This window comes from Lissotriton helveticus, chromosome 5_1 (assembly GCF_964261635.1).
Source record: "Lissotriton helveticus chromosome 5_1, aLisHel1.1, whole genome shotgun sequence".
Taxonomy (NCBI): domain Eukaryota; kingdom Metazoa; phylum Chordata; class Amphibia; order Caudata; family Salamandridae; genus Lissotriton; species Lissotriton helveticus.
In genome coordinates, this window is record NC_136065.1 from 43,730,424 (window position 1) to 43,802,512 (window position 72,089).

The following is a 72,089-nucleotide window of genomic DNA, read 5'->3' on the forward strand; positions in this document are numbered from 1 at the left end:
CCCTTTCTGCGTAATTTGCAATGTATGTTCTTCCGAAATTTAGGAAGCCTAGAATCGACTGTAGGTTTTTTAGTGTTCTAGGTGCTTGGAGTACGGCACATTTCTCTAGGAAATTGTCAGCCAGGCTTTTGCCTTCGCTTGATAATTAATATCCTAAGAACAGGACTGTCAGATGGGCAATTCTGGAATTTTTAAAGTTGAATTTGTAACCCTCTGCAGCGAACCCAAGTATTATGGTGTTCACTCTTTTCAAGTGAGTCTCCAAGTCATCATCTGTTAAGTAAATGTCATCGACATAAGATAATGCTTCATCATCATATAGTTGTAGTAATTCTGTTACTCTCGCTGAGAATACCCCCGGACTGTTCTTGTACCCCTGGGCTAACCGACAGAATTGTTTTTGAGTGCCATTTACTGAGAATGCAGTTAAATATCTGCTCTCTGGTGCTATGTTTTGACAAAAGAATCCATTAGAGATGTCTAAGGTTGTTTTGTATTTTTTGCGCACTATGTTATTCATTAGTGCAGCACTGTGTGAGTTTTGCACTGCAAAAGTTTTGCAACATGTGTTAAGGTGTCGGTAATCCAAAATTAGACGATATGAACTGTCTGGTTTGGAGACCGGAAACAAAGGATTGTTCATTTGTGAGGTGCAAGTTTCAATCACCCCCTGGTATTCTAGCTGATCTAGTATTTCATTTACCTGTTTTTTAGCTTCTTGCTTAATTGGGTACTGCCTTTGTGCAGTAGGTTGTGATTTTATCTGGATTTTGTGAGGAGGAGAATCCTCATCCCATCCTACATGATTTTTATATAAAGCAGGTGCTAGAGCCACTGCCCACTTTCTAGCAAGTGTGTATTTTTTATGAATTGGAATTTGATTTGAGAAGGCAGGCATAATTACTTCTTCGCCATGAGGGCACTCCCTGACAAACTCTGGTGGCCAGTCTTTTTCAGCTAGAAGGATGTCATAACCCTTGGAGAGGTTATCCCAAAATAGTCCCCTTATTTTCCTAGTCTTATCTCCCTCTATACGTAATGTTATCTCGTATATCTTGTGAGGTTTGCTAACCCTGGTGTCTGCAGTTTCCACTTGAAGATATTCATTCGTGTCCACTGTCTCCAGATGATTCATAAGGACTTTGCGAGCTATGCTCACTTCTGCTGCACTGTCTAGCATTGTCTGAGCCCACTCTCCGTTTTTCAGTTGTGTCCTCAGTATTCTCGGCATTGTTAACTACCTTGATACTGGCTACCTTCTTTTTTGGAAATTGTAATTTCTTTTTTAGTTGAGCAGGTTCCTTGTCTTTGGACTTGGCGTGCTCTTCTCTTTGTTCTGATCGTCCTCTTCTTTCCGATTTCTGCGAGGAAGTCTGAAAAGATTGAGAGGGACGCGTATCAATGTCTTGATATCTATCAGGCTTTTTTATATTATCCCTATTTCTAAGGTTATATCTTTTCCCAGAGGGGTCACTCTGGGGTGACCTCTGTCTTTGGTTCGGAGATTTCTCTCTTTGCCTAGGAGACCTTCCTCTGGACTGGAATTTCTTTTCTTTAGGATTGGATTGTTTGTTTCCATCCCAGTTCTTTTTTTGGTGAATTATTATTAAAAAATATTTTTTCTGGACTTTCAGTCAGTTGCGGTTTTACTGGTATTCCACCTAAACTATCTCTACCTAGTTCCTCATAGGATTTTTCTATGATTCTGGCAATTTCAGCTGGTTGGTCTGCTATATCTGTCTCTTTTAACCTCTGGCGGATCGCCACGTTGGCTGCTTCACCTTTTATGTTGGCTAATAATATAGCCGAGACCTGCTTGAAGTCTTTCAGTAATTTCATACCAAGAGTTAAAGCAGGTTCTGGACCGTATTCGTCTTGAATTTGTTTTAGCACATCTGGTATCACCGAAATGGATGGAACACCGTGCGTTTTTGTGTAGATGGAAGCAAAGACTGTACCCCAAGTGTCACAGTCCTCTATGTGTGGTGCGATTCCCATTGGGAGACAGATAGTCAGAATCCTGTGTTTTTCTAGCGGGGTGGTGTCAGGAAACACCGCCTCTATTTGGGTAATTTTCTGTGCCAACCAGAATGGTATTTGTTCCCGTTTAGCCGGTACTTTACCTAGGCAGGATTGGATGTTCTGTGGTGTAATTTTATTTGTGTTCCCCTGGTGAGGGGTCAGCTGTGGAAGTTTAATCACTGGCTGAATTGTTGAAGTCCGCATCACATACTGAACTAATTGTCTATGAATTTTTATTAATTGTTTTAGCTGTGTTAACAGCTCTGCTGCAGACATCCCATTGATGTCTGGATGTGGTGTGTATCCGGCTAGGACCGGCCACGTTGCTCCTGGTCTACCTAAAGGACCGAGCCTGGTGATGTGATTATTATGTTTTAGGGCGCCATCAAATAAGAGCAAATGCTCTTGGAATTTGAGTGGTACTTCCACCTCCTCGAAAGGAGTGTACTCATTAGGAGGTTCCTCTATTTTGTAATAGTGGAAGTACTTTGTTACAGCATTTGCTGCTGGAAAATGTATCCATGAATAATATACCTCTGTCTGCCGATATTCGTGTGCCTCAATTACGAATATGACTGTGCCACCTCTAGGTGTCAGTCCATTTTCTATAAGTTTCAAGGTTATAAATTTTCTTTTAATGACCGGGATGAGTATTATATCCGGGTCTGCATTTTGTAGTGTAGTATCAGCTTCTGCTATGTCAGCTGCTAATCTAACTGCCTCTCTTTCTTCATCACTGTCTGTCATTTTACCGACAGGATGGTTATTTTGTTTGTTTGCAGATCAGGTTTCTTATGGAAACAAAGATTAGATGCACAATATTTTGGAACTGTTTATCCTTCAATGTTGACTTTACCAAGAACCATACATAGGAGTCCCCTCCTGCGAGGTCTGGCGGATATAACCTTTCACCCACTCCAGACGTCTTTGGAGTATTTGGGAAAAGGGGTCTGAGTGAGAAAGCACGACTGAGTTACTCTAAATGTCTTACGTTAGTGTTATCGCCCTTTCCAAACGCGTTGGGCGCCATGTAGTGTAGCTCCTATCTTCCCAATAGGCTCTGCGCATTGGAATAATACCTACAGCAGTAAAGGCCTAGGCCAGACGTTAACTAGGTCTACTACTGTCGATACTAGACTTAAAGTTTTGGGTTTGCCAGCGTAGCTCAGAGTTCACTAGAAACTTTCTCGAATGTTCAAGGAGGAATTAACTTCCCTGATTAGACAAGAAGGGATTTAGTTTCTGACAACCATAGAACATGACAACTTTGCTCTCCCCTAATCAAGAGTCAATCTCAAGAGTCGTGTGAACAAAAGGCAAATTATTTTACTCAGTCAGTACGTGCATTCTTAGTCTCATCAGAATGTAGAGAAAAGGAAGAGACGGGCGTGTTCAATAAAAAGGTGTTATTTATTGATCAGTCTCTTTTCTCATACAAGAGAAATGGATCGATATTATTGCAATACTTATAGTTAAGTAAAGTGCATACATTAAAAGCAATAGTATAAAATAATACTGTAAAAACATTGATATGGTTTCTAAGCCATAAGATGTTTTAAAATGAATAAAATATATTATATACACATATACATTTGACTAAACGTACTCAACTGGTGTTTTAGATACGCCTACCCCGTGTACCTGACCTAAGTCTAATACGTGGGCGGGAATAGATAGTTACAGTTTAAGTTAAGTTTGTTTTTGCCAAGTGAATAACTAAAGAATTCTCTGTGAGGGGTTATTCAGTTCTGTACCTGGAATTTAGGATGAATGAGGAATGGTATCTCTCTCTCTGGTCTCGATATTCCAGGCGGCCTGCGAGGGCTGCCCAGAAACGCCGGTGCTGGATTCTCGGCAGGAGAAAGCAGCGCGTCTCTCAGCGCATCAGAAAGGCGGGGCTGCACCAGCGGGGTCTGCTCTGCTCTTCGCTTCGGCAAGTATGGCTGCTCCGTCTCGTCACCACGCGTGTGTTTGCATATGGCAAGATCGGTAATATTTATACCTTTAAGGTGCCGAGATTGACGTAAGGATGGACATAGATACGTCAATAAAGATGTCATACGACTTGCTCGTTAGCACATTCTTTTACTAAAGTTCTCGGTGAAATCAAAACAATGGCCGCAGGGTTTTGCCCAGGTTGTCATAGGTTTGATTTGTTATGAGAACTCCGTATGCCTTATCAGGGGCTGGAGGAATATCGCTTGTCTAATTAGATCGCAAGTGTTATGACCTAATCAGATAACACGTTCCTGTGCCGTAGTGTGACTGCGTCAGATAACGGTATCTGCATCATGGGGGTTTTCTGCCTCATGGGCTGACTGCTAGTTAACTTGTTGGTTTGTTTAACTAGAATAGGGTCAGGAATAGGGGGATCGATTCAGAACCTATAGGAATACATGACAGTGTGTGAGGGTGAGGGTGAGGGTGTGAGGGAGGGTGAGGGGATGTGAGGATGGAGGGGATGGGAGGGTGAGGGGATGGGAGGGTGAGGGGATGTGAGGGTGAGAGGGGGTGAGAGGGTGTGTGAGGGTGAGAGGGTGTGTGAGGGTGTGTGAGGGTGAGGGTGTGTGAGGATGAGGAGAAGGGGGTGTGAGGGTGATGGGGTGTGAGAAAGGTGAGGGTGTGTGAGGGTGAGAGGGCTGAGAGGGTGAGGAGGTGTGGGGTGTGAGGGGGTGAGGGTGAGTGAGGGTGAGAGGGCTGTGAGAGTGAGGGGGTGAGGGTGTGAGGGTGAGGGGTGAGGGCCAGTGAGGGTGCGTGAGGGTGTGAGGGTGTGTGAGGGTGTCTGATGGTGTGAGGGTGTGTGAGGCTGAGGAGGTGTGAGGGTGAGGGTCCGAAGTAAATGGTGGTGGGGCAGACATCATAAGACAGAGAGAAGAGACTGCAAGGTGACTGCGTTGGTCAGTTTCAGAATCAGGAGGGGCAGAGTCAGCACAGTCTGCGAGGGATCAATGTGTCTAGAGGCAAAGCGTAGCGGATGTAGCATTGCAGCTAGCAAGTCGAGTGTTTTCAAGCTGAGTGTCCCTAGAGAGATGGCAACACAGCAACAGCATTTGAGGAGCAAGGCTACTGTAAACAAGCACGGTAGGCTTTCACTTTCGTCCAGGAAAAAAAACGAGAAAGGTGCAGAGAACGCCGAACAAAACACGGCTTCCCCGCAATATGGATGCAAAAAACCCCAAGCTCTCGGCATTGCTGTGGCGGGGGCGGGCAAGCGCATTTCTTTAAATTCTGATGCCAAGGCTCAGACAAATAGTGGTGTGTGATGTGCACAGGGGGGGCGGGGGAGCGGCAGCCTTTGAAGTCTGATGCCGAGGCACAGACAAATGGTGGTTTGTGATGTGGCTGGCTCTGTGCACTGTGGAAAAGTAAATTTTGCCATGTTCTGTGTCCCTACGTGTCATCCATCATATGTTATGTGTGCATGATTAAATATGCATATGTATTCCCTATGTTCGATTCAAGACGCAATTATAGTTGTGTCCACCTCTAGTATGTCAGTTTCCAGTCCTCGTGAATACTACGAATATCAGGCCTATGTAAAGTTACGTTGCCACGTTTCTCAGTGTGCACGTTATTCCATTATAAAGTCCCCGTTTCTAGGCCTCAAAGGGCCTGGACACCAGATTCAGCTCCTGTCTCCTGAGCCCTCGCTGAGGAGCGATACAGCCCCCACCTGTATCCTCGACCCTTCACTTACTTCCTGCCTCGCAGTGCCCGGTTCAGCCTGGCTCTGCCTCTGAGTCTGCCAAGAATATGTTATGATTCCAGTTATCAGTTCAGTCCTCCTTCTCTGCATTCCTAAGCTACTGAACTGCATCAATAGTTTCCGTCATTGTCTAGCCTTTCCGGCTCCATGTAAGAGAAATACTGCATTTAATGGTCATTTAATATTCTTCATCACGCACTACATGTAGAATAATGCATGGTCCAGTCTTAGAATCAAGTTAGCCTTTCCCCTCCTGACTTCTAGTTTATATCAACATGTTCTCTAAACATCAGATACTAGATACTGCTTAGGTACATGTCGCCCTGACTCTCCAGACTTCAGTCTCTGCTCCTAGCACAGAGTTCATAGCCCCCAGCTTCTCCTAGTGATACGTCATTGCCAGTTTGCGCGCACCACCAGGTTAGAGGTCCCGGCTCCTTAGGTAGCCCCCTCCATGTTTCCGCCCCATTCATGGCATATTCTGTTACGTTTGCATCACATGTCTATGTATACGCCCTGTTACACCCACTTTCACCCTTATCTTTCGCGACTGCTACGCGTCACGCCTTTTGCTCCACCCACTGCTCCGCCTATCATATGTACTGTAATGCAACTGTTTTACTATATATGCTTGTGTATTGTTATTAAGTGCTAGCGCGCTCATCCCAGATCCAGCCCCGGCAGCTGCTGGGCCCTGCCATCCTATTCCTATGCAGGTTGTCCTGTTCCTGTCCTTTATGCTGTAATAAACCTGCGAAACTCCTACTACCTCGAATCTTGACTCTTATTTATTGAGCTATCTGTTATTCATTTATACATTCAAAAATAGGGTATTATTTATTTATTTACCACATAATGGCGCCCGAATAGGAACTTGCCCTTTCCCCACGCGCCGGTGAAGCCACGCCGGCCCCCTGACCCTCTGCAGCCGTGACGGAACCATACCGTGCACGTGCAGATATTTCTGCTTCAAGTATCCCTCAGGCCCACGGAGGAGACGGAGGAGGCGGTCCAGCATCCAGACGAGGCGGTGGAGGAATGCGGCGAGTCCCGACCAGAGCCCAAGCCAAGAGTCCAAGGTCCGAGGTATCCGGAGGTCCACCCGTAACTTAAGTCCGAAGTTCGTTGTCCGTCGTCGAAGCAGTCCAGTCCAGTCCGAGGCCTTCCGTTCTTGCTGCCCGGTGAGTACCATTACTGGGGTAGTATCTAGACAGGGTCAATCTAATTGACTCTGGTCCGTGGGTTGGTGGTACCCAGACACACAAACGAAGTGTCCACTTCGGTGGATGCGGGTCCTGACGTATCTCTTTATGAGACCGGTAAGTTTCGTACTGTTTCAGCAGTGCATCTAGTTTCTGTTCCAGTCAGTTCTGTTCTCGAGAAAATTCATATAAAGTCATATATTCTGTGTTCCGTATTCCAGGTAGAATTCTGTTCGAACTGTTATTTCTAAATGTTTTTCATGTATTTTAATGTCGTGGTATGAATGGGGAATAAGTATCGTGTTCATTGTGTATTGTATTGTGTCTAGATTACAGTCCAGTCATGCCCTTGTTTTCGAAATTACGTCAGTTAAAAACTAGAAAGGGTTTGTTAGAGGAAGCAGTTCCAGTCCCGCCTAGGGACAGTCCAGGTCATTTTATGTATCAGAAGCATGGCATAAGTGCCATACTATATCTAGATTTATGGGTAGAGTATACCAAACAGTTAGAAGAAAAGTATAGATGGCCCGTATCGGGTACATGGGATGCCGAGTGCATCATGCGAGTAGAAGAGGCATTATGGAAAAAGAAAGCCAGACAATCACAGAAAGATGCCATCGAGCTATGGCGTAAAGAAGCTCATAAAAGAACCGAAAAAGAAATCAGAAAGTCAGAATTAAGTAGAGAATCCTCGGAACGAGCACAAGAAAAAGAACTAATCGAGATAGGTGAACAAGTCAAAGCCGAACAGTCAGACAGACAGAGGAATGCCCTCATTAAGGGTATGTATCCTCTTCTTGCCGAGGGCTTGCCAAAAGCGACCCCGGAGGCATCCAGTAATTTTCCGCCACCACTAGTTCCGATCAAGTTACGTCACAAACCAACCGCAGCTGATATTTTCATCTCGTCCTATTTGGACGACACAGTCCCAGAATATGCAAATCCTGTTCCCGCTCCACCAGTCCCTGTAAATCAGGCACTTCCCGTTCCTCCAGACACCGGGGCACCCTTTGCAGCACCTGCTACGGTTCCCCCGGTCCAGCCCGCCATACAAGTCCAGCCCGCATTCCAATTTCCCACCCTGCCAGGACGAAAAGCATCAGTTGATGATTCTAGTGTAGGGGCCGCAGGAGGAGGTCCTCCTCGAACCCCGCCGCCACATAAGCGTTTAACGGCAGCCGAATTACATATGCAAGCGTCACAACGTACGCCCAGACTGTCTGTTGCAGAAATAAGAAAATCCCTTGCCGAATGCTGCTATGACCCAGTCCCAGGCGAAGATGATATGGTTTTATATTCATTACGCGTAAGAAATGTGGCTGAGTATCTAGTCACCCTACCAGATATGAAGGAAGATCTAGACAGAATATATCGTTTCATCCGTACAGGGGAAGATCCAGAAAGTATTAGTGATGTCATGTCCCAAAGGAAAGCTGAGACCCAGCTCATGATATTAAAGTTTCTGATTAATTGTCTAATAAGAGAACAAGATTACCCGTCCAAAAATCAGGCCGAAATGAAAGCCCTGATGAAGTGGAGTAATAGTATAGCCGAGGGTAAGCACAAGACTATCGGTGCTATGGAGAGTATGTACAAGAAAATCCGTAAAGAAATAATAAAGTTACACGAACAACGTAAAGCAGCACAAGTAAACGAGAAAGAAAGTAACTCTGATACTGAAGAGTTAGACGACGAGAATTCCGCCAGAATAGCGTATGTAGGACAACCTAGATTTCCAGATCGCCATTTACGTCTAGAACCCAAGTCTACGTTCCATCATCCAGTACCAGACCAAGGTTCTCTAGAACAAGTATTTCAAGCTACCGATCACATTCTGAAATCACGAATCGGTTACAGTGAGTTAAGTACTATGCATGAACAAGAACTAGCCCGATCAGCAGTCCGATGGATTACTGATTCTACCACTTTTCCAGACGAAATAGTGGCACAAATGTTTCTGAAAATGCCCCCAGCCGAGCAACGACTGGTGGGTATGTATATGATTCAGCACCTCATTACTCTGTATGAGGGTCAACATTCTGATCCAGGTCCGTTACATGATATCCTGAACGAGTTACTCCAGTATAGATGGAGAGGTCTAGGTACCGATTTAATTAGTGTCATTCTAGAACAGCGCCACAAATATAGAACGTTTCTGAACCCGCATTTTGTTCATGTCTCACCCCCAGAAAGTAAACCATTTTACATAGACAGACAGAATCCGTTACGAGAAGTCCACCCAGTTAGAGGAACGGGTGGCGAAATGCAGAGAGTGTTTGTATACACTCCGATCACAAAGATGGAACTTCTGGAGATGAAGAAATTAATTCCCTGTCATGATAAAGATCCAGCAGGGTTCCATAGAGAATTAAAAGACATGCTCCGTATGGGAGAATACACGTATCCAGATATAATTAAAATGTTAAAGGTTCTGTTGCCCGCAGGGGTGTATGAAAAGCTCAAGGAAAAAGACTGGGAGGTGGGAGAGAAAAAGATCGATTGGGCAGTCCTAGAAGCTGAAGATAAGATACGAGTACCAGGTACCGGTCTCGGAGATAAATGTAAAGAATTACCTGAATTATTGATTCAAGTTTTACCCAGATTATTAACAACTAAAAAGGAAGACTGGGATGCAATCTCAGCCTGTAAACAGAAACAAGACGAAGATATTAGTGATTTTTATTCTAGATTCGAGAAATGTTTTAGCATCAACAGTGGCCTCAAGACAAGTAGTGAGTCATACCCTCACCTTTTTGTTACTAAATTAGTCGAGAATTCAAGCCCACAAATTAAAAATCGAGTTCTGAAAGTCGAAAGTACCTGGCAAGCTAATACCCCGTCCCAGATGTTGCAGATGCTCCATACCACCAGAATAGGATCAGAGAAGAGCAAGAACATGAAAGAAAACGTATGAAAGACACGAAAATGAAAGTACTAGTTGCACAATCTGTTCCTCAAGACAGTCAGAAGAGGGGTCCAAATCAAGCCAGTCATCCTGCAGCTCCCGTTAAAGGGAATTGCAATTATTGTAAACAGCCAGGTCATTTTATAAACGAGTGTGCAGTTCTGAAACACAACATAGCTACTGGTAAGACTAAAGAAAGACCACGTCCGCCTAGACAAGAACAAGTTTCACAGACTCCTCAGTTACAGAATGCACCACAGACAGTTACAGCACCGCAGCCTATCGCTGCAACACAGCATGTCACACAGCAGATGTACCAGTATGCACAGTCTGAGTATCCAGAGTACCAACAGTATTCATGAAACAGCCTAGAGAGGGAGGTAGGCTTGCCTCTCATCGAGATACCTGTAGATCAAGAAGGTCCCTATGTTCATAGTCAAGTATTAGGGAAAGACAGAAAGTTTTTGATTGATACAGGGGCAAGTAGGACCACAATTAGTCACGCCGAAGTTCCAGGGGCTCCGCTCTCAGGCTCAAGAAATGTTTCCCTTGGATTTTCAGGAAAGCCTATCGTAAATGAGATCTCAAAGCCAGTTTCTCTAGAAGTAGGTCCATTGTCCCGCACTACTGATCTGTTACTTACTAAGTCATGTCCAGAAAATCTATTAGGCATTAAGACACTGAAAGAATTAGGTGCAGTTATATGCTGTTCCCCAGAGGGAATACGATTGTTCCTACGTGACTTTAAGGGTCACTATGTATTACGAGATTTTGATTCAAGACTGTCTAATGTTCCACAGCACTTATGGGCGCAAGGTCCAACTGATGTTGGTTATATGCAAATCACACCCTATCGTGTGACTCTCAAGCCAGGTGTAGTGTTACCACGAATCAGACAGTACAGATTGCCACCTGAGGCTGTAGCAGCCTTATCCAAAATTATTGACGAGCTTATTGCTCAAGGAGTGGTTGTAGAAACTGACTCCAATGTATGTAATACTCCGATCATTCCAGTCATGAAACGTACTGATCCAAATGCACCCCCAGTATATCGATTAGTGATTGACCTACGAGAGCTTAATAAGTGTATTATTCCTCAGTACCCAGTTGTCCCAGACATCTCTTCCCTATTAACAGCCATTGATTCCGAAGCCACGTTCTTTACTGTAATCGACCTCAAGAACGCGTTTTTTAGTGTTCCTATTCATCCAGACAGCCAGTTCCTTTTCGGATTTTGTTTAAATGGAAGGAGCTATAAATTCACACGAGCTCCTCAAGGTTTCACAGAAAGCCCTAGCATTTACAGTCAAGCACTTAAAAGACAACTAGACAACATTCACATGCCAACTGACACTGCCCTGCTCCAGTATGTCGATGATCTACTGATCACAGCCCGTTCTGAACGTGCTTGCGAGCAAGCATCCCTTACAGTCTTGTATTTCCTAGCCGAGATGGGGCACAAGGTGTCCCCTTCTAAGCTTCAATTCTGTGTCCAGCAAGTGGTATACTTAGGGCACTTACTGTCCAAGAGGGGTAGGCAGTTGACACCAGACCGTATCCAGTTAATAGCGAGTCTTCCTCAGCCCAAGACCCAGAAGGAGGTACGTGCTTTTATTGGCCTTACTTCTTATTGCAGACAATGGATTCCTCAGTATGCATTTCTAGCCAAACCACTGATACAGTTAACGACACAGGAGGCAGCCGTATCGACTGTTCTCCCTTGGACATCTGAACATACACTTAGTTTCAATGAGTTAAAGAAAGCTTTATGCCAAGCTCCAGTTCTAGCGACACCGAACTACAGTAAGCCTTTTACACTTTTCGTTACTGAACGCGAAGGTACAGCATTATCTGTTCTCACACAAGATCAAGCAGGACAATACAAGCCATGTGCTTATTTTTCGAGCACATTAGATCCTGTAGCCCAGGCTCTGCCTGCGTGCCTCAAGTCAGTTGCAGCCACAGCACTAGCTATCAGGCAAAGTGATTCCATAGTCTTAGGACATTTCCTGACAGTACAGGTTCCACACTCTGTGGAAGTTCTTTTGAACCGAACACAAACTCAGCACTTGACAATTGCACGTTTAACAGGTTATGAATTGACACTGTTCCAGCCACACATAGAAATCAGACGCTGCAACATCCTGAACCCTGCTACACTGTTACCATCAGTTAATTCGAATTCTGCCACACATGATTGCGTGGAAGTAGTTAACATTACGACAAAGCCAAGACAAGATCTGACAGATACTCCGTTACCAGACCCCGACCTGACACTTTATGTGGATGGTTCATGTATGAGAACAAGTACAGGAGAACTAGTCGCCGCGTATGCAGTGACTACTGACACTGAAGTTATTGAGACACACCGTATTGACACCCTGTCCGCTCAAGCAACAGAGCTAGTTGCTCTGACACAAGCCTGCATACACGCCAAGAACTTGAAAGTTAATGTCTACACGGATTCACGTTACGCATTTGGAGTCGTACACGACTTCGGAGTGCTCTGGCAGGAGAGAGGTTTCATGACTTCTCATGGAACCAAGATTCAGCATGGTCTCCTTATTCAAGCTCTGTTAGATGCCATACATTTACCGACATCTATCGCTATCATGAAATGCAAAGCACATACGAAAGTTACTGACATTATTTCCCAAGGTAATGATCTAGCAGATCGCACAGCCAAGCTTACAGCACAGACTCCAGACATTCCAGTTAATCAGACACATACTCCAGATCCGACTACATGTATGACAGTTAAGGACCCTACACAAGATGTCATAGACATACAGTTACATGCTACTCCCGAAGAAATTAAGAAATGGTCCGAACAAGGAGGGGTCCAGACAGATCAAGGATGGTTAACGAAGGGTAGAGCAACATGGTTTCTCCCCGACTCTATGGTTCAAGTCATTATTAATACCGCACATAGTCCAGCACATTTAGGAGAAAAAGCTATGTTAGACAGTATCCAGAATATTTGGTTCAACAAACATTTACGAGCTGCAGCCAAGCAGAAAGTCCTTACCTGTATGATATGTTGTCAGTTTAATCCAGGTAAAAGTGTCCCGGTGGAACAAGGTGGATTCCAGCCCCCTGACCACCCTTTTGAAGTCCTCCAGATGGATTATATTCAGATGGAGCGATGTCGAGGTTTCAAGTATGTCCTTGTAGTTGTATGCGCTTTGTCCAGGTGGACAGAAGCATATCCAGTCCCAGATTACACAGCCGCGACCACTGCCAAGCAGTTGGTTCGTGAGTTCTTCCCCCGTTATGGACTCCCTAGAGTCGTATATTCTGACAACGGCCAGCCATTCTCATCTGAGTTGATGAAGCATGTTTCCCTTTTGTTGGGGTACCAGTGGAAGTTTCATTGTGTACGCCATCCTGAAGCAGCCGGTCTCGTAGAGAGACATAATCAGACTCTGAAAATCCGTATCGCTAAAGTATGCAAAGAAAAAGGTGTGGACTGGCTGGTAGCTCTACCAGTTGCTTTATTTTATATGCGCATGGTCGCACATTCCAGATCAGGTCTGTCCCCGTATGAGGTCGTATTCGGCCGCCCCCCAAATATGTGGGGTACTCCTAGACCCCGAAGTATTACCGATGTTTCAAGTAATATGCTGACAGATTACCTAGCTTCCTTGATGTCTGCCCTCAACTCATGTCGTTCACAGGTTGCCGCCGCATTTCCAGACAATACCGAGGTGGCACCGCATGAAATCGTTCCAGGATCCATGGTGTTGGTGAGGAATTTTGACAGATCAAGTCCGCTGGAGCCTCGCTGGAAGGAGCCCCGACAGGTCCTCCTCACCACCCGTACAGCCGTGAAGTTGGAAGGTCGCAAAGGCTGGGTGCACCTTTCTCATATAAAAAAGTTTTATGGACTGAAACCCGTCTTAAAGAACATTTCCCAGGATTTGAAGGATTGCCAAAGCACCATTTTTAAGGACTGTCCCGCAAAAGACAATGTTACTACACCCCCCCTGTTAGAGAAAACTCCGCAACAGGAGTATAAGTTAAAACTCCGGTCTAGTAAAATAAGTCAGTCAGTTTGATTGTCTAAGTCCTCCCCTAGGTGAAACGGTTAGACTGTTTCTGACATGTATAAAATAGACCCCCATAGTGAGAGAGTCAGTCAAAACTCAATCCGATGTATCGTTTTTCTAAGTTTCATATTATTTCTCAGCATTATGATTTCCTGCACCAGTTATGCATTTTACCTGTATCTTCCAGTTCCTCATGTAAATATGTCTTCTAATGCTACTGTAGAGCACATGTTTAGTGACCTACCTCCTCATGAACTCTCTTACCGCCTCGCTATGAAAAATAATTCTTTCATCCGCATGTTACATTACTCACACCAGACCAGCAATGCCACTAATTGTTGGGTGTGTGGTCGACTCCCCCCTTTCCAGACACCGAAGGGAGTTCTGCCACTTTTTCCTTATCCATTTTCACATAATGGTTCGTGTGGAGCATGGTCCACGTTAACGTCATCCTCAACAGATATGTCTTTTCTTAACAGTACATGTTTTCCAGACAGGCAAGGTCTCCCCCACAGAACAGGTTTAGATCTAGAAAATGAAGTGTATAATTTAGGTAACTATTCTTCGAATTTCATGGTCCTGAATGTTCAGTCTGATTCGACTCCAGACTTACCTGCTATTTCAGTATTACCAGTCAAAGGTGAATTATGTGTCCGAAATTATGGTTCTGTACATATAGGACATAGTGATTGTACTACTATTGTCAAGTATAGTGACAGTGGGAAATCTATTTTCAAAGCTTCACGTCATTCTTATTTTATTTGTGGTCAAACTGCATATGTTCGTCTGCCCCTCGATTGGGAGGGAACCTGTTACATTGCCTTCCTACTGCCACCAGTTTTCCTAGCCCCACCTGATTATCACAGAAACACACATCTAGTGCACATTAGACATAGAAGGGAGTCCCCAATTGTCGATTATACTGAAACTGCTCTAGAACAGTATACAGATTTCAACAGAGGTTTCTTTTTCTTTATAGGACCTATCCAGAATAGTAAACTGATCCGTAGGTTAACCAGAACCCTCGAAGCTGTAGTAAATGAGACTGCCTCTGCTCTAGGTAACTTAACCGAAGAGCAATCTGCTATGAGATTTGTCGTTTTACAGAATCGTCTCGTCCTTGACGTCATACTGGCCGATAGGGGCGGGGCCTGTAGAGTCATCGGATCTAGTTGCTGCATTTTCATTCCAAATAACGCGCCGTCTGTTTATTCAGCTATAACCAGACTCCATAAAATTGCCCATCTGATACACCAAGATCCAGGCACCTGGACATGGTCCGGTTGGTTCTGGAATATAATTTCCGCATGGGGATGGAAAATATTGTCCTTCCTAGGTATTGCAGTAACGATCATATTCAGCTGCTGCCTCTGTATACAATGTGGCCCTGCGATTTGCGGCATTTGTGCTACCTCTTGTATTCCTAATCCCAAGCCCCGTTCTAAATCCCGTTCCAGGATAATTCGAGACGAGCAAATGATACTGTATGAAATGATAGATGGTATCATGAATATTGATGTTTCCTGATGGAAACGTAGTGACAAGGAGGGAATGTGGAAAAGTAAATTTTGCCATGTTCTGTGTCCCTACGTGTCATCCATCATATGTTATGTGTGCATGATTAAATATGCATATGTATTCCCTATGTTCGATTCAAGACGCAATTATAGTTGTGTCCACCTCTAGTATGTCAGTTTCCAGTCCTCGTGAATACTACGAATATCAGGCCTATGTAAAGTTACGTTGCCACGTTTCTCAGTGTGCACGTTATTCCATTATAAAGTCCCCGTTTCTAGGCCTCAAAAGGGCCTGGACACCAGATTCAGCTCCTGTCTCCTGAGCCCTCGCTGAGGAGCGATACAGCCCCCACCTGTATCCTCGACCCTTCACTTACTTCCTGCCTCGCAGTGCCCGGTTCAGCCTGGCTCTGCCTCTGAGTCTGCCAAGAATATGTTATGATTCCAGTTATCAGTTCAGTCCTCCTTCTCTGCATTCCTAAGCTACTGAACTGCATCAATAGTTTCCGTCATTGTCTAGCCTTTCCGGCTCCATGTAAGAGAAATACTGCATTTAATGGTCATTTAATATTCTTCATCACGCACTACATGTAGAATAATGCATGGTCCAGTCTTAGAATCAAGTTAGCCTTTCCCCTCCTGACTTCTAGTTTATATCAACATGTTCTCTAAACATCAGATACTAGATACTGCTTAGGTACATGTCGCCCTGACTCTCCAGACTTCAGTCTCTGCTCCTAGCACAGAGTTCATAGCCCCCAGCTTCTCCTAGTGATACGTCATTGCCAGTTTGCGCGCACCACCAGGTTAGAGGTCCCGGCTCCTTAGGTAGCCCCCTCCATGTTTCCGCCCCATTCATGACATATTCTGTTACGTTTGCATCACATGTCTATGTATACGCCCTGTTACACCCACTTTCACCCTTATCTTTCGCGACTGCTACGCGTCACGCCTTTTGCTCCACCCACTGCTCCGCCTATCATATGTACTGTAATGCAACTGTTTTACTATATATGCTTGTGTATTGTTATTAAGTGCTAGCGCGCTCATCCCAGATCCAGCCCCGGCAGCTGCTGGGCCCTGCCATCCTATTCCTATGCAGGTTGTCCTGTTCCTGTCCTTTATGCTGTAATAAACCTGCGAAACTCCTACTACCTCGAATCTTGACTCTTATTTATTGAGCTATCTGTTATTCATTTATACATTCAAAAATAGGGTATTATTTATTTATTTACCACAGCACGCGCATAGCTCACATGAACTGTATGCGATCCGCAGGCTAGGTAAACTTTTCTTTTCCGCTTACTATAATCTCACCTATTTTTCCCTGCGGGATATAATAGGCGAGACCTAAAAAGGGAGCAGTCTGCCTCAATGACTAAACAAACAATGAGACTAAAGGAGATTCTCGCAATTGTACCAACACAGAAAGAAACATGTAGGGACCGACTAATGCAGGGGATTCTCTCAGAAGAGATAATGACCAAAATATGACTTCTCTTATGAAACGATTACATTATCTATTACAACTTTTACTTCATAAAGATAAAGGAACATCAGAGGGTCCTTGCTCAATGCAAGATACAGGTCACAGTGGGGCGGTTGATAAGAGCTCTCTCTCTAGGAAAGTAATTGTGTCGGTCGTACCGGGCCAACCGGACCCCGATAGTAAGAAGAAAGGGAAGTGCCAATCACAGAGACAGGAACCAGGGAGACTCACCTTTGGGGCATCAAATTACCATTCAAGTACCTACGACCAACTCCAGGAAAGAACTGGGAGGTCAGGTAGAGGAGGAAGCCCCCAGTACTGAGGAAAGGCTGCCCGCTAATAAAGAGCCATTTCAAACTTATATACATAGACGGAGCCTTAAAAAACTTCAGTAATTAAATACAAATCTGGTGAATCAAAATAAAAAAGTACTCCAGCAGCAAAGGGTTAAAGACAAAAAACTGGGCTATTTTGAGAAACTCCAGTGTAGGAAAAAACATCAAGGTACCAGCTGAAATAAATGGCAATATGACATTAAAAGATAATACCTCAATAGCCCATAGCAAAATCAATCTGGGAGCTAATAATAAACCCCCCCCCCAGTTTATACAGATTGAACACCTGACTTTGACCAATTATCTCCATTAGTTCAAATGAACATTCGGGTGAGGGGAGCCAGCGGGGAACAGTTCACAACAGTGAGAGGAATGACAAGTGGAGCTATCGGTCCTGTTCATGGAGGTGCCCCCGCAATCATAAACGAGGCGGGCATTAGAGAGAGCATGGGGATAAAGAAAATTAAGGAGGGAATCTCAGAAATATTGAATGTCCTCCATTACCTACAGGGAATAAAGTTCCCTTCCGCTATCTTGTCTGTTTCTAAAGGAAATGTCACGTCACAGGGCAGGGTCCGTCCCCATCAAGAACAGAGCCCGCTTCTGAGCAGTACATTCTGTGTGAGTAAGAAAGGAGCAGCCCTCATCCCAGCCTGGGGTTATAAAAACTATAGGGGATAACTGAGTAAGATGAACCAGGAGGCTCAGATTGCTTTAACACCTAACTCCGAGGAGGCGGAGACACGTATGCAAATTGACTTCGGTCCTAGTTATGAATCAGAAGGCCTTTTTGATATTTTGAACCAACACAACATCTGGAGGGTTCTGCATCATTTCCCAGATGTCCGTCATCTTAAACCAAGCGGCCTCCGATCTATACAACTCTCGACACACTGTAAGACCCAAATAGAATTCAGAGGAACACTAGGTCTAATCCACATCATTATGCAAAAATTATTGTAAAAGAGGACACATTTGCAGATTGGGGGATAGAGTTATGAACCAAGGAATATCCCTACTTCCTGAAGCAAGAAGTAGGTGGTGATAAGCATCCAACAGCTTCTGTTTTGACACATGTTAACATTTAAAGGCCTGACAAACAATATCATGATGGATACAAGTAATCTGACAATATTGACAGGAGCTGCCTGTAAAAGGAACAGATCCAGTCAGATTTCGCCATGATCCCTCCAATGTGTCTATCTCAATGCCCAAGAAAATTATGCGTGTCGCTGGGCCCTCCGTGTTTTCCTCCGCCAAGGGCACCCCCAATGCCTCCGCTACTCGCTGGAAGCCTAGCAAGGCCTCCTGACAAGCTGACGAGTTAGGTGGACCCAGAAACAGGAAATCATCCAAGTAATGCACCACATCTTGCGTTGCCACAACGTCCCGCACTGCCCATTCCAAAAAATGACTAAATGTTTCAAAAACGGCACACGAAATGGAACATCCCATAGGCATACATAGATCCATAAAGAAATTGCCCTCAAACTTGAAACCTAGCAACCTAGCGTCTTCTGGGTGCACCGGCAAGAGGCGAAAATCTGACTCAATATCTGATTTGGCCATCAGCGAGCCCTCGCCTAACCTCTGTAATATTTTAATGGCTGTGTCAAACATGGTGTAGCGCACTGCACACCATTCTGGACCTATCCCCTCGTTGACTGACAGCCCTGCTGGACTGGATAGATTATGTATCAGGCGATATTTCCCCACCTCCTTCTTAGGTACCAGGCCCAGCGGTGAACAAACTAAGTCCTGTCTTGGCAATTGTTGAAAAGGCCCCGCTACCCTCCCCAATGATATCTCTCTCATAATTTTCTCTCTGGTCTCCCCTGGATTTATTTGCACTGAGAGTTGATTGCGCGGGGGAACCGATGTGGGCAGGGCACTAGATGGGATATGAAAGCCAAATTTAAAACCTTGATACAGAAAATGAGCTTCTGCCCGCCTCTCGTATCTCGCGTGCAGGTGGGCCAGCACATGCAAGCGTATGGGAGTAGGCAAGCTCCTATGATGGTTGGGCAGGGCGTCCTTTGACTTGTGTATTGGCAAGAGTGCGCTGTCCATTAGGTTTCCCAACTTTTTTGTAGCACTTATTCTCTGGGTGCCCGAGCATTCCGCAGAAAGAACATATGTGCTTGAACCTACATGCTGCTCCTCTATTACATTCGTTCTTATTGAACTGCCAGCACGCTTGCTTCTTATCCCCCGTTCCCCTGTCTCCCCGAAAGAAATGCGTGGGCTTGCTGACTGGCGCGGCTGAATAAAACTCCCCATGCCACATATTGATCTCCCGCTGGTCCCACGCCACTTCCGGCCTCACTGCTTTCATCTGCCTGAATTTAGTATCATATTGCAGCCAGGCCCTGCCCTGAAATTCTGAACCTGCCCCTTGAATCAATTGAAGACACAAGGGTCCTGAGCAATTAAAGGGATATAAACAATTGTAATATAGAACACAATAGGTGCTATATAGTTCTCCTGTCCAGCCGGACCAGGAATTTATTTTAATTCGAATGACACCGTAAAATTTGATAAAAGGACATCAATCAATAATAGCAGGACACAGTCCTGTACCGTACTAATGGAAACGAAAAAAGTGGTAGAAGGAAAGTATAGAAAAGAAGTTTTGCAGGCAAAGGAAAGTGAGCAACCTGGACACTTTTTAAATCAGTGTAGGTAGTGTTCTCCAGAGTAAAACATACATAAAATTACACAATGGTTACATGTATGTCCACTTAAGAAAGTCGACGTTTCGATCCATAGCTCTATATCAAAAGGATCATCATCAGGACTAGAAACACAATTATTTTGCATGGTACGAACAATATGCCTGTTCAGGGGAAAAACCAGGGAAAGAAAAAGACAATAACGTTTTTTTAAAAAGGGGGAAAAACCTGAGTGTGAGAAGTCAGCATTTTAAACAGTCTGTACACATTTACAATAGTCGGAACTGCAATGAACCTGTGAAGGGCCTGTGCACAGGTGAGTCATGCCTTGCAAACTGCATAGATCCATCAGGTGGCAACACAATGTGAAGGCCAAGGGTGACTGTTGGGACTAATCATGTGAGCGACGTGAGTGTGGCTCGCGGTGTTTGTGAATGGCGAGTGAAGCTTGCCATCTTTATTCCAACAATGTATGCTAGAATTCTGACCTAGCTTCTAGGTGCTAAGAGAATGTGCACATACTTGTACAGCTGGGCCAGTGAAGGACGATGGTTTTCGAGAAAGCCAAGTAACTGTGGGGCTTACCTCGGTTATAGAGGGAACGTAATGCTGAGCGTAATGAATTAACCGGGAATTTCTCTAGCACTTGCTTGAGCTGCGCATCAATATAGGCAGGCACTGTGGGGGCAAGAGGGGGGAATTTAATAAGTCGGCTGGAGGTGGAACCAGCAGCGTAGGCCGGTGATACAGAGAACATACGACCTACCAGGGAGTTGGCGGTCATCAGCGTTAGATTGTGATGAGAAGGGGCTGCCGCATCAGCTTGGCGATGGCTTCCGGCGTGCTCGTTTAGGATAGATGAGGCGCTGTAATCAATGACATGTAGCTTATCAACTGAGCTGCCAGAGTTGGGAACCGCTCAACCATGATAGCTGCATAAATAGCAAAACCGGTCACCCAGTTCTTTAGCGACCATTCCACCCAAACTTTCTTCTGTTTCAATTCCCCTTCTTTGCTTGCTCTGATCTTCCCTGGAACCACACCCGCATTAATCAGATCGAAAACATCCACATATTCGCCCCTAAAGATCTTCTTTTTGGTGTCCGCTGGCACGTGCCAAGTTATATTTGCTGATGGTGACACTGCCAATGATGCGGAACCGTAAATGACTGGGCTGTGTGACAGGGGGGTCTGCGCCAACGCCACCGTTGCCGGAGATCCTGACTGTGCCACTGCAACTACCCCAGCCCCTTAAGCCCCTGAATTGCCCACTGCTCCCTGAGGCGTTGTAGCAACTACCACAGGCGGTTGTAGTACTCCTCCTGACTGGACCCACACCTAAGCCACCCCTCCACCTTTTGCGCTACTACTGGCACTTGCGCCTGCACGGGTATCCATTGGAACCTGTGTGGTAGCCCTGGCCAGCGCTGCCCCCTCCCCCTGATTTGCCGCATTCTGTTGGCTATTAAGCGTGACCGGTGGCAGCGTCATGGATGGCGCAACCCCTTGTGCAAGCCCCCCCACTGGGAAAACCACATCCTCTGCCCGACCCTTCTAAGCAGCAGTGTTAGAAACCTGTCTATTGTCCGTGCATATCGGAGGCTGGCCCGCTGCCATCGCCTCACTTGCAATGTTCGTCTATGATTATGTGGCCTGTGCCTTCTCCTGATGCGCGTCCTTAAAACGATTTGGAATCCGCCTTACGTGCTTTGGCAAGAATGGTTCCTGCTGTGAGCTCGTACGCGAATCCTGAACCAGAGTCTTCAGTGCCCAATCGATGCCACCTTTTTTCGCAACCTCCCATAAGGCCGCCAAGAATCAAAAATCCTCTGCCGTCGCCAGGGCTTCCTTGCCCCCCGTGTCCGCTTTGGCGGCATCCTGCCCACTAAGAAAATGAAAAGAGAGTTAAGGACTGAACCACGTCCCTTACTTTCCTTTTGAGCTGCCTTGGCCCCGCACGCGTCCTTCCCTACTCACTGCCCCAGTGTCCCCCCCTTCATGCATGTCACACCCCCACGGGCAGGGCACTAGGGATACTTACTGCCCCAATGTCATCCCACATATACCATGCCTCATGCACATAAAATTGGACGAAAAACCCCTTACACCGGGCACACAGCATATTTACTAACTGCGTAACCCGTGCTAACGTGCACCTCCCCAAGCCGTTAACTGTCTGTGCCATGCATTTCCACAACACCTCCTCTGGCAAACCTTGAGGCCCCCGGTTCCATGCTTGTATGCGTCGTGTTAACTGCTTGTGGGTGAGGCTTATCTACCTCCCTTCCTTAACCTTGATCACTGGCCACCATGTGTTACTCAGCTCCTTAAGAATTTTCTGCAGAGTTTGTGTGTTGGGTGTGTGTGTACATATACATATATATATGTAGTTCAATTTGCTCTGAATTGAAAGAGGCACACCACAACAGCTGGTCTGCACGCAACCTTTTATTGCTTAGAAAGCAGCATTCCGACTCACAACTACTAAAGGACACGTGAGCAGGAGACTGTGAGGAAAGCCCAAAAAATAATCGCATGAAGCCATCTCACCCTGAGGAAAGAGCAGAGAGCTCTGAAACGCGTTGGTGGAGGGTTTTAAATAATGGAGGGAATGCTGCTTTCTAAGCAATAAAAGGTTGCGTGCAGACCAGCTGTTGTGGTGTGCCTCTTTCAATTCAGAGCAAATTGAACTACAAAAATAACGCGACGGCTTCGGTCGCAGAAAGGAGCACCGCCCAGCCAATTAGGAGGGAGTTGTGGAGGATGGGACTATCTCGGCAGGTACAATCCCGGCTGAAAAGACGGCGCAGCAGCGCTTGAAACTAAGATTGCAAGCAAACCGTTCCAGGGCACACTGGAGTGCCTAAAAGCCACAATGGACTCACGAATCACTGTGGACCCTTGCAAAATGGACAGCGAACATGCGAACACCCACTGGGGGTAGAAATTGGCTACCACAACACCACAAGTCCCACAATGCAAAACGCTACTAAACGATTCACGACTACTAAAGGACACGTGAGCAGGAGACTGTGAGGAAAGCCCAAAAAATAATCGCATGAAGCCATCTCACCCTGAGGAAAGAGCAGAGAGCTCTGAAACGCGTTGGTGGAGGGTTTTAAATAATGGAGGGAATGCTGCTTTCTAAGCAATAAAAGGTTGCGTGCAGACCAGCTGTTGTGGTGTGCCTCTTTCAATTCAGAGCAAATTGAACTACATACATATATATATATATATATATATATATATATATATATCACCTCCTTATGGCTCCCTCCTTTCCCAGGTCGGCGCTACAACTGTGGTCGCGTCGCTCCTGCAGTTGAGCCCAACTGCTTTCTATTCCACAAAGTTTCTCCCCCTCGAGGCAGAAGACACGGAGTCGCATTCAAAACAAATTCCAGCACAGCGCAGCAGTTAAGTTTCCTTCATAACTTTTATTCATCCATGGGGTCAGAAAAACAAATAACCAACGCGTTTCGACAGCGTCCGCTGTCTTGTTCACGGTCAGTTTGTGTGTGTGACTCACATTGTTTTGTAACATTTCCTAATACTACAGGCACCGCCCCCCTGGGTGTATCACAACGAGCATTGTGGGAATTGTGGTTTTTTGGGTATTTACACAATTAAAGCATCTCCAAGACTTAACAAATACTAGTCTTCCCAATATTTACAATTACCAATTTCATGCCTCATCAGTAATTTGTATAGCATTTGCAATGTTCACACAATTTAACAATTTTCTAAAGTAAAGTCCTGCCCTCCAGTGGGCTATCAATCTACTTTGTATTGTCGGCATTGTGGGATTTTGTAGTATGGGATATATTTACATTGTCCAGGCCTTAAAACCTTAAATCAACATTTCCATAACTGTGTCATTAACCCTTGTGGTACCTCAATTGTAAAGAATGGAAAGATTTTTATCATTACATAGCTTTTACGGGAGTCCTGCATTCCAGTGGGCTAATTTACAATTTGCTTCAATTGTATTATGTGAGTTACTGTACCAAAAAAAGGTGAGGGAGGGTGGTGTGCGGGGAAAATAATTTAAAACAAGATTTTAAAATTTACTGGATAAGAGAGAGGAGGCGGAGCATATATGGCATGGAGATTATGTACTTTTCAGTCCGCTACAAGTGAATATAAAGTTCTTCCGACTGGTTGAGGCCCAGTGGGGTCATCGTTCTGAAAGATAGGATGTGTCTGGATTCTTTACGTCTCAAAAGTTTTTCCATATGGCCACCTCTGTCCGAGAGAGCCATTGTTTCCAGACCCCAGAAGCGCAATTGCTTCCAGTCTCCATTATGTTGGGCCTCCATGTGTTTGGCAACAGCGTTGCTTCTATCCTTGTGAATTGTTGCTCGTACATGCTCCAGAATTCTTTTTTTTAATTCACAGATGGTGCTGCCAATGTACCTCAAATTGCAAGGGCACTCAATCATATATATTGTGTATTTGCTGTTGCAGGTTATGCATTCTTGGATTTTCCAATTTTTTTTATTTGGCATTGTTAGTTCTGTGGTGGGTTTTGCAATCTCGCATACCTTGCAATTGTAACACTTGATGAAGCCCCGCGTTTGTAACCAATTTTTCTTTTTCTTTGTGGTTTGGAAATGACTGTGGACCAACTGGTCATGTAGATTTTTTGCCCTCCTGTATGTGATTACTGGATGGTTGCCCATTTTGTGACCGATTGTTGGGTCTAGTTGAAGAATTTTCCAGTTCTTTCTCAATATACGGTTTATTTGATTTGCTTCCAAGCTGTAATCCAAGATTAGCCTGATAGGTTCTTCCTCCGTATTGGCCTGATTTTGTTTCTTTTTTAAGCACTCTGTTCTGTTTGTTTGATTGGCCCTTTCCCAGCATCTTTGTACGATTTTTTTATTGTATTTTCTTTTTTGAAAGCGATTTATGCATTTGGAACTTTGATCTTGCCATTCTGTGTTTTCGCTGCAAATTCTTCTCAGTCTGAGGAATTCCCCGTATGGAATACTTGAGATCAAGGATTGCTGGTGGAAGCTGGTTGCTTCCAGTGTGGCGTTGGTTGCTGTGTCTTTTCGATGGAGTGTGGTTTGTATCTGGTTTTTGTTGATATACACTTCTGTATCCAGGAAAACAGCTCGGTTGTGACTTATGGTATGGGTAAATTTTATGCAGGAAGTGCTGTTGTTGAGGATGGTGAAGTATTCCATAAAATTTTCTTCCCCTCCGTCCCATACAATAAACAGGTCATCGATAAACCTTTTCCAAGTGATGATATGTTTGGTGAATCTTTCATGTTTTTCATGCCAGGCTGTTTTCTCCTCCCACCACCCCATGGCAGTGCAGGCGTAGTTAGGGCTGAAGGAGAAGCCCATCGCGGCTCCATTCTTTTGTCTATACAGTTTGTCCCCAAACATAAATATGTTGTTTGTTAGCACACTTTTTATCATTGTTAGGAGCATCTCGTTGTGCTTATGATAATGAATGTTCCGTTCTTTGAGAAAGTGGTCACATGCCTGTAGCCCTAGGTTGTTATCTATATTGGTATACAGGGCAATCACATCCATGGTGATCATGATGTAATGAGGTTGCCAGGTCAATTGTTCCAAAACACCGAGAAAATCGGTTGTGTCCTTGATGTATGAACGCAGCATTTTGACTTGCGGACTCAAATAAAAGTCAATAAAGTTCGACCAGGGTTCCAATAAGGATCCATTAGCTGACACAATAGGTCTCCCTGGTGGTTTAGTGGCATCCTTATGTATTTTCGGCACAAAATACAAGGTTGACGTTCTTGGAAAATCCACTGTTAGGTATTTTCTTTCATCGGCATCTAGTAGACCCTCATTCTCCCATTGAATTAAACTTTTGTCCAAATCCCTTTTTATTTGGTCTTGTGGGTACTTTAGAAAATTGTTAAATTGTGTGAACATTGCAAATGCTATACAAATTACTGATGAGGCATGAAATTGGTAATTGTAAATATTGGGAAGACTAGTATTTGTTAAGTCTTGGAGATGCTTTAATTGTGTAAATACCCAAAAAACCACAATTCCCACAATGCTCGTTGTGATACACCCAGGGGGGCGGTGCCTGTAGTATTAGGAAATGTTACAAAACAATGTGAGTCACACACACAAACTGACCGTGAACAAGACAGCGGACGCTGTCGAAACGCGTTGGTTATTTGTTTTTCTGACCCCATGGATGAATAAAAGTTATGAAGGAAACTTAACTGCTGCGCTGTGCTGGAATTTGTTTTGAATGCGACTCCGTGTCTTCTGCCTCGAGGGGGAGAAACTTTGTGGAATATATATATATATATATATATATATTCCTCCAACACATTCGCTCGTTTTGACGAAAGTAGACGGCACTCATGAGCTGTGGTTTAAAAAGTGATTTTTAATGGCAGACCCCCTGCCCCCACGACAACAGACGCGTTTCACCAATAAGACTTCTTCAGTGTCAACCCGTGAATTAAAAAAAACACCATTATATCCCCACCTCTATGTCAACATAGACAGAGGACTAGAGTGCCTGGTTCTAAATGTCTTTATCCTTAGTGATGTTATCTTCCAGTTTCTGGATTTCTGCGAGAGCCTTATCCCTGTCGCTCCACGCATATTTTATCAACATATGCAGCATTCCTTTACTCGAGTCTGCAGTGTAAGCTGCCCAGTCTATTAGCAATTGGGGATCTGGGTTTTCATAGCAGGGTATCGTGAATATGCGTAAACCCCTAGGTACTCGGTTACAGTCCACATAGCGTTGAAGCGATGTGGCCTCCCACCACTTCCTTATCTCTCGCTCATTGGACTTTTCTAATTGTTGGAATAGCAGTTGTAAATTGCTAGCTATTGGTTGAGAGGTTCCCGTGGTTTCTGTTCTTTTTGCCACAGTGTTCAAACTCCTGAAGACATCATCTGCTTCTTTCTCTCTGTCAGCAGTGTTTGGCATTTTGTTTCCGAAAGGGAAAAGATTACACACTCGCTTCACGCTGTTACTGTCACTTCGAGTGGGGTACAACTACAGTGTGACGGGGGTCTGCCACGTTTTGCTCATAAATCGGGACAGAGGTTTGTTCGTAATATATTTGATTGAGTTCGGGATACTCGTGCGAGCAGCACTTACCCGGGTCGGAAGTCCGTAGCAGCCGTCCGGCGTACCGTGACCTCACAACTCCGGCAGGCTTCCAGCAGCTTTCTCCTCTTCGTCAATCCTCGCTATCGGCTCACCAATCAGGAAACCTGTTGCGGTCTTCTTCCAAACCTCGGGGCAGACGGCCACATTAACTTCTCGAACAGCGCCGTCACCGCCGACGTTCCAGCTTCGTCCCGGGTGCTTCCGTCTCGCGGTGGTGAACCGTGTTTAATTCCTCCAACACATTCGCTCGTTTTGACGAAAGTAGACGGCACTCATGAGCTGTGGTTTAAAAAGTGATTTTTAATGGCAGACCCCCTGCCCCCACGACAACAGACGCGTTTCACCAATAAGGCTTTTTCAGTGTCAACCCGTGAATTCGAAAAAACACCATTATATCCCCACCTCTATGTCAACATAGACAGAGGACTAGAGTGCCTGATTCTAAATGGCAGCCATCTTTCAATATGCAAAACATTGTAAGCAATAAACTTTTAGTTTAGTATACACGGGGAATGGTGTGAAGAAAGTGCATGTGTAGTTAAAAACAAGATTTCGTACCACCCTGAATATACAATACATTACATGTAAAACGCATAGCAACCCATAATTCATATAACAGAGGTAGCTAAAGGAGATAATCATTAAAATTATGACATCAATGTCCGTCTTTAGACATTAAATTCTAGAACAGTATGTTATACAAAGCGCAGTTTATGTGATTATAATCAAAAGTAAATTCATTGCTCTGATGATTTTATCACATTCTTGTTCCTATTACAAAAGCCCAATTGATCTTTACGGGACCTCATTGTAAAGATGCTACCTCTATTGTCAAAGATTTCTCGAGGGGTGACCTGCCATCGTTAAAATGCACTAAATGCGCAATGGTGGTGGTACAGTTTAGTATTCATTTCAATAATATTATTGAACAATTTTCATCGTAACCCTTTCGTTTCTTTCAATTCATTCTTTTGTTATTTCGCCCTGTATGGGCAAGGATGTTAACATAACCTTATGTAGATGTGCCAAACAGCTGGATAACAGAGAGACACTTACAGATGTTAGTGGTCTATCTCTTTCAAAGGTACATTTCCTTAAATATCTTATTTTATCTTATTTCTCCTGCGCATTGTTTTGTGATGTTGTAAGCTGTCACTAGAAGGCCTCATTATTCCAGAATTTGGACCATGTTGTTAATCAAGATGTACCCACAGTTCTTCATCATTATTCAATCCCCTAGGCTGCATAGTTTGGAGATCGATAATATATTTGGACTCTAGTGCCCTTAGGGATCTGATTTTATCTCCACCTCGTTCCTTGTTCTCAAGTTGGTCAATGAGAAAGAAGGTTAATAGGTACCTGTTGCTTCTGTGATGGATTTCGAAGTGGCGTGCCACAGGATAATTTCTGTCTTTATTTGTTATGGCACGCATGTGCTCCAGGATACGTTTTTTTGCTGGGTTGATGGTACTCCCAATGTATCTCTTGGAGCAGGGGCAAACTAGGCAATAAATTACAAACTCTGAATTGCAGTTCAGAAATTTGTTGATCGTCCTAGTGGGACGTGGGTCATTGGGCCTCCCTTCATATTTAGTTCGTTTTTTGCTGTGTTTGCAAGCTTTACAATGCATACACGGGAAAAAACCTGGAATAGGTTTCATTTTGGATGTTCTTGGAGGGTCCTCATAGTGACTGCTACTCAGGTGATCGCTGAGGGACAGGCATCGTCTATAGGTTACAGATGGTTTTGATGGAAGCCTATTTTTCAAGATTGTATCAGTTTGGAGGATATGCCAGTTTTTATTTAGGATTTGGACCAGTTCATTTGATCTCATGTTGTAAGTGGTGATCATTCTAGTCACTGATTCTGGACCTGTTGTTTTTGTTTTGTTTTTAAGGAGATCCCTCCTGTTAATACAGTCTACTCTATTGGAAGCGTCTGACAAGGATACTGTCGAGTACCCTCTGTCTCGGAAACGTGCTAGGGCTGCTTCTTTTGCTTCTGAAAAATCAATTGTCTCAGATCAATTCCTCTTGAGGCGGAGCAGTTCACCAAAGGGGATGTTAACTTTCATGCTCCTAGGATGGTGGCTAGCCGCATGTAAAAGTGCGTTACCCGCCGTGGGTTTCCGGTAGAGTTTAGTATTTAGGGATCGGCCTTCCGTGTAGACCTCCAGATCCAGATAGTGCACAGACTTGTCACTAATGATGCTGGTGAATCTTACATTGAGGCTGTTGTCATCTAGCGCTGCAACGAACTCCTCAGCCTAGGTTCGATCGCCGCGCCAAATGACAAACAGATCGTCAATATATCTAGTCCAGATCATTATGTTGTCCAACCACTTTTCATTGGTCCCTCCCCAGGCCACGTGCTTCTCCCACCAGCCCACGAATAGATTTGCGTAGCTGGGGGCGAAGCACGTTCCCATGGCAGTCCCTCTGGTTTGACGGTACATTGTCCCTGCGAATAAAAAGATGTTGTTATATAGGCAGAATTCAGTCATTTGAATTAGAATACGGTTGTGCTGATGGTATTGCATATTTTTCATTCCAAGGAACCATTTTACTGCATCCAACCCTTGTTGATGTCCGATACAGGTGTATAAGTTGGCGACATCAAGGGTGATCAACAACATATCTGGTTCCCATATGATGCCGTCTATTAGCCTTATGAAGTCTTGGGTGTCTCTTATAAACGAGGGTAGATCTTTAACAAAGGGGGACAGGTAGTTGTCGATGAACCTAGATGTTGTTTCCAGGAGGCTTCCTATTGAGGAGACGATAGGTCTCCCCGGTGGGTTGCTGATGTCCTTATGCACCTTGGGTAGGTGGTAGAATGTTGGGATTATCGGGTGTTCACAGTATAAATCCTCAAATTCATCCTTATTTAACATCCCTTCATCCCTCCACCCTTTCAATAATGCATGATAGTCCATGGTGCATTTGTCAAAGTCCTTTCTGTTAATGATGGAATAACAGTCTTGGTCTTGCAACTGTCTTAGGGCCTCCTTTTTGTAGTTCATTTTGTTGAAAATAACAATATTCCCCCCTTTGTCAGAGGGTTTGATTTCGATTGATTTGTCCTCCTTTAACGCAGTGATTGCTTGCCACTCCATACGTGAGATATTTGAGTTTTTTCTGGTTAATTCCACATTTGTGATAGTCATCTTTTAAAGATCCTGTAAGATTGCATCGTTGAAAACGTCAATTGCATCATGTGTGACGTGTGGTAGAAACCTTGATTTTCGTTTGAGGTTGCTGGGATCCCTCTTTTGTGTTATTTCTTCTCTTCTCAAGGTCTCCATGGAGCTAGGTATTTCCTCCAGTCCTGCCAGGGAGTGCGTAGTCATCAGCAATGGTAGGTCATTATCTATCAAGCTATTTCCGGGTTCTTCCACTCCTTCCGGTGTAGCTACAGATGGTATTATGGATTTTGACGCAAATATTTTTTGTAACTTTAGCTTGCGCACAAATTTGAATATATCGATTCTGGTTTGTACAGGGTCAAATTTGGCCGTGTGACAAAAAGTCATGCCTCTTTTCAGGATTGCTTCTTCATATTCTGTCAGCTTCCTATCCGAGAGATTCACTATAGTTCTTTCTTCTTGTTGTTTCACCACCTCCCTCTTTTGCCCTTGCTGCGGGTGGTCATGGGGGTTACCATTTGATCGTCCCCTCCTACCCCGCCTGGTTTTCCTCCTTTTCTTTGAAATGTCCTTGTTGGTTTCTGGGCTTGAGGTCGTTGGCGAGTTTCCTTGAGAACTTGGAATTCGTCTAAAAAAGGAACTGCGACAGTGTCAGCAGTGCCTTTCTTCCCACTTCTATTGTTTCTGACTGACTCATCTTCCGAAACCGACGCCTCGGACTCTGATGTAGTAACTTCAGAAGCAGTTTGTCCCCCTTGTGCGAGCCTTTTCCTTGTTGCGTCGAACTTTTTCGCAAAGGTGAGAATTCGACCAGTCAAATAGTCTTGCTCATCCCTTTGGAATTTGGTTTGTTTTCTTTTTTTTTAATCACGTTTTCATAATCCTTCAGTCTTTTTTGCATTGCTGAGCGCAAGTCATCTGCAGTTTTAGTGTCTTTATCCTTAGTGATGTTATCTTCCAGTTTCTGGATTTCTGCGAGAGCCTTATCCCTGTTGCTCCACGCATATTTTATCAACATATGCAGCATTCCTTTACTCGAGTCTGCAGTGTAAGCTGCCCAGTCTATTAACAATTGGGGATCTGGGTTTTCATAGGAGGGTATCGTGAATATGCGTAAACCCCTAGGTACTCGGTTACAGTCCACATAGCGTTGAAGCGATGTGGCCTCCCACCACTTCCTTATCTCTCGCTCATTGGACTTTTCTAATTGTTGGAATAGCAGTTGTAAATTGCTAGCTATTGGTTGAGAGGTTCCCGTGGTTTCTGTTCTTTTTGCCACAGTGTTCAAACTCCTGAAGACATCATCTGCTTCTTTCTCTCTGTCAGCAGTGTTTGGCATTTTGTTTCCGAAAGGGAAAAGATTACACACTCGCTTCACGCTGTTACTGTCACTTCGAATGGGGTACAACTACAGTGTGACGGGGGTCTGCCACGTTTTGCTCATAAATCGGGACAGAGGTTTGTTCGTAAAATATTTGATTGAGTTCGGGATACTCGTGCGAGCAGCACTTACCCGGGTCGGAAGTCCGTAGCAGCCGTCCGGCGTACCGTGACCTCACAACTCCGGCAGGCTTCCAGCAGCTTTCTCCTCTTCGTTAATCCTCGCTATCGGCTCACCAATCAGGAAACCTGCTGCGGTCTTCTTCCAAACCTCGGGGCAGACGGCCACATTAACTTCTCGAACAGCGCCGTCACCGCCGACGCTCCAGCTTCGTCCCGGGTGCTTCCGTCTCGCGGTGGTGAACCGCGTTTAATTCCTCCAACACATTCGCTCGTTTTGACGAAACTGTGGTGTAAAAAGTGATTTTTAATGGCAGACCCCCTGCCCCCACGACAACAGACGCGTTTCACCAATAAGGCTTCTTCAGTGTCAACCCGTGAATTCGAAAAAACACCATTATATCCCCACCTCTATGTCAACATAGACAGAGGACTAAAGTGCCTGATTCTAAATGGCCGCCATCTTTCAATATGCAAAACATTGTAAGCAATAAACTTTTAGTTTAGTATACACGGGGAATGGTGTGAAGAAAGTGCATGTGTAGTTAAAAACAAGATTTCGCACCACCATGGATATACAATACATTACATGTAAAACGCATGGCAACCCATAATTCATATAACAGAGGTAGCTAAAGGAGATATTCATTAAAATTATGACATCAATGTCCGTCTTTAGACATTAAATTCTTGAACAGTATGTTATACAAAGCGCAGTTTATGTGATTATAATCAAAAGTAAATTCATTGCTCTGATGATTTTATCACATTCTTGTTCCTATTACAAAAGCCCAATTGATCTTTACGGGACCTCATTGTAAAGATGCTACCTCTATTGTCAAAGATTTCTCGAGGGGTGACCTGCCATCGTTAAAATGCACTAAATGTGCAATGGTGGTGGTACAGTTTAGTATTCATTTCAATAATATTATTGAACAATTTTCATCGTAACCCTTTCGTTTCTTTCGATTCATTCTTTTGTTATATATATATATATATATAAATGTATTATTTTTTTTGCCCCCACCATCATGAGGACTCCCACTTCCAACGCCTGACAGGGTAACGCAAAACCGAACTGTCACCAGAATCTGCACTGTACGACCAATTAATACAATTCAGTTTAAATGCCACTTTCTGGGTTTAATCCATCACCGTTCTTTAGCCCACTCTGCCACCCCAGTTCAGACATGGCTATATGCAAATCAGTCTGACCCTGTGCCACATGGGAACAGTCCAGCCCGAACTGCCAAGCCATGTCTTCCCTGGACCGGCAACAAGCTTCCTAGGACCGTTTTCTGGCATTCCAGCCGTCTTCAGCCAGGATCAGCCTCGGATTGGTAACGCGGGCACTCGGGCAATGCCCGAGGGGCTGGTGTCTGAGTAACTGCTGTGGGCTGCTTTTTTGAGCAGTCTGGGGCCGATTTGGGCGGTGTCTCTATTTTTGGAATACAGCCAGCGGCCCAGTGGGTGGCTGAGTGGCCTTTCTGCAGGCAGATGGGCGCTCATCTCTCATTACCAACGCCCTCACCCCCGCCACCAACACCGCCGGTCCCCCACCCCCGGTTTAGCAACAGGCAGAGGTATCACTCCCTTTGTCTCGCTGGCCGGCCCATTAATGTATGCACATACTGGGCGGGGCAGGGGGCCTCAGTAGAAGTGGCCTCGCGTGTTTTCAGGTGTGTTTCACTAGTGTAGACTAATGTGTGCATTTTTTTAAGCCCTCCCTCCTTCTTTTTAATGCAAATACGCTGAAGCAGTGATTTAAGGAAAGGCATTATGCAAATGGGGGCCGATTTTTTTTTGTGAGCCGGGGACGATTTTCAATCTTAATCCGACCCTGGCCAGGATAGCTTGACTCCAGTGGCAATGCCGGGCCCCGGGGGAAGCACAGTCGCAGACTAGTCTTCCCCCGGGGTCTTTCGCGCTAATAGGCCAGGTAGGGGAAAGGGAGGAGTTAGGGGGTGGGGTATATAGGCGCAGGGGAGGAAGGGAACTTCCTCTTCCTGCGCCTGGCACCATCGGGAGGGTTTACGAAAGGGAGGTTAGTGGTAGCTTAGCAGTTTTAGTTCAGGCCAGTTGGGGGTCTTTGGGGTCAGCTCAGTGAGCGCCCGGGGCTGTTTCACGGCAGCTGGGGCAGTTTTTGACACGCCGGAAGCGTGCACTTTGGCGCGATGTCGGGTGTCACGTCACAGGAGGTCCGGGAGGCCTTGTTGTTGCTCGCGCGGGCCGGGCGGGACGACCTGCTCCGCCCGGGGGTTTTGGGCCAAGCGTGGGTGGGAGCCACCAGGGGTACTCGCGCTGCCTCGGCCGGGGTGTCGGCCGCGGTGGTGGCGTGTCAGGACGACGAGCCTGACGCGGAGGATTTGTTTCTGGAGCGGGGGGGGGGGCAGTGCACAGGAACACGGCGAGGAGCGGGAAGCGGAAGAACCTGCCCCCCCGTGCTTACCCCCAAATTGAGTTCGCGCCTGGGGCGACTGGGGCCGCTGTGGGGCCCGCGCCTCCCGCGTTGACTCTTCTGGACCCCCTGCAGGTGCCGGCTGGCGCCGCACAGGGGGCGGGGCAAGAGGATGCACCTTCTGGGCCTGCACCTGAGGTGGGGGTGGCCCCGGGTGGGGCTAGGGCGTCTGGGTCCGGGGAGCGGGCTGTTGCTAGCACTCCGGGGGTTGGCATGATAGGGGGCATCCCCGGGGAGGTCAAGGGTCAGGAGGAATTTGCCCCCCCCGACCTGTCCACCAGTTCCAGGGCGGGCACCCCCGCCCCGGTGGGTCGGGCGGCGGTGGGGCCCTCGGTGGGCAGGGCCGGTCGGCCCTTGCTGTTTCCGATGGCGGGAGGGCCTGGGTGGGCCCGGGGTTCTCGCAGGTGGGTTTCTTCCCCTCGGGGGCCGACTTTTATGGCTATGGCCCGCCCCCGCCCCCCCAGATTTGGGGTGCAGTGTCCTGGGAGGAGAGAGCTAGGGGAGAGAGGATCCTGGAGCAGATCCGGGAGGCCCGGCGGGCTGAACAGGCCGGGGCCAGGGTGAGTGCAGTTTGGCACCGTGATTTTGACGAGTGCCCTTCCCCGACCTCTGAGGAGGAACGGGAGGCGGTGAGGGAGGATGAGCTCAGGAGGGTCAGGGCCAAGGGGCCTGTGGAGGAACCCCCTCCGCAGAGAGTCATGGTAGGCGTAGGGACGGCCGGGACGGCTTTGAGGCCCGATGGTGCCGGGGCCCACTCAGGCTGGAGCGACCTGAGGGGTGGGAGGGGATCCAAGCCGGCGGCTGCTGGCAGAGCCCGGGGGTGCCTGGCTGAGCGCAAGACGGCTCCGAAACGCAGGACTGAAGTAGCAGGGCAGTCTGCGGCGGCTGTCCCTCCTCCGAGGGCTCGGGCCCCTGCGGCGCGTGTGGAAGTGGGCGTGCGTGTACCGAAGAGTGTCCAGAAAGGTGTGAAGAGAACGGTGAAGGAGGTGGAGAATGTGCGTGTGGATCAGGAACCGGTGCTTGAGTTGGATTATGGCACGGAGAGTGATGATTTGGAGGAAGGGGAGGTGCGGGATGACTTGGAAGGCTTAGGGAGCGCTGCGGACAACGGCGAACTTGGTGTTTTGCAGGCCCCGGCGTCGACGCGGACTAAGGCTCGGACGACGGTGGTCCAGGTGGCGGTGCCCAGGGGACGGCCCAAGGAACGGACGGAGACACTCACAGGTGAGGGTGCATGGTGGGCTGCCTGGGATGACGGTCCCCGGAGTGGGGAGGGGCGCAAGAGGGCTTGCAGATCTGTGGGGGTTGGTGATGGGTCGGTGAGGGAGGGGGAGAAGCCATCGGGCAGTCCTCCTGAGGATGGTAAACAGGTGGACGGTAAGTTGGTGACGTTGGGGGTGCAGACGGACAAGGCGGGGGGAAAGGAGGAAAAGGGAGTGAAAGTTCCGAAGAAGCTGCCATACATGGGGCTGGCTATGCCGCTGGGGTCCCACCTCTCTGAGAAATTGAAGGAGCGGATTTGGAAACATGAGTTTGTGGACGTCTTTAAGTTGCTCCATAGAGAGGTGCAGGCAAAGGAGGGGTCCAAAGAGGAGGAGTGGGAGCTGACTCGGCGCCCTAGGGTGCCGGTGACAATGGAGAATTGGACGTCGGCTTTCTTAATCTTTGCCAGTGTCTATTGCCAGAAGTATTTGGATAGGGCGATTGCGCTTTTCAAATACATGGATATCATTCGTAAGGCCCAGATGCAGTTCGGGGGGTTTGCATGGCTGAGCTACGATGAGGAGTTTCGAGCCAGGGTCAGTGCGAATCCGGAGAAGAGCTGGGGGGAAGTGGATCAGGAACTCTGGGTGCAGTGGATGGCGTCAACGCATTCCACTGCGTCCACGCATACTGCCAGTGGCCTGCCGGTGGTGTATCGGTCCTTTCAGCCGCGTCCCGCCCACGGAGGGGCGGGGGGAGGCTCGGTGCACAGCACCATCGTCTCTGGGCAACAGTCCAAGCCGGGAGGTGTTTCCACGGGGGTTTGTTGGAGCTACAGCAGAGGGTATTGTTCCCGGTACCCCTGTAAATTCAAACACGAGTGCTCCAAATGCGGTGGGAAGCATTCCCTTACCCAGTGTCTTACCCTCACCACGCCCTCGGAGCAGTGGAGGAACGCTAGGGGGCGTGGGCACCCTGGACAGAAGGGCGCCTACTCCGGTTAGGGTGGAGGCGATGGCCCCTTGGCTCTCTTGTTACCCGGATCGGGAGGCTGCGGCGCGGCTTTTCTGGGGGTTCACGGAGGGTTTTAGAGTGGGCTATCAGGGTCCTAGGGAGCGACGTTGGGCCGACAATTTGAGATCACCGAAGGAACTGCCGAGTGTAGTGGCTGCGAAGCTGCAGAAGGAGGTGTTGGAGGGGAGGGTGGCTGGCCCGTTTCCGGACTGGCCTTTGAGTGATCTGATCGTCTCTCCGTTGGGGGTGGTGCCGAAGAAGGAGGAGGGGGAGTTCAGGTTGATCCACCATCTGTCTTGGCCAGAAGGCCGGTCAGTGAATGACTTTATTGCGGAGGAGGATTCTAGGGTGCTCTATGCGTCAGTGGACGATGCGATCCGACTGGTGAGGGTTTGTGGTCCGGGGGCGGAATTGGCGAAATGCGACATCAAGTCGGCCTTCCGTCTGCTGCCTATTCACCCGGCGGATTTTTCGCTCCTGGGCATGCAGTTTGGGGGGGCCATCTACGTGGACAAGGTTTTGCCCATGGGGTGTGCCATTTCCTGTGCTCTCTTTGAGCTCTTTAGCACTTTTCTGCAGTGGGTCATGGTCCGGGTCAGTGGGTGCCGTGAGGTTACTCACTACTTGGACGATTTCCTCTTTCTGGGGAAGGCGGATTCCAGGGATTGCGGCAGGGCCCTGTCGCATTTCCAGGAGGTGGCCTTTCGTTTTGGGGTGCCTCTGGCGCCGGAGAAGACGGCTGGTCCCAGCTGTTGCCTCACTTTCCTGGGGATTGAATTGGAATCGGTGCAGTGGATGGCGCGCCTCCCTGCGGCCAAGGTGACAGAGATACTGGCATGCCTGGACTGGGCGGTGGGGGAGAAGCGGATTCCTTTGCGGGCAGTTCAGAGACTTCTAGGCTTTCTCAACTTTGCGTGTAGGGTGGTGCGGGCAGGACGGACGTTCTGCAGGCGGCTCGGCATGGCCATGTCGGGGGCAGTACTTCCACATCACAGAGTCAGGATTTCCATGGGAGTGAGGGATGACTTGAGGACATGGATTGCTTTCTTGCAGGATTTCAATGGTGTGTCCCTGGATTTTGATGAGGAAAGGGCGGTCTGGCAATGCCAAATTTACTCCGATGCGGCTGGGTTGGCAGGGTTTGGTGTTTTTTGGGACGGGAGGTGGTGTGCGGAGGTCTGGCCGGCTCCTTGGTTGAGACAAGGGAGGAGCATTGCCTTCTTGGAGTTCTTCCCTTTGCTGGTGGCGCTGGAGGTCTGGGGGGAGGAGTTTCGGAACAGATCTGTGCTTTTCCATGTGGACAACATGACTGTTGTGGAGTTGGTGAATCATCAGAGGGCTCGGGACCTGAGAGTGCTGCGTTTGTTGCGGCGATTCATGTTGGCCTGTCTGCGGTTGAATGTGGTGTTTCGGGCTAAGCATGTCCCTGGAGCGAATAATGACATTGCGGATGCTTTGTCTCGTTCGCAGTGGCAGCGGTTTCGGCGCCTGGCACCGGGAGCGGATACTTGCAAGCCCGAGCTGCCGGCCGGCATCTGGGCCTTGGGGGAGTGAGGATGATTGGACTGGTGGAGGGTTCGCTGGCTGAAACTACGAAGAGGACATATCGTTTGGCATGGTCGGAATTTAGTGTTTTCATGGGCTGGAACGTGGGGAGTGTGGTAGGAGCTGAGTCTGATGTGAGGCAAGGGCTGAGACGTTTTGTGTTGGTTTGTGTTGATAGGGGTTTGTCTGCGGCCACGATCTCTGGTAAATTGGTGGGGATATCCTTTTACTGTGTCCTGTTTCTGGGGTTTGATCCGACCAAGGATGTAATCGTGAGCAGGATGTTGAGGGGTTGGGGCAGGGAGCGCGGGAGTGGGGGGGTAGGTTGCGTGAGGCGATCACTTTTGAGTTGTTGGTTCGGCTGGTTGGGGTGTTGCCGGATTGTTGTTACGACCTGTTTGAGGCCGGCCTTTTCCGTTTGTGTATGGTGTGGATGTTTTTCGGGGCTTTCCGGGTATCGGAGTTGTTGGGTTCGAGGAGAATGGCTGGCAGGTTGTTCGGGGAGATTCGTGTGGATGGGGGCCGCCTGGGGATTTGGTTGCGGTGCTCGAAGACTGACCAGTTGGGCAGGGGTAAGTGGGTATGGCTGAATGAGACTGAGGGTGGGGGGGTATGCCCAGTGTTTGAGTGGCGGTCTTTCCTGAGGTCGGTGAGTGTGGCGCAGGGGGAGATTTTTGTTCATGCATCTGGCGCGAGAGTGACGGCGGGCCAGTTGCTGGCAGTGTTGCGCAAGGCTGTGCGGAAGCTGGGACGGGATGCATCTGGGTTCGGGACTCATTCGTTCAGGATTGGGGCTGCGACAGCTGCGGCCAGGCTGGGGTGGTCCTGGGACAGGATAAGGAGGATTGGGCGGTGGAAGTCCCGCTGTTGCGAGAAGTATGTGAGGAAGTGAGGGTTACCTGTCGGGTTGTTGTTGTGCATGCCATTGTGTTCCTGTTCTAACATCTTTTTCTTCGTAGGTTGCGTGGGTGGACCGGGCAGTAAGACGGTGACATGGATTGTTGGGCACTCCTTCGTGCATTGGGCTTCCAAATATGCGGAGCGACAGGTTTACGGCCGTAACCTGGGACTAAAAGGACACTTGCACGAGGTACAATGGTGGGGCAAAGGTGGCATGCGATGTGGGGCACTACTGCCCTGGCTCGCGAAGATGGTCCCACAGAGGGGATGCCCTGATTTGTTGATCATACATCTGGGTGAGAACGACCTGGTGCAGCTGTCCGGTTTGGCACTTTTGCAACTCATGCAACGGGATCTGGATGTGTTGAAAGACAGTCTTGCAGGGACCTGCATTGCCTGGACGGAGTTGGTCCCCAGAAAAGTGTGGAGAGGGGCTATGAAGCATGGGGCGATCGAGAGGGCACGAAGGAAACTCAACAGGGCCATGAGACTTTACTGTGGTGACAAGGACATTAAAGTAATTGCACATGAGGGGATTCGACTTGCGGAGCCGTTAGTTTTTAGGGATGATGGGGTGCACTTGTCACAGTTGGGCAATGCCTATTACATGATGGAGATGAGAGATGTGGTGAGCAAGTTGTGGAATGAGGCTATCTGGTGTCCCAGGGTATGAATGCTGGCGAGTGTGTGGACCTAGACCCCTTGGAAAGGGGGGGTGGGGCAGTGAACCGCCCTACAAGGGGGTTCACTGGTTGGCGGTACTTGAAGGGACAAGGGGGTCAAGAGCGGGCACACCCATCCCTTGGGGGGGGAGTTCTTAGGGGGGATAGAAGCGTGAATGGCAGGACGCAATGAGTGGGCTGGATGACAAATGATTGAGGGGCAGGAAGGAAGCATGGTATGGAGCCTCCAGGGCTTTGTGATGAGGTGGAACGAGTGAGAGGGGAGTGTGAGTGGGGGTTTGATGTTATTACCTGTTTATGTTTACTGTTTTTGTACAGATTACGCAGTTTTTGGTCTAATAAAATGGCCTTTTACGCTGACACTGCGTGGTCTGTTTATTGCGCGAAGTGTACCGCTTTCAACACAACAGCATTTCTTTTTTAACAGTGAAATACCTTGCATATCAGAAGAGAAGTGAGCGCGAGATTCCAAGTGAGAGCGTGACTGCTCCTAACCATTACTGTCTTGCGGTAACTGATCCTACTAAGCCCTCTCCTCGGTTCCCAGATAGGGCTTTGATGGTTTCTTACGTGTGCGCGGCACCCACTCTTACAATTAAAGCCTGGGGCTCGCAGGGCTACAACTCCGCGCTCTCAGGCACCTTTATACAACGTGCATGACGCGTCCGCCTCAACAATTGCAGAGCGTGGCTCACAACGCTAGCGCTTTGTTCCATTAAATAGCTAGCGCTGCCAAATCCTATTTATAAATACCAACCGCCCCATAAAGGAACCTGATTAACTCTTGGTGCCACCGCCTGCCCTCCGGCCTGTTTTGCACATCATAGGCGCCTCTAGCATCGCCACGTCTGATTGCATCAGGGTGAAAATGCAGTGGGCGAGGCGATAACGGCCTGAATGAATGACAGAACAATCAGCACGCCCCAGCTATGTCGCGAGGCCCCTCACCTGTGTGAATCGCCAAATGGGCTCCTGGGGGGACACTCGTAGAGTGTTCGCCCCCCGGTCAGTTTCGGGCGATGGTACGCCCTGGCGTCACGTGCGGGCGGGGACTGCGGGGATTGGACAGGGGGGCGCGAGACGCGAGCATTAGGCTCAAGCGTCGTTATGCAAAGAGAAAGGGCTTCGGAGGCGGTTGAATTTTGGCGGCGTGTGGGACATTGCGCAATTTTAATTAAACGCAGAGTTTTTCGTTAAGATAGAGCAAGCTTCTGCTTCTGTACTTGAAGCGCTCCTCATGCTGGCAGCGGCAGGCAGAGAAGACCTTATCATTCCTGGCAAGCTTTCCTGGGCGTGGGTAGGAATGGAGAGAGGGGAGCGTCTAGCAGCAGGAGCTGTGTCAGCCGCTGTTGCTGCATGTTTATCTAGAGGGCTCACAGTCTCCTTCGAATTTACGTGAACCCTCAGGAATTCTTCCGTGGTGACGCAGGTACCTTCTCCTGGGCCCCTTAAAGTTAAGGTAAGGCTAAGCCTGGGAAAGGAAGGAGGGGCACAGTGGCAACAGTGTATTTCCTAAGATTAATGTGGAAAGCCTCAATTTAAAAAAAAGGCAAAATACCCCGTCACCAGGGGCATGCAGCAGCACAAGTGCGCATGAGTGGGGACGGAGGGCGAATTTTTGCACCATGTCCACTCATGCGCACTAGTGTCTGCTGGCGCATGCCCATTAGGAGAGCGAGGGTTGAGCAAAGGCTCAAACCTCGCTCTCCTAATGGGCAGGCGGGCGAAGCGTAACACTGCCCTGCTCGCGCCAGAATTGGTTGAGACTCCGGGGTTGCCAGCAGTGACGCAGCTGTTCCAGGACCTGTAGGTGCCAACGGGAGTCGGGACCCCGGAGCAGAGTTAGCGCGGACCAGGTCAGGTAAGTTTTTTTATTTTAATTTACAACCCCCGTCCCCCTTGCACCCTGCCACCCACCACCCCGAGTATTGTGAGCCGCGACTCTCCTTTCTCCCGCTTGCACCTCCCTTCCCCTTCCCAGAGATATCACGTCCCGGGGATTGAAGACGGCAACTCAACTCACTCAAAATCTCTGACAATTATCGTACGGTACCAGCTGGTGAATATCTTGCGCACAAAACGTCTTTTTATGTGCAGAGTACTAAAAGCAGAAGGGCAGACTTTCTTCAGAAGTGTTTCACATCAGGCAACCAAAAGTCACTGTCACTGATAAGATCGGAAAGACGTCACCAGCTCTAGTTCACAAATAAATAAATATGGACAAAGTGTGCCCGTTTCATATCTTTTTGCTCTAATGTGGTGTACACCTTCGCCAACAAATTATTAATGAGTCACAATTCCTTGTCTGCCATTGCCGCGGCTGACATACTGATACTTCACTCATGGAGGTTCTTCTGATTCTGTGGCCCGTGCAGCACTGACTGAGTTTATGAGTTAAAAAAAGTTAACAACCGGACCGACGCCAGTGCGACAGTAACTCACACTTTGCCACCATGCTGCATTATTTATTGATAACAGCAATCACACGCACGTTTTCTGCCTTTCTATATTCTCTTTTTTTCTCACACTCTTCTCGCTCTATCTCTTTTCGCTATGTATTTTGTTAAATCTGCTGCCTTCTCTTCCATCTTTTTCCTTCTAAAACCCTCCAAGCTCTCCACACTTTCTGCCTCTCTTTTCCTGTGTTTGTCTAGTGATAACGTCTTGCTATTTACCCTTTAATCTCATAAAAAGGCGCCATCCATCTACGAACTAATTTCGGATTTCAAACCTTTACAAATAATTCCTGTGTGTGTGTTCTAGAGTAGGGTGTCCCCTCACGTCTGACTTTCATTACATAGGGAGTATTTGTTAGGGTTTGAGTTTGGTGGCCAGTGTCACATTCATGGTCCCTGCAGAGCAGACATATGTGATGTGTCCTGAAAAACACAGTTTGTATTTGGGGTGGAGAACACTTGGCATTACAAATGTTTATTTATGCCAGATGGTAGATTGGTTCCTCATTAAGGCTGGTGTTGGCCCTCCCACCTCAAGTTCAGATTATGTAAAATCGTCCAGCATCTTTCATGCCACAACATAGTTTGTAATAACAAAGCTGGCATGCGTTTTGTTATCTACACAGAAGTCCACCACGACACTAATTTTACGCCCACCACTTTCAAATGTCACCAGCCACCACTGATGACAACTCTGCAGGGGGACGCTGGTATCTGCGCATTACAGCTCCAGGGACACATGACCTGGGCAGAGCCCTTCACTGGATTTAGATCACGAGGCATTAAAAGAAAGGAATAGATTCCGTCCTCGCGTCCAGAGGCGCGAGTCACAAACTCACACTCGGATTAGTTTCCCTTTACGGATCCCAAACAGCAGGCGACTAAATTCTAAAGAGGAAACCTTTGATGACACCTGTACATGGTCACCTCATAGGGTGTCACTCCAGATGCGGTACATGCGTGAAAGTGTCACTCCAGATGTGGTACATGCGTGACTCAGACTCGCGTTGGAGTCAGACAGGTCCTTTTGTAAAATGAATCACCCAGCACTCGTCCTGTGGGATGTGACCATAAATCCTCATCTCCTCCGGAGAGTTCAGACGGGCCTCTCTATGGTACCCGAAGGGTTATGGGTGTTTACTCCACTTCTGCGCGCCTAGAACGTTCGATGCACGCGCTGCGCAGGCGAAACCTAAACAGCTTATTATTAACCATATAGGTGAAACCCAATGCTTTTACCAATGCTTGTTTCATTGGCTTCCCGAGTGGTCATTTGAAAAAAAGAAATGTAGACATTATTTTACGAGCCTGTGACGACATTGAGGCCTTTGTGTTGAAGCCGTTCAGGGGAGGGTGTGGCTTCACGGCCAGAGTGGCCGACTTTGAAGCTGGGGATCCAGTCTGGAGTCTTTGCTGGAGGCGCAAACATCCTGTGATTCTGGCAACTCACCTCATCTCCCGGTGTCTGACACGATGAATGTGTCCGTCTGCACTGCAGCTGGGCAGGTCGAGTTCGCGGTATATAAAACTGCAACAACAACAAAATAATGGCTGATTATTACGGTTTTACTCGGGTTCTAACTCACAAGCAGCCCTTTCGGTAGAACCCATGTATATTGATTAAAGGAAGCCAACCAATGAGAGCGCGTGTGCATCGGTCTCCTCTCTGGTCCTCTTATGGGTTTGTTGAACGTGAGAAGGAAGATACAGAGGTCAGACATTGGACGCTGCTCTGGTCCAATCAGCAGGCGAGTTTTGCAGTTTACTTTCTGGCCATGAACACACGAGCTGTACGGTTCCTTCATGTTCGCAGTTTTGTATAGCGCCATCTCGACGCGAAGGCGTCAGAGCGCTTTACACGGCACCAGTGACGTCACAGAAGGACACAGTCCTCATTGGCTGGGGGCTGGGGGGGGGGGGACCCAGAATCACTGAATGCTGAGCCGACGCCGATGGCATTTTCGTCCAATGAGGGCGCCTCTTTTGTCAACATCGCAGGCGTTTCAGGAAGTACAGGTGATAGAAGGCTTGCTATTAGAGGTTTCTTTACCCAATGAGTACACACGTCGGTAAGTTTCCTCTCTGGTCCGCTGCTCCTACTAGTGGAGAGTGTCGTGGGTTTATAAATGTACAAGTTATGCGGTTTCCTCACCGGTCCGGACCCAAAGATTTACGTTTCAAGCTTTGTTCGGAGTTAAACGTTTGTGATTGGCCGCGGCTCTCGTCCAGTGGGCTGGCTTCTTACACTTTCGCTCTGAGAGTAACGAGTTTTGACACATTCAGACTCCTTATTGTTGCAGCTCTTTCAAGTCATTTTATGTCCAAGGAGGGCGCCTACACCGAGCTGCCCTCTCTGGTACAGAAGCGAAACTTTTTTTTAAACTTTATTTTGCAGTTTGTCACAGTGGTAACGTGATACACATTGATATACACAGTCAATACCAATATCCAATGAAGGAGTTTGTACATATATAGATTGGTTTGGTTAAGATATACACAACTAAGAGTGCAGCCCAGTGACGTTGCAACATTCAGTATTTGGCTGACAGTACCCTCAGAGGCGTGTAACATCTTAGCACATTGTGAAATCTCCAGGTCCTAAATAAAGTGCATCAATTCTGTGCATTCGGTAAAGGACACATAGAACATTTAGGTAGTCGAACAGTGCAGTGTTTAGAGAGTGAGAAAAGGCTCCACTAACCATCCCCAGTGTGAACGATGCCCTGTTCCAGCGGAGAGGCTGAGTCATGCCGCATAGATGCTAGGTAAGTTTGAAGGGGCCCCATATGTCCCTGGGCCGTGCTGCAGATGGTACTGTGGTGGCATACACCTCGCTCCTTGTGGCACAAGACGCCAGGCTGCCCAACCAACCCTGAACTGTAGGGGCTGTCTTGCTGCCCCAGTGAATGGCCACCTCTCTCTTGGCCAACAGAAGACAAATGGCCGCAAGCTTTCGAACTTTTTTGGGAAAGTTAACCACGATCCTAAGAGGGCAATTTCGGGTAACGGGTCAATTGGTAAGTTGATAATGTCTCCCAATGTTTTGTGTACCGCTTCCCTGAAGGATTGTAAACGCGGGCAGGTCCATGCTATGTGAGCGAAATCTGCATGTGGGGCATCACATTTACGGCAGTAATGGGGTCTGGACGGGGTAATGTATATTCCGCGTAGAAATTTGAAGTGAATTAACTTGTGTCGGCTATTGAGGGAGACATTTTTCGTGGACTGCGCAGCAGGCTGCCAATTGTTCGTCTGTTTCAGAGCAACCTAGATCTCCCTCCCAGTCCCTGCGAATCTTGTCATCTTGAGTGGGACAAGGTTTGCACAAGCTTTATATAGTTTGGAGATGAGGTGGACACCCAGGTCGCTCTCAATGACTAGTTATAGGAGAGTGAATAACTTTGTTTCAGTGGGGAAGCCAGGAAATGTGGTACACATAGCAGAGTGAATTCACCTCATCACAAACCTGTCCATAAAGGTGATGTTAGGAAAACACGTTTAGTCACTTATCTCAAAGGTGTGGCCGACAGGAAACAAGTCACCAGTTTTTGTAATGTCTTATTCAGTAAAGGTGCGTTGTACCACTCACTCACCCGCAATTGGCAGCCAGCGGGCATTAGGATGTGTTAATGCGGTAGAGTATAGGATGGTCGTGTCGGTGACCCGCCAAAGTTTTCCCCAAGCCCAACTAGTCGTGGAGACTGTTTGAATATCGTTCGGGTCGCGAGGGAGGCCTTTTGGAAGGATAGCTGCTAATTGCTCAGGAAGGACAAGATCAGCCTCTGGACGCAGAAAAGGGATTCTGGCATCTGGGTGATACCAGGCATATGTAATACAAATGTAAATCGAGTACCCCATAGCCTCCTCTTTCATAGAGAAGACTAATGACCTGCCAGCGAACTCGGGCCCGTTTGTCCCCCCAGACCAGACGTATTAAGTGAGCGGAGCGTAAAACAAAATCTATTTGGGATGGGAATGGGAATATTGTTGAAGAGATATAAAAACTTAGGGAGGACAATCATCCTGATAATAGGAACTCGGCCGGCAATGGACAGCAGCCAACTGAGCCACTTGTCAATTTGTGTCTCTAGGGTGTTAACAGCCTGTCCATAGTTGAGACGGATAATCTGCTCTGCATCTACGTGGATGTGTATGCCCAGGTACTTGACGGAATCAGTACACCATTCCAGTGGGAACTCAGGCTCCCAAGCCTTCATGCTGGGAGTTAGGGGGGAAAATCACAGACTTGTGCCAATTGATGCCAAGGCCTGAGTACAAACCAAAATGGAGTATTTGATGTATGAGAGAGTCTAGATTAACTTGTGGGTCTCTAACGTAAAGGATAGTGTCATCAGCATACAGTGAGACTAATAGTGGGCCCGTGTTAAATTGCAGGCCTCTGTGTAGGTGTTTTTCTTGGAAGTGGTGGATTAGGGGGTCCATAGCAAGAATAAATAATAAAGGCGATAGCGGGCAGCCTTGTCGCGTGCCCCGTGACAATGTAAAGTTGTAGTGAAGAAGGTCCACTCAGGAAGGTAGTATTTCGAGATGATTTTATTCATGAAGATAACATGTTGTAAGGTACTGGACATCATGTAGATATGTGGTAGATCAGAGCCCCACCAGGAGCTTCCTGTCAGCTGCTCAGCCCATGCCCAACTGTCGCTCTGCCTCCACCCGTCCCAACATTCCGAGGCATCATCAGACTCCAACATTCTAATGAGTCAGAACACAGGCACTGGCAGAGCAGGGCTGGTAAACACCTTACAATATAATATGCAGGATACTACATATCCCCTTTCGTTCTAACAGAAGCATTAAACCACTACGTGAATAACAACTAGCGAGAGAGAACCAAGGAAGAGATAACAAGGAAGAAAAGCAGAGGAACAGAAAGGAGTAAGCAAAGTAGCGTGAAGAGACAGGAGGAAGAAAATGAGGAGGAGGAAGAGAAAAGTAAAGCGGGAGTAACAGATTTCCTCCTGAACAGGGAAGGAAAGAATGAAAAAAAACGAAAGATGGCTGGAGGCAAAAGACGACAACAAGACGTGTAGATCCAGAAACCAGGGATGACAATGAGAATGACACCACGAGGAAAGCTGGACGAATAGGAAAACAGAGAAAAGGCAAAGTAGATACAAACAGTATAACTACAACTTCCCTCTGTTGTCATTAAACAATATAAATGGGATGTAAGTGTAACATTGCGTTATACAATACAGCAAAATTACAAAATGTAAATAGACAATATCAGTCAGAGGGACTAAAACCCATGACCGTCCTCTACACCTGTGTAAGAGTGTGAGGAGCACTGTACATAGGACTGAAACCCATGTGACGCCCTATGTAGGGTGACCATGTAAATGTAAATTGGAATGTAACCCCTAAGATACCCGTGAGAGGGTAAAAATGTAAATGGGACTGTAACCCATAAGACACCCTGTGTGAGGGTGAAAAATGTAAATGGGACTGTGACCCATAATACTCCCTGTGTGAGGGTAAAATGTATATGTTAATGGGACTGTGACCCATAATACGCCCTGTGTGAGGGTAAAATGTATATGTAAATGGGACTGTAACCCATAACACGGTTCCCTATGTGAGGATACTCGTGAAAAAGTAGATGGGACTGTGACCCTAACTACGGTGCCCTTGTAAGACTAAAAGTCGTGTGTTACCTATGTAGGCAAATGTATATGGGCAAATGGGGCTAGAACCCATTCCCATCCCTGTGTAGGGTAAAATAATGCGAACAGGCACATATATGTGGGCAAATGGGGCTAGTACCCATTCCCATCCCTGTGTGAGGGTAAAGACAGTGTGTAACTGTGCCCTTTGTGAGGGTGAAAACCGTGAATAGCCTGTGTAGGCACGTATATGGGCAAATGGGGCTAGAACCCATACCCATCCCTATGTAGGGTGTAAAATATAGTGTTTTAATACCTGAAAATAAGCAATAAGTCCTCCCTATGTAGGGAAGTGAAAAGTGTGTGTTATACACAAGTTAAATGAAAATTGAACCCCTAAAAATGTGTGCTCAAAATTTCTAAACACAATATGTCAGCAATGAAAGATAATGTGCCATCATGTTTCACTAAAGAATTTATAATCATTAAAGAAAATAGGTGTGTGTGTCACCATCGTCCTGTGACCCTTACTGGAGTATGTATGATACCCAGATTTGCAGAGGTAAAATCCAGCAGACATTGTAATGTGAAAGGCACACAGACAGGCAGCATACATTTGAATTAACACAAGTATTGTTGAATGTAAGTTCGTAGAAGAGGTCCGATATGATAAGCCGTTCACATCAAAATTACAGATCCCCATATACGACACCTCCTGAAATGCATATCGTGATGCAAAATGATTATGACACACACCAGAATGAATATAATATATGTCAAGGTAAATATGACACCTGGCAGAGTGAATCTGACTTGAACCAAAACAAATATGAAACCTGGCAGAGTGAATATACTACTTAGTGATTAATATGGATAACACACACTCTGAATTGAATGAGACATATTGAAATATACATCAATGATACTTTTATGAATATGACCCCCACTATAAACAATATAGCAATCAGTGAAACAAATACAATATGCATCAAAAAGAATGGGACATTCCTTCAAATGACTAACATATGCCAAGAGGAATATGACATACAATAAAATGAAAATGACAGATTGAAATAAATATAAGTTACTGAAATGAATATATTATATTCTGAAAAGAATATAAGGCATATTGAAATTATAATATACACTGAAATGAATGTAACACATGTTGCAATGAATATAAATTAAGTTGAAATGGATATTACCTACATTGCAATGAATATGAAATATACAGAAATGAATAGGAGATGATTTCAAATGAATATGGCTTGTGTTGAAATAAATATAAGCCCCATTGAACTGAATTTAACATGCCTTAAAATGAGTATGAACAAAGCTGAAATTCTCATGACCTTTGTCAAAATTAATATGACATGCATTGAAATTATTATGCTGAAATTATTATGCTACATATTCAAATGAATATGATATATGTTAAAATGGATAAATTGCATCTTAACATTTATATGACAAGTGGTAATATCAATATGACATCTATTGAAATAAATATAACATTGATTGAAAAAAATCTAACACGTTAAAATGAATATGAAATGAGTTGAAATGAATATGAGTTCTATTGAAATGAATTTGCCATGTTTTAAAATGAATACGAGTAAAATCAAAATGAATACAGCTTGCTTTGAAAGTGATTTGATACACATGGACATGATTATGATACGTGTTGAAATGGATATAATTCATGTTAAAATTAATATAAGATGTGTTATTTTGAATGAGACATCCATTGAAAGCAATATGATATATGCTAAGATGAATAGGACATGCATTGAAATGACTATGAGCCCCAATAAAATTGATTTAAAATATCTTAAAATTAATATGACCAACAGCGACAATAAAATTAAACTTGTCAAAATGAATATGTTATGCTTTGAAATTAATAAGATATACATCAAAATGGATATTTCATGTATTGGAATGAATATGACCTATATTGAAATGGATGTGAGCCATGTTAAAATGATTATGACAAGTGTTAGGGTGAATCTGACTTCCATTGAAATGAATATGACATTCATTGAAAGGAATATGACACATGTTAAGATGAATATGAACCACTTTGAAATGAATATGGCACCTGTTAAAATGAATATATCCACATCAAAAGGAATATGACATTTATTAAAATGAATATGGCATTTTTTAAATGAATATGAAACTATTTGAGATAAATGTAACATGCTTTGACATTAATAACCACATATCGAAATGAACACAAGCCATGTGAAGAAGAAGTGCTCTGCATGAAACGCGTCAGGCTGGACTTCACCCCTGTGTTGCAGTGCTCCCCCTCGCTGTGTTTTCTCCGAAAAAGATGGTTGGCAATTGACTTACCTGTCGTTGGGCTTCCTTCACAGCAGGCATCATGTTGTTGGATATATATATATATATATATATATATATATATATATATATATATATATGTATATATATATATATATATATATATATATATATATATATATATATATATATATATATATATATATATATATATATATGTCTCCACATTTTTCCCAGATACGAGGCCGCACTCTGTAGCAGGTAGAGGATAACAACCCTTTATTTCAAAACCAGGCAGCTTCTCATTCCGTTTTTGTGTCCCCCAGCCTGACGCGTTTCAGGGAATCCTTCCCCTTTCCTCAGAGGCCAAAACACAAGCAGCCTTTCTTTCATGCAGCTGCACTGTCCCCTGCACGCTATTTAAATGTCTTTGGCTTCCGATGTGCCAATCAACAATTAGTTCAATCCATCAGGTGTAAAGCAGCTCCTGTATAGAGCACTCTCAACACCAGCAACGCTCACCTCTAATGTCTGTTTTTCTATCAAAGTCTTTAAGTGTAGGATTAGCACAGTGCCATTCACGCCATGATAGAAAAGGACAAAGGCGTTTGCCATTTCTACAGCAATGTTTTTAAACATTGGACTAGCACAGTGTTATCCAAGCTGAGCTGTAAAATGACAAAAGCCTTTTACCACTCTAGGCGCAGTATTACAGCTCTGAATAGGTAAAATACCAACCAAGCCAACCTGAAATTAACAAAAGCAACCCCTGACATGTGTTTCGCTGTCATTACAGCTCTTCAGAGAGGTTTAGCTTTGTCCAGACACAAGGTAGCACCCTGTGTAAGTCAAAACAATACCCTTTCAGGCTTAGAGTGACACATAAATTGTGCAAAAAAAGAAGCAGAGAACTCTGAGTAGTTCTCAAGTTTAGGTGGAAAGCAGCTCCTGTATAGAGGCCCCTCAACACCAACGACACTCTAAATATGCTCACCTCAAATGTCTGCTTTTCTATCAAAGACTTTTATAGAAAAGCAGACATCTGACACTTTAAATAAAACATCTGGGGTAGGAACACGTGTAACAGGGGCAGTCCTCATGGGAGGAAAGGAGGTACTAAGGAGGTACTTAGAAACAAATTAACCAACAAACAAAAAACAATTTAAAAAGACACTCAAAGAAGCCAATTAAGTACATAAGCAGAAAATGGACAGGGCGTCAAGCCCATATTCTGAATACAGCATGTCTCATAGAGACAGCGCAAGCGTTAAGCGAGACCTGGAAATGTTAAAAGGAACACAGCACTCAAAAATTCACCACAGAACCTATTTGCACAGTGTGGGGATGAAATGTTAGGGGAGAGTGGTGAAAGATAAATCAGGAATGATAGAGATCAGAAATGAAGGGGAGATGGATGGGGAGAAGGACTGAGACTAAGGCATGAAGAGTAAGTAGTGTGAGATGAGGAATACTGCATGAGGTATGAGGAGCAAGAGATGAGTAGTGAAAAATGGGAAGTGAGGGATGAGTGATTAGGAGTGAAGGCTGAGAAATGAAGACTGAAGAGTAAGAATACAAAACCAAGGATGAGGAATGAGGAGTAAGGGATGAGAGTTAAAGAGCGAGAATTTGTGAGTGAGAGATTAAGACAGAGGTGTGAAAGGTTATTGAGGGAAAAGGGGGAATGAGTGATGAGTAAAGGATGAAGAGTAAGAGAGAAGTGTAGGAAAAGCAGTGAGAGAAGAGAGCTAAGGAATGAGGTGCAAAGGTTGAGAGGTAAGAGGTGTCGGATGATGACTGAGGGTTGAGGCCCGAGCAGTGAAAAAAGTGAAGAATGTGGGACAAGAAATCTAGCACAAGAAGAAAGGAGTAAGGCATAAGCGTTGAGGTATTAGGAAGAAAAGAAGTGAAGTGAAGGACTCATAATGAAGAAAGAGAAGTGAAAAAAGAGAAATGAGGGGTTAAGGACAGGAATCAAGAAATGAAGAGCAATAAGTTCGGACTGAGAATTGAGCAATGGGAGATGAAGATTGAGGGATGAAAAATCTGAAGTAAGGCATAGACAATAAAGAGGTGAAAATGAAAAGAATGTGCAGTGAGAGATGAGGAATGAGGGATGAAGAGTGAGGTATGAGGTGTGAAAGTAGAAGAGTGTTGGATGAGGTGAGGTACTAGAACTGATAAATAAGAATTGAATGGTGACAAGTGGAGAATGGGGGTTAAGAAGAGAGGTTTGATGAAAGAGGGGTGATCACTGAGTCATGAGGTCAAAGGAAATTGGATATATGGATGAGTGATAAGGAATGAGGAATAAGAACAGAGGCATGTGGCGTGAGGTATTAGATTGCCTTAACCCCTTCTACGCTCATGACGAGCTCAGCTCGTCATGAGGTACGCCTCTCGTACGCTCATGACGAGCTGAGCTCGTCATGTAATGCGGACTTCCGCAAAAGTCAGCGCACAGCGGGAAAACCGCTAGCGTGCAAGGTGTTAAAATAGACAGGGTGGTGAATATTATAGGACATCATCATTTGTCAATTGCACTTATCACGCAAAGCGTAAAGAAAAGGGGAAATCCAAGAGATATAGAATGAGCGATTAGGGGTAAAAGGTGAGGAAGAATGAAGGGAGCATGAGGGAAGAAGGATGAGGTTCCAGAGCTTCTGGAGCCTTGGATTGTTGTTGAGGACCCTCTGGACCCACAAAAGGATCTTCTTGGAAAAAGATTCAGAAGTTTGAGATCATTTGGAGCATTTTTGTCAAAAACCTCCATAACTTGACTGACCTGTCGTCGAGAGCCAAGCAGGCGACGTCAAACCGTGACTCGCCCTCGTCATCGTAGTGTGCCCTATCACCTTGAATAGTTCTCCTGCCCTTTCCTAATGGAGAGCATAATCAGGGACACCCGTTCCTGTCAGGGGCTAGTTACTCCATCACATCCATGGCACCAAAACAATTCGAGGTGGGAACTGTAAAACTAACAGGCCTTATCACATGCTCAATGGGAGTCTTTACAGGGCCAATGCGAAGACATGACCTTTTTTTGTGCAAAATTATCACATTCCCTAACACAAGATGGTTTATAAAAATACCCCAGCTGGAATACCTGAATCATAGACTCTCTTCTGAGTCAGGGAAGCAGGCCAAATAACCTCTGCACTACCTTGTGTGGATCTGAAGTTTATAATTATATAATCACTACAATGATCCTTGGATCCTGACCCCAACCGTGCCACTCTCCATGTGAGCAAAATCTCAGTAGCCATGTAATAGGGGAACTTCCCCTGTTGGGCCAGCCATTTTAAACATGTATTAGTCCTGACCCTCCTTCTGATTCATTGATTCACATTCAACTCAGGAACTCCTACCAAAACAAGTACATATGGGCAAGCTACTGTGGTGAAATCAGTCACTGTTTGCCTCTGCAGATCTATATAGCGCAAACTCGACCCAAAGGTATTGGACCGCTTTACATGAGCACCAGTTACATACACAGGACACTTTTATGTTTTTGGTAGGCACGATGAGATTAAGTGATTTGCCCAGAATCACAGGATGTGGAGTTGACCCGAGGCTCGAACCTTGGCTTCTCAGCTCCAAGGTCAGCAGTCTAGCCGTGAGACCACTCCCTCTCCCCTAAAGGACAACGAGGCCTTATTAACTCCTAACACTTTTGATATTTGCAAAGTACCCACAACTTCAGTCCCTTTACCATGGCTAGTTACAGCATCTCTAGGTAAAGTGGCTATGTGGCTGTGTGGCTAGTGCTAGAGTCCTTAAACAGTTTGAGTTGGCAGTTGGAGGTCATAATCGGGGCACCATTCTCTGCTACTGGTATTGAACATACAACTTGCTTTTGTTGGGATCAAATGCATTTGAGACCCTTTTCGATGGCCTCTAACTGCACTGTCAATGAGGAAAGTTCTTTATGCAGATATTTTTAAATTTTTCCAAAACAGGACTCCATGAGGTCCACAGCGAAAGGAGGTGTAAGCATGGTCCCCTCTAGGCGGGAATTATATGGGTCAATAATGTTATAGTCAGCATATGAGCTAGCAAGGGCTAGAGGGAATTTAGACGTGTGCTGCTGTTAGGCCGTTTGTTGGCTCAAGAAGGTCGAGATGTAACTTTCAGGCATGCCCCTGTTGGATTAGGGGCCGGATTTGCCTCGTTATCACTGGCTTGGTTGTTACCCAAACCCCAAATGGTCCACTGTACTATTTGTACCAGTTGGGCTGTATGATAAGGAGCCGTCCAAGCTTGCATCATTTGGGATTCCCAGAGGCAATGTCCTCTTAGTCAGGGATATTTCTGTGGAAATGATCCCCATAGCCCTCTGCAACATGTTATCGATGCTGGTATTCTTAGAGGGAGAAGGTGCTTTTGCCTCAACCTCCTGGGGTTTGCGTTTGCCCATTGTAATTTGGCGTTCTCAAAATCTCAAGATCACCAGAGGCAGTATCCAAAGAATAGCAACCAGGGCAGAGCTATACCCAAACATGTTAACAGATCCACACTATGCAGCTCTCCAGTACAATATTAGAGAGCACTCATCCCAGGATCACGATGTCAGAGTGTGGTCCAAGCCTCCTCCGGGCTCTGATGGGTGTAGAACATACCCGTCCACGGCCCGTGCAGCGGGAGTTTGGGGATTGCTTTAAACGCTAAATAGGTTCCTACCCCTAGCCGCAGATGCAGGTGCGTGCCTCCTGCAGCGATGGCAGCGAGGATGTGGAGTCCCCAAGGAGTAAAATGGGGGAGGGATGGAGGCATTATGGGAATGTATATACACACAGATTCCAGGACAAAAGCTCCAAATGTAATAGTATCCGAATGTGCTATCTCTGCTCTATTTCAGCTTTGATGAATGCTACTATGCTTTAGAGGTGCCATCCTGATGTGTGAAAAAGATCTGTGAAAAGAGGGATACTGGTGGAATGTTAATCTATTAAAATATATGCTGTCCCATGTGTTAAGATGCTGTCATTTGTTGTAGGCAAGTCTACTGTTTTGAATAGAGTTGAAATAACACAAAAGCTAATTTGAAACTAAATAAAAAAATTAACATTACAGGATGGTTTAAATATAGGAACTCTCGAAATTGATATAAATAACAGTGAAACAAATAACACTGTTCTTGAAATCAATATGAGCATCACTGAAATCGGATATGAATCACATTGTGTTGCATAGAATGCTGAATGAACTGGATAAGGATGTGAATGAATTGGATACGGTGAATTGTGTGTATAACACATACTGAAAAGCACGTGACACTGACCGCCAATCACAGCCGTATCCTCTGAGGAAGCTTTTTGGCTCAGGGAAGGTACTGTCCCGGCGCGCTGTTGGACGTGGGGAGAGGCGGATCCTGTTTGAAGGCCCCGGGCGCCGTGGCCCCTGCGTCCACACCATACCACGAGCTCCACTTGCATTTAGGAACAGCAGGGACAGTCTGGAAGCGTCCGTGCCCATTATCGCCACTCGGGCAAAGCCTTGATGACTGTAGGAGTGAGATGGGCCTGGACGGGCTTGCTTCGTGTTTTAAGCCTCTTTGGGCCCGTCACTGTCCTATAAACTGTCATAAACACTGCACTTCTCACGGCAGCGCAGCACTGCAGCAGGGGTTGTGGCACTCTCAGGTGTCCATCAGCACCCCCCCACCTGAGATCTAGCCGAGTGTCGCCTCTGCTTCATAGCGAGAGTCGCTGCTGCCCCCAGAGATGCATATTTTTGGAGGAGTGAGGCTGCGGTGATGACGGTGTCTGTCTGCAGGAGCGGCTGGTGACATTTTACAGTGGTGAGGCGCAAACTGATTTTCAAGTGCGGGCCCCAGGCCACTCAGGCCGGCGGCGACCCCCCCCAACCCACATACACAACACTCAAAGAAATGTATTCACACATGCATACACACAAACACATCCATTCACAACACTCTCCACCAAACATTCATGCATACACGCACGCTCGCACCAAACACTTTAAAATAAAAGAAAAACACACACTCTTACCTTGTTGCCGGTCCCGGTCCGCGCCACCTCTGGGCTCTGCTCCCCACACGTCGCAGGCTCACAGCGCCCCTGGTCAATCCTGGTGCCAGGGGCACAGGTACCTTCTCGCCCGCAGCACACCCATTAGGGCTCCTGATGGGCATGCGCAACGCCGCAAAAACACAAGTGCGCATGCGTGGGCACGGGTACAAATTCACCCTCCGTCCCCACGCATGCGTACTTGTGTTGCCCCCTGTACAATGTCAATCAATCAACATGACGCCCGCCCGGCGGTCTGACGTCATGTTGATTCATTGACATGATTGTCATGAGGGAGCTGCGGGCGGCGTCGGGCAGGGGGGGCTACGCCCCCACGCCCCAATGGACGAACCGCGTCTGTGTCTGGGGCCATGAGCCCCGGATGCACCAGCGGTGAGAGCACCGAGATTCTACTCTGCGTGCCCAGGCCAGGGCCCCGCTCTCCCCTGTGAGCCCCTGTTGGTCAGCCGGCCCATGTACGGGTAAGGTACACGCTACCTACGGATCTTTACTGGCGCCCTGGAAAGTGCTGACTGTATGAGGCTCCATTGCAACATGATCTCCATCCTTCTCCTGGCCGTGCAAGCTGTTAGCACACTTCTTCTAAGGCCCTCAAAGTAGTGCTAAAAGTGATGGAGATAGACACCTCGGCATCAGATGAGCGCTCGATAACATGGCGGTGCGCAATTCGGGCTGCGCGCTGAATCCGCATCCTTCCAACCCTCCCGATATAACCGGGAGGCCACCGATTTCAAGGCTAGTCTCCTGATTCCCGCAGAGTAAACCCCGCTTCCTCTGTGGGCTTCCCCAGACAGGCACCGTTTGTGTGAGACTCCAAGTATCCCCTGCCAGTGACCTCCTCTTCCTAGAGACCAGTGCACATTTTTGTCACGCTCTCTGCTGGCCATGGCACTTTCTCCGTGCCATGGCCTAAGGCAGCAAATAGGCCTCGCCTAGTGTGTACAAGTGAGTGAATTCTGGCAAAGGGAGGTAAGCAGTGTAGTCAGGGAGCGAAGAGTCTTGAAGAAAATACACTGACAAGGGTGAAAGTTGCAGAAATCAGTGATTAGCTCTCGGGTGCTCAAGTGCAACGAGGGCAAGCACTTCTTCCACACATGCTCACTAGTCCAGCTAATCAGCCCTTAGCGACGAGCTGGACAAATGTAGACCACAAAGGAGCTCAAAAAGCACACTAGTGTTCAGAGGTCCTGTTGTGTGCACCTATTCAAATGAATCAGCAATTTGGAAGCCATTTTTATGACCCTCTGAAGAAAATAAAAGTAGATGCTTTGGCACCAAAGCTAATAAAATATGTATCGGGATGATGCCCGACAACTATATTTGCGGTCTGGTAGTGGTATCTTGGCAGACACTTCTGTAATGGCCCGTGGAGTGAAAAACGTTCAATGTGATCCTAATCAGCTGTTGTCCCTATTTTAGTTTGTAAAATGTGTACCGTGGCGTGGTGTGGCTCACTGGTTAGAGGCGGCAGACCCGTAAGAAGAGAACGGCCTGGGACCAGGGTTCAATTCCCGACGCGGCAGGGTCGTGGACCAGGGTCAAAACGGACTCGATAATTCTCGCCTCGGTGCCTACTCTAACCAGGGAACACACTCGGCAACTCTGGGCATTAAGCTTGCCTCATCTCTACAACGGCCCCCCACAGACGCCGGGGATGCCTGGTTTCACCCTGGAGATACCCAGAAAGGGACCATCTCACAGGGAAAACCAGGACGGGTTCCCCAGCGGTCTTCAGCGCCTAGATACTCCTTGGAGTTGTAGTGTGCTTTACAAGTAAACCCACATTTACATTTATATTTGTGTTCAGAAAAGAGGTCTTTTTAAACCAGACTGCTTACGTTTTTTAATGATATAAACAATGGACATTGAGACGGGTCCCTTCCAGGCAAAAACACTAATTGATTTCTGAATAATGAGTGTAAAAGGGTAAAGGTAATCATGTTGTTTACATTTCACGTGCTTTACTTATTCTTGCATTCATTATCTGTTTGTTTTTTCTAGGATGGTGGTACTGTCTTTTTCCGGCAGTATATTTCTCTTGTCTAGTGCATAATTTGAATTGAGTCACATCCAGGTGGGTATAGCGGGGCACAATTGGGTTGTAGCTGAAGGCAGTGTGAGTTTCCCTGTGGGGCAGTCTGATGTTCAGTGGGGAGAGGATGTGGCAACATGGCCAGAGCTGCCAAATTTAGAACTGAGGAACCAGGTTCAGCCTTCCTAACCAGTCCACCCGAACACTCTCCTGAGGGAACATATTCCTGTGCTAGACTTTAGAATACCCCACTATACCATAGAAGCCCTGGTGTCTTAGCACCAGCAGGGTTAATCTAGTGGTGGCAAGTGTGGGTTATCCTTGAAGGCCTGTCCACCACAACCCACACTGAAGTTCACCTCCAGTCTTGGGGGCAGGCCGAAGCAGCATACCCTAGAGCAGAGGTCTTCAAACGTTTTGATGCCGAGACCCCCTTGTAAAACCTTTTTAGGCGTAAGGACCCCCTTCCGACAAAAGTTTCTAGAAACTGGTACTCCTCATCATCAACTTTTGACAACCACAAATGCGCCTGTTAGACCTCATCACATCCATCCATCATTCATCCACCCACACCTTCACACATCCATCCATCCTTTCATCCTTCTATCCTTCCATCCATACATCCATCCTTCATCCATCCAACCTTTCATCCTTCCATCCATACATCCATCCTTCATCCATCCATCCTTTCATCCTTCCATCCTTCCATCCATCCACCCATCATTCATCCATCCACCTTTTCACACATCCATCCATCATTCATCCATGCAACCTTGTATCCATCTATTCCACCCTTTCATCCTCCCATCCATACATCCATCCTTTATCCATCCACCCTTTCAACCATCCACCCACCCTTTCATCCATCCATTCACCCATCATTCATCCCCCACCTTTTCACACATCCACCCATGCATCATTCATCCATGCAATCTTTTATCCATCCATATATCCATCCACCCTTTCATCCATCCATCCTTCATCCGTCCACCCTTTCATCCTTCCATCCCTACATTTATCCTTCATCCATCTCTCCTTCATCCATCCACCCTTTCATCCTTCCATCAGTACACCCATCATTCATCCATCCACCCTTTCATCCATCCATTGGCCCATCATTAATCCACCCATCCTTTGACACATCCATCCATCCATCATTCATGCAACCTTTTATCCATCCATCATTCATGCAACCTTTTATCCATCCATACATCCTTCATCCATCTACCCTTTCATCCTTCCATCCATCCACCCTTTCATCCATCCATCATTTCGTCCATCCATCCACCCTTCATCCGTCCACCCTTTCATCCTTACATCCATACATCCATCCTTCATCCATCCACCCTTTCATCCATCCATTCACCCATCATTCATCCACCCATCTTTTCACCCATCCATCCATCATTCATCCATGCAACCTTTTATCCACACATCCTTCATCCATCTACCCTTTCATCCTTCCATCCATCCACCCTTTCATCCATCCATCCACCTTTTCATCCATCCACTTATCATTTATCCACCCACCTTTTCACACATCCATCCATCCTTACATCCATCCATCCACCCATCATTCATCCAACCACCCTTTCATCCATCCATCCCCCCTTTCATCCATCCAATTATCATTTATCCACCCACCTTTTCACACATCCATCCATCCTTCATCCTTACATCCATCCATCCACCCATCATTCATCCACCCACCTTTTCTGTGCCTCTCTCATGGGGGGTGTCAGTATCTCTCTGGTCTTGTTCCTTCTTTCCTGCTCATGGGAGGGCATCTCTGTGCCTCCCTGCTGGGGGCGGGAGGGGGGGCCGTGTCATGGGACCCACAGCTCCAGGCGTGCAACATCCATTTAACTCAAAGGGCTACACTACAGCCTGCTCCCCCATCCCCCCCACCCCCCACCCCTAGCTTGTGTATGTGAGCCCGGCTGAAACAGCTTCAGGGACACACACACAGCCACACCAGAGTACTTGACAGGTCTTTAAAAGACCTTTTACTTGTTAATGAGGCATTGATGTTTTTCACACCTCGTTATGAATTAGGCCTCCGCCGTGAGCACCCTCAATCAGCCCCATGCCAGGAACTGCATGCTCTGACAGATTCTGCGACCCCCTTCCAAGGACTCCACGACCCCCCTGGGGGTCGCGCCCCACAGATTGAAGACCTCTGCCCTAGAGCAACAGTGACTCTGTCCCTGTGGTCACAGGACCCTTGAGGCAAGTCCGCCTCACACATTGGTACCTCCATTGGCCTTGTTTTATCAGTATTAGTGCAACTCACCACGGATTGGGAATGCAGGATTTGCATGCAAACCAAACTATGGGGCATATTTACAAGAACCTATCGCCACTACAGCGTCACTGTCAGTGATGTTGTGATGGCGATAGTGGCCTTGCCTTATTTACAAGGCAGCGTTAAGCCACTTAATTTAGCTTAACTCTGCCTTGTAAATAAGGCACCCTCTCACGCTGTATTTAGCGTGAAAGGGGAGGGGGAGGGCAATGGGTGTTGCGGTGGGCGTTCCACCGCAATACCCATTGATTTTGATGCTGCACCCTATTTACAAGGGTGGTATAAATAGAAAGCAGCTCCAAAATTAAGACCAGGTAAAACCTGGTCTTAAACAGGCAAAACGAGACGGAATGCTTTCTTTCTTCCCGTTTGTGCTGTTTCCATGTGTGCTGCCTTGTGCAGCACACATAGGAACAGCAAATTGCCTATGATTGTTTATGTGCAGGAAGGTACCCCTTCCTGCACATAAACAACCATTTTGAAAAAAATGAAATTTTATAGCTTCTGTGTGTGCCGCATTAAGTAGCAAACATACAAGTTGCAAAATGGCATTCAAAGATTGTTCATGTTCAGGTCCCCCTTCCTGCACATAAACAATCTTCCCCTCAACATGGACACTCTTGCACTATGGTGCGTTGACGCTAGGCAGCCAAAGTTGGTGCCGGCGCACGTGGAAATGCAGGGCTGCCCCATATTCTACTAAATATGGTGCAGCTCTGCGTTTAAAAGTGATGACTGCTTTGTTCTCCCTAAGTTGGCAGGGTATGCTCAGACGTGAGTCCCTTGCTCACTTTGCCACTGGATTCAAGCAAGCCCGGCTGAAAAAGGCTGTAATGCCAGATACCGGTCCCAGGATGCTTGTTTCCGGTCCGGGAAGGCATGGCTTGGCAGTTCGGGCTGGACTGTTCCCATGAGGCACAGGGTCAGACTGATTTGCATATGGCCATGTCTGAACTGGGGTGGCAGAGTGGGCTCAAGAACGGTGATGGATTAAACCCAGATCTGTTGACTGGGTGTGAGTGTTTGATTGGTTCAGATGCTCCGTCCCTCACCACCCCCTTTTGTACCGCTTTAAAAGTGATGAAGCGTGTCGTTGGTCTTCTTGGTCTTAACGATAAGCGTCACCACTTTATTGTAAATATGCCCCTACATTCACAAACTTCATGGTCTCTTTGCTTCATGCACAATGTGAAATGCCAAATAAATATTAGAAATTGGGATGTTTTGCTCTTCTGGCCGCACCTCTGACTCCGCCCCTGACCCAATCCTCAAGTTATTTCCTCTCCCTGATTCGCCACAGTTCTACATTTTCCCCCAACTTTAACCACTGCATAAACCCAGAACTCAGTGGCAGCTCCTCCCTGGTAGAAGTAGTGGGCTGCCGGCTGCCACCTCTCCTCCCTCCTCTTTCATCTGTGTGAACCTCGAGCAGGAAGCACCCAGGCTCCCCTCAGTCAAACACACTGCTACTGTCACCATGACAGCAGCCTTAAGATTGGTCTGAGCACCATGGTTTGGTGCTCAGACAGGGACTGGGAGCCCAAGCTTGTTCTCCACCCAGGCTGTACAATACAGCCAGTGGAGAACATGTAAAGTGCGCATGACTGTTTGGCAGGCCCAAGACAGCCATTCAAACAGTCATGCACACTTTGAGAGAGCCAACAGCCCCCCTGCTTTGCCCCCATGAAAACTGCTTCAGCATGGAAAAATAAATTGATAATAACATTACGCTATTATCACTTTCTTTTTTCTTTTTTGCAGTGCTGAAATGCAGTGGGGCGACGCTCCTCTGCCTGTGCGGAGGAGCGGAACTTCCATAAGCCTGGGATTTTAAAAGAAATGGCCATAAGTGATGGTGCTTTTCGGGTCAGTTGGAAACACTTTCGCTGTGCTAAGTAAGGGCATTTGAGTCTGTTCATAATGCATCTTCGATTACACAGTTAGGTGATCAGCGCACACCTGCCCTGAAAAAGAAAAGGATGTAGATAGATTATAGCCATCCTCCACCTGCATCTGCAAACAAAAGTTCTGATGCTGATTTGTCCAGTGTATTAGTACATGAAGCAGAAGTTGCAGGATCACCCTGTTCTGCTCCTGCGTTAGTAAATGAACTGCTTCCAGATACTAAAGACTTCAGCTTTTTTTCCGGAGAAGGAAAAAAATGAGGAAACGCGACAAAGCTCTCCTGATGAACACTCAGTGGCAACACCTCCATTGGAAGCACAACAGTCTCATTTAGGACGTTTCACTCTCACCATTAGATAAAGATGAATCCTCTGCCCTGAAAGCTCAGCCAACAGCTGATAATTGACATATTCTTGCTGATGCCGACGCTGCGCAGCTAGATGCTCCGCGGGTGTCTACTGTATTGAACAAGTTAACAATCTATAGTCCAACGAGAGCAAGTGGGCAGGAGCCCAGAGGCACTCCCATGTCCTGAGGGGAGAAAATTATGCGAGAGACAACAGACCTAAGCATCAAAGCTGTGAGAAATATACAATCACTCAGAAACGTAATGCGCAAACATGCCGGAGCTCCCTATATTATGCACTATATGCAAAACCTCGTAGCATCGTGAAACACCCAGAAATATACAAAGCGGGACGCTAACACACCTCGAAAGAGCAAAGAGTATGAAGATCCTTCAAATCTTATACGCTTATTAACAGAATGCACAATAAATATCATTGCAGTCCATTATCCAAAGCTGACTGTGGGCCAGGATCACATATAACGGAAACATACCAACAATGATACATCATTCCTAGACAATGTGCCTGAACTTGGACAAACGTCCCTTCTCTTAACAGATCCCAGGATTGGAGGAGGTGCAAGGGAACAAGCAGTTGCGGGAGGGAGGTACTGGAAACGGAGAAAGTGCAACAAAGGGAAAAGCATTGACGAGGTTTGGGGAGGGGCTAAACACTAAAAGAGGCATTCCCATGCATGCCAGGGACGAATGGTGACAAAGAATATTAGACAGACAATGGAGTGAGCAAATGGGAAGCACGTGGGCGGGCTGAGGGCCACATATTCAATACAGCAGTCTCTTTGAGACAGTACATGCACTGTCTAGCGAAGACCTAAAAAAAACTTGGCGTGTGAGCCTCAGTCGCACCAGCGTCCCTGGTCCAGAGCAGAAATGAATATACTATGCCTGTTGCAGTTCCTGCAACGGGTGAGTGCTGCTCACATCAGAGGAAGGACCTGTCTGTGCTGGCTCCCGAGACTGATGAGATGCACAAAAGAAATACCCTCCAAATAAAAGAAGAGATGAGGGTTTACTACTCTAGAGTATTGCTCGAATACTTGGTGAGTGTTTGCCAACCACGCAGAACTTCTGACAAATGGGGAGAGTAAAAATACGGGCATGTTACACACACGCAAACATTTTAGAACAGCAAAGAGGGAGATTTTGAAAACAAAAATAGAACAAAGGCTTTTCCCCCTTTGCCCCTAATGAAGCAGGAACAATTTCAAGATAGAGACCACTAAAATAATGTCATCTGTATCTTCAGAATCAGGAGTTTCCAAGTCTGTTGGCATGTATGTGTCAGTGCGGATTAGGAGCTTGAATAAACATGGGCCAGCAACCCTGGACATTTGGACTTCCATTTATCCCTATCTATAACCATTTTGGTCTTGGGAACAGAGGAAATGTCAACTGTACTCGAGCGAGCGTTAGATAAAGAACTATAATGCCCCCTCTGCCTGCTGTTTACATTTTGAAAAACCAGCCAAGTAGTCTCATGTCATGTGTGACTCCTTCAGCCAGCCCTAACTGTTTATTACACTATACATTGTGAGCATTGGAGTTTTATTTTTAGAATTAAAATATGGCCTTAGATATCACAGCATGCTTAGCACGGTAGCCCCAAAAAGCCAGGACTTTGGAGTTCTGCTGACAGGGATTGCTCTTGTGTGAGTCGGACACGTTCTCTCTGCCTTTCACAGCGCTTTCGCTGTTCTCCTGACAGGTACAGAAAAAAAGTATATTTACATGTCTGATATCTGATCCTGCGGCATCACACGTGCAAGTCCCACACATGAGAATAGACCGGATTCAGGCCTCATTTGAAGTCAATGGGAGAAAAACATTCTTACGATTATTTTTTAAAAGCCTCCCACTTTCCTCTTCTAAAATATTGGCATGAATGTGAGTGCTTTGATAGTATGCACTCATCTTCAGACTCTCAGCGCGGCATTCTGTCTGTGTGGCCACCATGACTAGTCCTACCTCAGGATAGGGGTTAAATGCTTTTCACTGCTGACCGAAGCACTGAGACATACCTGCTGCCATCACTCTCCCTGCAAAGCTGTTTACTAGCCCTCTCTAACCTTTCTATGATTACTTGGCCTCCCGAGCATCAGGTGTTTATTCTTAGGAGGCACACTCGGTGTATGAGGACCTCTCAAGCTGCTGCCTGGCACCACCGGGGTGTCACAGGACTTCCATCCTCTTACCATCGCCAGTGGAGGCATTGTTTCTACTAAGTTGCTCCTGAAGAAAGATAACACTGGAGGACCTTTGATGAGTTTACTCTACTTTCCACAGTGCTCTCTGTTAATTATATGCACCCAGCGGGGGTCCCTTTAGGGATCCAGGGCTATGCGCCCCCTTGTTTTACCAAGACTGAATAATAATCTTTTATTCACTTTGCTATGAAAAGAAAATGCTGTATAGCAGCAGCTTAAGGCATCTCTGTTAGAGACTGTTGGAAAATGAGGCAGTGTCTGTGAGGCCTGCACAAATAACATTTGTCCTTCAATGGGAACCAAACACCCCATTGTAGCGCTTGACTCTCAGAGAGTAGTGTTGCAGAGCAGTGTAAGGCTTACTCAAGGGAGGTGGCGTGGGCTAGTAATCACCATTTACCAGCACTCAGGACTAACGCTCAATAATCGATTGTCCGGTCTGTACTATGCTTTATAAAAGGAAGAGTACATTTATTAAACACACGCTACTCAGTACCATGCAACAATTTACAAATATACATAAGCTGTTGGAATTACTTTGTGGCATTGCGTAACATGGGGTCTAGTACCACCACTCCGATATATGCACATCATTTTGCCCCCAAATGCAGTAGGTTGACCATAACCTAGAGTGAGGGCCCTGCCCACTTGCACCATACCAGTGGCGACCCACCCCATTATCTCAACAAGCATATTTAATGGGAACACCTGCTATAGTGACACATAACCCTGAATGAGCCTCTTATACTGACCATACAGTATATACCCCTGAATCATAGTGGCTAACAATCTGGGCTGTTCATCACTTAATGCAGTAGCAAGAATACATGTGTAGGCCTCACTTAGAATGACAGTAGTTATCATATCTGGTTACATTGATAATTAAATGAAATTAAAGCCCCTAAAAGGCATCACAGTTATAATCATAGGATTAAGCATGTACAACCAGGCACCCTAGCAGGAATGCCTAGCAACCTAACCTACTTTGTTTATGTCTTCACATTATGAATGTGACTTCCAGTCCCCAAAAGAAATGCTATTTGTGAATGCACCAACTGTGCAAGTACACCTACCCACATCTATGGGGATCACCTCATTGACAATCCATGTTTGACACTGCACACTTCAGTGCAACTCTAAGCAGAAGCTCCTGATAGTAGAACATAAGTTCCAGCATGAGGTAGGTTTTAAAACAGAGATGAACCCTTGAGAGGTAGTCTCCTTTGAGTCCCCCAGAGACTGAGAGTGGGGACGTTCCATTTTTGTGCTGGGGGAGTCTGCGTTGCTCCTGCAGCTCCCCCTGCACCTTTGCATGCATTTTGCGATGACCTCACACCACCAACAAGCCGGGTTTCTCTGCAGGCCTTCCTGGGCCCTGCAGGGAATTTACGGGCATTTTCCTCATGCACAGTGAATAACAGAGCTGCGGCTCCCCCGCTGCTCAGGGAGAGTGGCGCTGCCATCGTTGGTGGCCTCACGCCGCTTCTGCACCTCGTTGCGGGCCTGGTCAAACCTGGGCCCCTTTCTTCACAGGTGAGGGATTGCAGCTTGGGGACCCCACACCAGCTGCTCCTGCCAGCTCCCGTCCAGCCCGCACCCTTGTGTGCAGCCGTGGGAGCCATTGCGTCAATCTGGTCTGCCTGCTCCTGTGAGCAAACATGGAGGCTGTTGCTGGCCCAGTGGGACCCTCTCCCCCACCTTCCTCCTACCACGAGGGATCCAGTAGCACCCCTCCTCCTTCTGGCATCACTGTGGCCTGAAGTTGGGGGTCCCGAGCCCCTAGGAGGTCTTCACGGGGAGCGCGAGGGCGTCGGGGGCAGGGTAGGCTCCTGACCCCGTCCTGGGCACCTTTACCACTTTCTCTTCTTCTGGGGGCAGCCCCCGGGCACATCTAAGACCGTTGGCCGAGACCCATGTGCTCTGTCATCAGTCAGCTCAGTGGCCAAAGGTTGCCTACTTTGTGGGAGGCATATCTCCAGGGGACTGATTTCCACCATTCTGGCCTCTTCGAGCTCCTGGTGGCCAGCCCTAGCTACTTTGAGCACTCTTCACCACCCTCGTGGCCCCACTATAGGGTGGGCTTGGCAGGGAGCTGTCTTCACTAGCTCCCAGGGCAAGTCTTTCACCTGGCTCTACTTCTGGGCCTCTCTTCTCCTTGCGCAGAGGCCCAGAGTTCTCTTCACTGGCCCTGAACTCCCTGAAAGGCGCAGTCCAGGGTCCTGGGACTGTCAGGAGGTTTCTCCTGCCAACTGCCCATTGCTCCAGGCTCTAGCAGGAAGGCCCTTCTGCGCTATTCTGCAGCGATACATCACCTCTTGGCCCCTGCTCCCTCCTTCCTGCACAGGCCTCTGGGATACATGGCATCGTCCAGGGGTCTCATGCCACATGGTCTCTGAAAAGGCCCCTTCCCCCTTGCTGCCTTCATGGCCCGGGCCCAGAGCAGCCCTGGTGCCTGGCACCAGGTGAAAGCTGCTGATAGATAACCTGCAGCTCGACCCCAAAAAGTCAAAGTGAGGACTGTGAGTGATAAGAAGACAGAGACTGAATGAGTGAGGGAGACAGACAGGGAGTGTAACTGAATGTTACTGTTTGTGAGACTGAGTGACTCAAGTCTGAGTGAGTCAGAATGAGTGGGACAGGGAGTCAGTGGGAGAGAGAGAGTGGTTGAATGAGTCAGAGTGAGCAAGAATGATTGTGTCTGAGTGAGGTTGAGTCAGAATGGCTGGAGACCTTTGGGGTTTGCAGAGGTCTCTCAGTGGCAGGATGAGACAGTCTTTACCGATTGTCAAGTTTGGCAGTGGCGGGTAAGGTTTCACACTGAAACGTCTACAGCAGGTTCTCTGTTCTTGGGGTCAACAGCTCTTCTTTGCCTTTCTCTTCTTACGTCCATCAAAGTTCAGGGCTTTGGGATGCTGCTTGAATACTAAATGTAGGGGTAATAAATGTAGTGCCAGGTAATGGCCATTGGGCCATCTACCTTAGGTTGACTACACCCTCTATATGACCCATCCCACTGGGTAATGGGCATGCCCCTAACATGACGATTTCCCTCCAAATCAAGATGGAGGGGACTGAAAATGTGTTTCACCTCACCTGTTACTTCTTAGGGGAGGTGCTAGCTGAAGGCGGGCATACCTCCTATTCTTTCTAGTTTTCCCACCTGTCCTCCCGCCAAGAGTGAGGCCATGACAGGAGGGTTGGCATCCTACACTAGTTGGAGCTGCCTGGGTTACATTTCAAAGATGGCATGGCCTTTGATTCTTCCCACCCTGGAAGGCTGTTCCTGCCCTGGGGGAGGTGTGAATCACCTCCGCCCAGAGGAGACTTTGTTCCCGGCCTCTGAGAGCGCAGGCTCCTGCCACAGAAGGGGTTTTTAACCGCATTCATACCTTCCCAGCCTTTTCGTAGCCTTGGATCACAGTCCACACATGGACCAGAGACCATGTGGGAGAGGTAGCCAAAGTACACCTCCCCAAACAGCTGCAGCCTCCAAACCCCTTTAGTTTACCCTCAGGCAGGATAGGCCATCACCTGCACCACCGGAGTTTGGAAGCATCCGACCATTGTGTTTTACAGATTGTAAAAAGGGGTTACTCCATCCCCTTTATGACAACATCTACACCCATGTCACCCACTTACAAACAGCTGACGGAGGACCACCTCTCCTTGTTCCATCTGGAAGTGTTGACTCCTGGGTTCAGGGTCCCAATATTTATGCTTCATTTCTCTTTGTTCTCTTGTGGCAGAGGGACTCTGTGCTCAGTCAAAACCAGTTCTGTCCTCTCTGGCCCAGCTTCCCGGCAGAAGGTGGAGACAGCATTGTCCAAGGCAGACCAGACCTATTCAGGTGCAGGGAAATCTCCTCCCACTGCTCTAAATGCAACACAGGTCTATTCACCCCAGCACTGACTCATCCAGGAGAGGCAGGACACACCTCAACCCCCCAGTGGCTGTCTGAAAAGAATGCACACCCCCAGCCTCTGTCACTCCAAAACCAGACAGTCAATCCACAAACCAGCAGAGGTACACAGGATGACTAAGCAAGAAAATACCCACTTTCTGAAAGTGGTATTTTCAAACACACATTACAAAAATCATCTTTACCAAAAGATGCATTTTTATATTCTGAGTTAGGGATACCAAACTCCACCTTTCTATCTTGTCCAAATGAAAAGTTATACTTATAAGATATTGTAAATAAACTCCACTTCTATCCTTTGGGACAGATAGCCTTTCAATTGTGAAAGACGAAAGTCACTGCATTTCACTATCAGGACATAACACACATAGTAGTACATGTCCTACCTTTCACCTACACTGCACCCTGCCCATAGGGGTAACTTGGGCCTACCATAGGGGTGACTCACATGTACTAGAAGGGAAGGTTAGGGCCTGGCAAATGGGTGCACTTGCCAGGTCGACAAGGCAGTAGAGACTGCAAGCAGATGCTTCAGTGGCAGGTCTGAGACAACTTTTGAAAGGCTGCTTGTGTGGGTGACACAGTCAGTGCAGCAGGTCCACTAGTAGCAATTGACTTACAGGCCCTGGGTACACACAGTGCACTATACTAGGGACTTAGTAGTAAGTCAAACAAGCCAATCATGCAAACACCAATCCATATGCACAATTTACATAGGGAGCACTTACACTTTGGCACTGAACAGCAGTGGCAAAGTGCCCAAAGTATCTCGACCAGCAAAAACTAAATCCAGCACCACCGCAAAAATACAGGAGGAAGAAAAAAAAAGACAGGGGAAAACCATGCTAAGAATGCTAGGTCTAACATTTTCTCCATTTTTTAACTATGAAGACTGCTTTTCTAATGCCTATTACAAATTGGCCAGAAGGGGCAGCGAATTGCAGGCACTCTCTGTACACATTACCTACAACATCTTCGAGCTGGAGAATCTGGTACTCTGGCCACATGATTCCTTCTTCCTGAGGGTTGTGATTCCTTTCCATGTAGGCCAGAATATCACACTGCCTAACTTATTTTCTCCATCTCACACTTCAAAGGAGGAGAGACTCAACCGTCTGGACCCAAAAAGAGAGTGGTAGTTCTACCTTGATCGCACTAAAGAATTCCAGGTGGACGATCAACTCTTTGTGGGGTGCCTTGGGGCTAAGAACGGGAAGGCTGTACTGAAATGGACCATCTCAAGAGGGATAGTGCTCTTCATAAATATCTGCTATGCATTGGCCAAGTAGCAACACCCTGAGGGCTTACATACTTATTCCACCAGAGCCAAGGCGGCGATCACTGCCTTAGCCCAAGGAGTCCCTGACCTAAATATCTTTCAGACAGCAACATGGGCATCTCTACACATGCAGGTAACCAAGCATTACTGCCTGGACAGTCCGGTCCATTGTGATGGGCACTTTGTCTGTTTGATCCTGTAGGACATCTGGTTAAAATCAGCTTTTCTACCCACCTCCTTGGAGGCATTGCATGGGTTTTCTATTCTAAGATAAGGACTCTGTGGCTAGATGTCTCTATCAGATGAACAAGTTGCTTACCTTCAGCAACGCCTTATCTGGTAGAGACACTATGTATCTGCAGATTCCTTACTGGCCAGCCCATCCTCCACGCTTGCAGAACTGATTACAGTGTGAGGGTCACCCTTATAAGGGCCTTAGAATTTCAGTCCAGTTGTCAGTCTTCATTGTGGACCTGCATTCCTAGTGTGGAAAGTTGCAAAATTAACTGACAACAGGGCTCCGAGTGGCATTTATGTAGCCACCATGCATCTCATTGCTGGCGCAGACACCACTGACACAAAGCTGATCAACGCCACCTACCCCCACAAAGAGGTACTGCTTGAAAACTTCTGGATCTAGTCTGATGCCTCTGGAATATTGTAAGGAAAGGAATCTGCAGCTTGATAGAGTCTCTACCGGAGAAGGCTTTACCAAAGGTAAGCAAGTTGTTATTCTGGTAAGGAACAGACTACAATGGTTAGAAGGGGCCAGGTATGCAATTGCAACAGTAGAGGGGTGTGGCAGGGGAGAGATAGATACGGAGGTCATGTCTCATTGGGACCGGGTGATGAAAATTACATTATCGTGGAAAAAGAAGGTAGGAAGCATGAGAGTGTCTAAGAGTGAGTCACAAAAACAAAGCAAAGTAAGGACAAAGCATGAACTGATATAGAGAGAAAATGGTACAAGCAAAGAATAGAGAAGGAAAGGAAAAAACAGACTGCATGGGATACACCCAGTGTGTGCAGGAGAGTGAAAGAAAGAAATTACACAATATTAACTGGAGGCCAGGAAGAGAAGTCTACAAGAGTTCATAACCTGTTGAGGTGGGTTGAAGCTACAACACCAGGATGGGGTACACATGGGAAGGTAGAAGACTAAATGCGGGGAATGGATCCAGGTAGGAAGGGGATCCAAGGAGAACTGGTACATGCAAGTGCACAAGAATGCGGGAAATTGACAAGTCAAAGTGGTCAAGGCTCTGTAGGGCAGAGAACTGAATGGAAGAGGTAGCCCAAGCATGCAGAATACTAACCACAACACCAGGGAAGCTGGCACAAAAGAAAAAACATGTTAAATCGAATGCGAGAGGCTGAAGGAACCAGATACTCCCATAGGTTACAATTGGGGGTGGGGTCGCACACTACTCACACACCAGCGGGATCGCCCCTAAGGACCGTGGTAAGTCTAGTCCGTGTTCCGCGATGCATCTTCTTTCGATTCTCTGCTATCTTCGCTATCTTCGCCATCCCTGGACACGTGTTTCGGGGTATTTACCCCTCATCAGCAGGGATTAGGCAGTGTTCTGGGGTTGCCGGTGGCTGCCATATATTGCCAGGTTTAGTACCACTCAGGCGCGCAGGTGCGGGGTCCCAGGCTCGTCAGCCAACTGCTCAAGGGAGCTTTAACATTACAATTGGGGGTGGGGTCGCACACTACTCACACACCAGCGGGATCGCCCCTAAGGACCGTGGTAAGTGTAGTCCGTGTTCCGCGATGCATCTTCTTTCGATTCTCGACTGGCTATTATATACAGGGACGGTTACAAGTGCCGCGTCACTCCCACCACCACACCAGTCTGTGAGAGTCTCCACTTCTCGCTAGAACTTTCTCCCACTACTACCTTCTCGGGCATCCTAGCATACCGCCCACCCGGCCCCCTTAATAATTTTATTACCAAGATAACAGATCTTGTCGCAAGTGTCGTCTTGACCTCCCCTAATCTCACTTTGCTTGGCGATATTAATCTACATTTAGACGACCCCTACAATTCATCGGCTAACAATCTCTGTTCCAACCTGCAAGCCATGGATTTATGCCAGAAGGGCTTTCATGCTACGCACAACAAAGGTCATCTTCTTGACCACATTTACAGTAACATAG